This window comes from Nothoprocta perdicaria, unplaced genomic scaffold (assembly GCF_003342845.1).
Source record: "Nothoprocta perdicaria isolate Ctin4 unplaced genomic scaffold, notPer1 scaffold_5, whole genome shotgun sequence".
In the NCBI taxonomy this organism is placed as follows: Eukaryota; Metazoa; Chordata; class Aves; order Tinamiformes; family Tinamidae; genus Nothoprocta; species Nothoprocta perdicaria.
In genome coordinates, this window is record NW_020455754.1 from 2,619,243 (window position 1) to 2,691,331 (window position 72,089).

General features: G+C 37.0%; 1 long non-coding RNA gene across 1 annotated transcript; it reads left to right on the top strand.

The window, feature by feature from the left end:
* Window positions 1–25,920: 25,920 nt before the first annotated feature.
* Window positions 25,921–37,873, top strand: LOC112954452. The gene is made up of 2 exons (XR_003250710.1): window positions 25,921–26,034; window positions 37,609–37,873. It is a non-coding gene; the product is annotated as an uncharacterized LOC112954452 (long non-coding RNA).
* Window positions 37,874–72,089: the final 34,216 nt, after the last annotated feature.

Genomic DNA, 72,089 nt, shown 5'->3' on the forward strand with positions numbered 1-72,089 from the left:
AGCATTACATTTCAGAATTGTCTTTCTAAAAAGTTATTTTCAAAAAAAATAAATGGCCAGTTGCAGGGAGCGTTACTCAGCTTTGGCCTATTCCTGGATACTGAACTGTAAGAAATGATGTTTTAAGATTTTTAATACTGCAACCAAAACACTGAAGTATTTTTTTAGAGAACTAATTAAGTTACAGAGATTTTCATAAACCTGTGCACATTCTCATACTTTGCAAGATCTTCTTAAATCAATGCAGTTTCTAACATCTATAAATTACAAATCCCTCCTCCCTGATTTTGTCTTTCTCAGAAAATTAAGACTAATCTTTGACTCTGAGTATGGGTAACACAGCCTTACAATTTTTTTTTTTTTTTTTTTAAATCTCACAAAAGTGATAGCTTTGCTCTGATATCTGTTGAATTGTCTGGGTATTTTTTTTCTTTCCTTCTGCAGTTAGTTCAGAACAAAATTCCTAAGAACAGAATTTAGAGCAGAGTTAGAATCTTAAGAATAGATTAGAAGGATAGGATAGTCAATTTTTATAATTTTGGAGAAATATTCAGCCTTTATCCACCCGAATTATTTTCAAAATTCTTTTTGTATATATTTACGAAGTGTTTATTACTGTATTTTCAATATTGATAGGAAGGTAAAATATGAACTGTTAGTATAGATGGGAGCTGTTTTCAAGTTGAAAGCATAAGTTAGCACATGAATTTATGGAGAAATTAATATGGAATTTATATGGAAAATTTTCCTTTTCGAAGTTTCAGAATGTTTTCTTTGCTTTCTTTTGTGCCCAATTACTACCCCCTTCTTCAGACTCCAATCAATCTTCAACAATCATCTGTTCTTTTGTTTGTRTAAGTGTAGCCATATTATTACTGTCCTCCACTCTGCTTTCTTATCTTCAATTGTAAAACATTTTTGTATGCCTTTGTATGAAACCCATAAGATAAAACTGAATTAAGCTAAATTGAATGCATCTGAATATAGCTGAATAGCAGAGTAACATTTAAACTTGACAAGTTAAGACAGCAAATTGAAGTGCTGTGTTAGATGGGAAGACAGTGTCCCAGCCACTACTTCACCTTTTGTCCAAAATAATCACAAAAGGAATTATGAAGAACAGATCATTGACAAGAATTGTCTGCACAACCCTTGATTTTCTCTTGATACTGTCGCTGCTAGTAAAACCTCACGGAGAGCTTTTGGCAGTTACTGTAAGTGTTCAACTGGTTGACTCAAGAGGATCTGTAGAGTCCACGGATCTCACTTACTGTGACAATAAAGGGTGAAAAAAAATGACTCAAATGAACAGAAAGAAGTTAGAATGTTTTATAGAGAGAAAGCACACGTTATTTAAATCTAAAGAGCAAAAGATGGATATAGAGGGGGAAATTCAAGCATTAATTTTGTCTGGTAGCTTATTTATGAATGTATTTATTAGCTAATATCCTGTTTATGATAATATCCATCCTGTTTATGATAATATATTTGACATTATGAATTAATACTCATTAATTAATATCCATTAAGACATATCAAAATATGGTAACCCATGCCTTAAAGTTTACCTAGGATTTGCCATGAAAGTCCAATCTCATAATTACTCAAACATTCTAACATTAAAAATTAAAGTCATGTGAAACCTTTGATATATACAGGTTTTTTTTTTTTTTTTTTGGTATGTTTATACTTCTTAATGAGATTAGTTTTCATGGCTTATGAAATGCATTGTAATAAGGTGGTCATTTAATTCTTGTCTTTAATTGTAATGGACCATTATTGCTCCTGATTTGTAATATATTATCCTCTTACCAACAGATTTAATCACAGGAGTCCTATTTTCCTCTAAGCTTTATTAGAATGCTGGAGGCAAAATTCTGTCACATATATTGTTTGGCAGATGACTAAATATTTTTCAATAAAGAAAAAATATCCTGAAAATCAATAAACAAAATCAAGCTTTTAAACTGGACAGAAGCTTTGTGAATATCTAAAGAGAAAGGCCTATAAAAGACTATAAAAGTCTTCACATATCAGCAGGAGAAAATAGTTTGGAAATGTGAAGTTGCCCTTACATCATAAAACAAATTTAGTAAGTTATATGAACTCATTTTATTGCATTAAGAATCAGTGAGTTTCATTTATTAATCAATTAGTTGAATGTTGCCTATTAAACATAAGAACATCTTCAAAATATGTAGAAGTAGAAAAAATGCTGTAATTTAGACACACTGTTTTCAAGATAACTTGCAATCAGAATAGTTAGTAGGAATGCAAATGCAGTATTAGTTTCTAGGAGAGTTTTATCTTGTGAAACAATTTAATTATAGTGGCAATCCTTGTACTTGAAACAAAACAATGAAAAAAAGATGTTTTCCTAGAACTGGCTCAGAATTTTCTGATGATACATGATGAAGGCAATTTCTGATTATGTAAGGGACTGATTCTGATTAAATAAGGGACTAATTCTGGGCAAAACGAAAGATTTCTCTAATTCAGCATTAGTAGTATGAATGGATGGAAGACTCATTTCAGAGTTCTTGGTCTTAGTCCAGCAGACTGAAAACTTAAACTCAATCAATTAAGTATTTTCTTCAATCAGTAAATAAGGAAAATGAGTATGATCTGTTTTTTAATGCATGATCACAAGATCTACCCTGGAACAGATCTAGCAGAAGTACTGCAATTCCTTACATTCGTATTKTTACACAGCCTGCATTTAGCTCTAGTGGTTGTTACTGATGCTCGTTAGCAATAAATGCAATGAAGCAGGAAGGGTTTGCTTGCTTTGGCATTGGTCAACACTGCTTTTTTCTTCAGATCAAAGTGGAACCAAGACTGGTATAAATTTCATGCAAGAAAAGACACACAGGAGGACAGTTTATCTGGTATAAAGATTGTAGCTGGCATATTGTTAGTTAGGAGCAAATAAAAAAAAAATAGCATTTCGGGATAAGAGATAATTTGAATTTTATTTTGAGCATATCTTGCTTGTTTCTGATTGAAATCACAGATAAGCTGATCCCAGGGTAGATCTCTGCTATAGCAATTAGCATTTAATGAAAGTGTGTCAATTCTAAATTGGTAATATAATCCAAAACCAGGCAAATTTCAAAGTTTCAACTTTGAAAGATAGGCATTTTTCAACTTTGATTCTCAACAGTGCTCTGCTTGTTTGTCCTTCCTCATCAGTCATGTTCTCCATTTCAAAGCATTTGTGAGGTGCTCAGAGCAAGGTCATCAGAACTGAGGCTGAGTTGTTGAAAAATTTGTAAGCATATTTTTTCTTCTTCAGTACTGAAAATATTTTGCTCTGTACTTTTATCAAAGAAAGATTATAGCCTAGAGTTACTTGGAGATCACTAGAGAAAACTCATTTCAAACTTCTATTTATCATGAAGGAAACATAAATGACTGAACAGTTAGTTTGCACTTTTTTGTTCAAAATTCCATTTATGGCTGTATCTTAATTGATTACTGAACTTGACTGAGGTCTATAATGTTCATCAATAAAGGGTCTCACTTTATTAGTATTGAGAAACCTGTATTTAAATGTCTTTATCCCGCTTTTCTGTGAAATATTCAGTCAATTCTGAAACAAACTGACTCCTTGTCATAGAAATGCAGGGAAAACAACTCTGCGCAGATCTCCAGAGGTTGAGAAATATTTACAAGAAGTAATTGATTCCAAAAGTCTTCTGGAAATGTACACATCAGCCAAGATGTGTAAGGTTTTGTTTTGGAATGTTATAAACTGCAGTAATTATTGCAGATTTTCAATCTTCAGCAGTAYCCTTTTCAGATGTAGAGGAAGATATCCCTGATATAGCCCTACTACCAGTATTTTTTTATGAGATTATTCAGCTATTTTACAGGAGTTGACACAGGACTAGTTTTCTTCTTTCCTCTCTTTTCCAGGGTGTTACAGCTGTGCGCACAGAGCTCCTGCCGCTTCCCACTGTTAAACTGGCGCTGGGTAGTGGCCATCGGCACCCAGGTTTAGTAGTTCTGTTGTTGAGGAATCTGTGGCGGAACATGGCGCAGGAGGTGAGCTCCCAGGAGGAGACCATGCAGCCCACACAGCAGGGCTGGCAAGGAGGGCCCTCTGCGGCGAGTCTTCTGAGGCCACTGCGGGCCCAAGCTGGTCCTGACAGACATGAGGGGGGCAGAGAGCCCGTGTGGGGCCCCCGGCAGTGGCGGCCTCGCTCAGGTGAGCACACAGGCGGTTGGGATTCCTGCTGCGCCTTCACCCAGGCCTGTGCTGGCAGCACCATCTCAGAGAGTCCCACAGTGCTGGGGCTGGCCCTGCACCGCAGCCAGGCCCTGCCATACCGAGGGCAAAGGCCCGCAGTGCCCTCAAGAGCCTCGAAAATTGTTATTTTCTTGTTCTTTTTCCAGGCATCTGGGAGATGCTCATCTTCCCCCCGCACCGCACCACGCGCCTCAGCTCGCGTTTGCATCATGAAATGGCGGCGGCTGCTGCCGCCCCCTAGTGGCTGGTAGGGGCGCCTGCCGCTCACCTGAGGTACGTCTGGAGGGCAAGTCCTTAAGATTTCCTAGTTTTTATTATTTTTATTATTATTACTGTTTTTATTATTTATTTATTCTTTTAAGGGACATATGCATAAGTGAAGTCAAGGGATCCTGGCATGCACATTTGTACCAGTAAAGCGATGTGTCCTATCTAACTTCTACTGTAAGAATAAGTGTTGCCTACCACAGAAGCACCCTCAGCGTATATTATTTAATGGCAGTGGCATAAATAAGTTTACTTTAACCTTATAGCGTGGTAGGGGAAAAAATAGTTCTCAATCCACTGTTCATTTATGTGTTCAAAGAGCATATGCTGTATCAATGTACRATGTTAACCCCAGTCATATAGCTTCTCTTCACCATAGAGCTTTAGAAGTTGGTTGAAGGTCGTATTTTATGGTGTTGGATCCAGTCTTGCAATAAACAGATCATTATTCCAAGCAGTGCTAACCTTCCTTAGCTGCAACAAATTATTTACAATTATTCAGGGTAAAGAATATAGGTGAGATGTTAATAGAGAACCTGTTAGCCCAAAATACTGTTTTAATCAAGGATTTGAAACAGAGACTAGAGTAGGATTGATACTATAATAGCACCTTTCATACTGAAAGCATTCAAAAGCAATTTTCAGTAATGAGCTAGATAGTGTGGGTGCTCTGACTGTGCAGGGAATACAAATACCAATAGCCACGATTTGTTCAACACAAGCATTCGACATAAGATTTAAGTATGGAAATTTGTTTGTCTGGAAGGAAGAAAATTGCTTGGTGTGGTGGGGTCACCGGTCCAAACGTCATCTAAACGGGATATTAGCACTTTCACCTTAGCACCAACAGGACTTAAATAGCTAAGTTATAAAATAGTGCATCTTCTGCAGTAATTGAGCGGGTTTCCTTCCTCCTCTCTCCTCATCCGCATCCCAAAAACCAAGTTAAAGCTCAAGTCTCAAAAGACACCCACCACCCACCCCAACGTACCACCAACAAACTGGGAAAACAAGCAGTAGTGCAGCTAGAAGCCAGAGAGCACCAAACCAGAGAAAGCTGCAGAGAAAGAGTGGGTCAATGAGATGTAATGAGCTTTAAAGTTCTAGAGGTTTCCAGTGAACATTTTTCTCCCCAGTTGTCAGCTTAATAGTCAGGAGGCTTCTAGATTCTCAGTTCTTCCAGGTCAGTGAACGGATTTGAGCCAAAGACTCTCAAAAGACGGTTAAAAGCTCTTTTTCTTTTAAGAAAAGAAGAAATAAAATATTCTGTGTTCTCATATCTAAAAATCAATGATCATATTGTAAAGAGAAAAAAATGTAATAAGTGGTATTAGGGAGTTGTCAAGAAAGGTGACAAATTTTTGCTTTAATATCTGCATTGATATTAATGCAGATATAAATGCAGTTATTAATTGCTTTAATATCTGCATTGATTTTAGTGCATTGAAAAGCTCTGAATGTTAGTGCTTTGTACTAATTATTGATCATTGACAACAAAGTCTCTAAACTAATGCTTTGCCTATCACTAGAAAACTTAATTATAGGTGAGAAAAAAATGCACAAAACCTCAAGGGAATTGCATGAGAATAGTACCATACAAACCTGCTTTACTTTCAGTAGAGAAAAATAATTTGAATATCTGAAGAGAAGAAAGTCTGTATGAAGCCTAGATAGTACAAGATGGAAAGGTAAAGAAGTTGTGATTTCACTTTGAAAAACTGAAGTCAGTTTCAAAAGACAACTCTTTGAGAAAATATTCCAAAAATAAATCATTATTTGAGCAATGAAGAGACAGATAAAAGCATGTTTTTAAATTGTTAAACCTAAGGAAATAGAAATAAAGATCTTTCCCATAATATAAAGATTTTGCCATTGCAAGATCAAAGATTTCATCCATATTTTCTGAAAAATGTCACTGGTTCAACCATGGGTTTCAGTTTCTATAGGTTACATATGATAAAATGACTTCCAGAAACAGATATGTGGGGTAGCTACAGAGGAAGTAGGATTTTTTGTACAAAATATTGGAAAACTGTTTTCCTGTTTTGAGAAATATTTCTCTCATCAATTCAAGCAAAATTTGGGAGCAGTTATTCTTTGCTGTGTTGAAACACTGGATTCATATATTCTTTGCTGTTATTCCTTCAGTTCATATTTGTAGAATGCTTATGATCAACCCCGACCTGGATTTGTATTGAATTTCAGATAACTGATGTGGATAAGATCTGTAGATACCACTGTGGAAAGTGTGATGGACAGAGAGAGAAATTCAAAACAGAAGTATTACGTTACTTCTGTGACATCTTCATGGAATAACATTTTTTGTATGTCTTTAATGACTCTTCATCTCTATTCATAGCTGAAATGTACTTTTCTGCATTATCTACCTTCTACGTTTCTCTCACTTTCTGTTAGCTGGTTCACTGAAGAAAAGACAAAATAATGTTGTACCTTATCATGTAAGTGTGTGCGGAGACATACCTCTCCAAATGAGTAAAGGAGAATAAATAACCTTTTACATTTGCTACGTTGCAAAAAAGAAAGTGCACTGTGGGAGTTGTTTTTCAGTCTGTAAATTTCTGTAACATGCAAACTAAACCACTGGCTGGTCTGAGTCTTTGGAGAGAGTATTGCTTTCTTGCATATTGAAGCATTTGAAAGGACAGAGCTGTCATACTAAAGCTACAGTAAGGTTGCCTGCAACAAAACAGCCAAAGGTAAATGGAGATCTTCTGATATTTGATTGATTATAAGGATGGTCATTATTCTGGGTTAATTCCTGCTTGCTTAACTTCATTTTTGATAAACTAAAACYGCATTTGTACATTAGCTACATGAGCATCTAGAAATGTCATGCTGCAATCTTGAAGGATTGAAAATGCTGTCAGGGGAAAATGAGAAGGTAAAAGAGAAATTCTCTAAGCAAAGTTTAAGCTACAAAATGTTTTGTTCCTTCATGCACTCACCTTTTAAGAATTTCTGAAGGATTGTTTCCTGAAAGTTTTTGAAGCTGTTTGCCGTGTGTTGTTCTTATTAACATTTTTCCAACTGGAAGAATTATTTTGTAAGTAACACAGTATATAGTCCTGGTTCTGAAACATATTTTGAGTTGATTGTCATACTTAAAATTAATCCCATAAATGTATACTGTTTAAGTAGATAAAATAGTTGATTTGGATTGATTCTGCATGTTCTGATTAATCGTTTTTACAAATGTTTATGCGGATATTTATGGAGAGAGAATTGATAAGCAGCAGTTCATCTCCAAGAGATCATTTCTCCTGTACTTACCTATTATATAAGTAGTTCTTAAACATGCAGTGCATTACTGCCTGACTTATTTGCATTTGTCATGTTCTAGGGCTATTCCCTTATCAGCATAGTGCTCTCTGTGGTTGTGCTACTTGCAATAAATTACTTCTGCCTTTTCTTTTATTTTGGTTTAACTCAAGGTTATCCTAATCTCTCAAGAAGACTTAAGGACACTAAGGCTATGAAGAAACAGAGAACAACAACTGAAACTATGGTACAATCTACTAAGTTCAACATTTTGACATTTGGTAATGACAGTAAAGAGTACAGACCTTGCACTACCATGCAACAAATTATCATTTTCAGTTCATTCTCTTAATTTCCACTGTAAACATAATGGTGACATGGAAAAATCAATATTTTTAAGATAATTGCATGCCTACTTTTCAAGGGTAAGTTTTTTATTTGGAAAGTGTCATGCAGAGGGAGATAAGATTTATCAGTTATACTTTRGGGCATTTGAAGATGTTGTCCTTCAATTATTGAAGGAATTGGGGGTGAATAGCTCAGATTTATGGATCTGACATTCAGGTGTCTGAGTTAAGTCAGATCAGCCCTGCACTGTATGTCCAGATCATAATCTATCCGTGCAAAAATTCATTTTTTATCCAAGTCATGAGAAAAGTTAGCACAAGCGGCTTAACAAAACTTCAACCATTTGTCATATTCTATGTAGAAGGAAAAAATGTTCATCTTCAGTTTGTAAAAGAATTGTTACCTTAAATGCAAGATAATGGAAATAAATTCCTTAGTTTGCAGCAGGCAGTTACTAGAATTGGCATTTTGAAATTTTAACTAGAAATGCTATTTGCAAATAGCATTTTTGCATAAATATAAATAATTTTTGAACAGCAAGATATTTATCACTGGCAATGCATGGAACAGAATTTATTTATCAAGACTTTAGGATATGATACTTACAGGACAGAGGTAATGATTAGAAATAAATATCTTAGTTCTCAAAAATACAGTGACCAAAATTATTCAAAACAGTAAGTGTGAAATTCTTTTTATTATTTTAAATTCTCTGAATAGTGTCCAGCTTTGGACATAGTCATATATTGTGTAGTTTTCAATGCCACAGCTAAATTTCAGACCAATAATGAGACCTCTGTGAGCATGTTCTCAGTATTTTTGAGGTACTTTTTCTGTGTATCTGGCATCACAACCTAAATGTCCCCTCCTCTTTGGAGAAACACCTCAAAACCTAGATTTCTACATTTTGAAGCAAATACTATTGTGTTCTCTGCCTAAACAAAAACCAGATATCTTGAAATATTTTAATTGAGAGAAGGTTGAACATTATAGTAGCAGCTCATTTGTGAGTAAAAGCAAAATTAGTTGCTCTGGCTCAAGTTCTTGGCTTGTTATGGAGGAAGATGATTACTATAATTAGTGGCAGTGAAGATGTACAACTTGCTTTATGATATGACTGTGGATGATCTCCAAAAAATCATTACGCTGGCTGTCTAGCCAGAAAAATATCAAAAGGGGACACCTGTGTTCCAGATAGGAACAGATGTAAATGTGTCATTACATAAGCTGCAACTGCACACTCTGTGTGCTGTACTAGTTCCTGGAGTTAGCCCGAGCTGGGGAATTGGTGCCAGTCAGGAGACAAAAATAAATAAATAAATTATAGGGAAAGAGAACTGGACCTGGGTCAGTGCTCCAGCTAATAATTTTGAGGTCGAAAAAGCAGGTGGAAAGGAGAATCAACCTCTTGTTCTGACTATTTTAAAAAACTTTGGGGAAATTTTATTTTTTTGAAAGAAAGTGAGTTTGTTACAAGCATGCTCTAACTCTTACTGATTCAAGGCATATAGTTGAATAAGGCAGAGGAATGAATAGTCTTGCTGACTGCAGTGAGGCACATGATATGAATTCCCACCAGGACTGAGTTGTTTCTGGTCATTTACTGAAGCAGAACTTTAGTATCTGGAGAACTTTACTATAAAATCCCTTTCTTAGTTTATATGCTGCCTAAGATCCATGCAATCCAAGGGCATATTTGCAAAATTGCATCTTTGGATCCAGGAGTTTCAACTCTGTGTAATTTCTGTATTAGACATTCAAGTCCCTTCTGGAAGCTGGCCTTAGATATCTTCCCCATATTTTTAGGTGGTTATGCCATTTTCAATATACTGTATGGATTTGACCCAAGTTAAATGAGAAGTCTGTGAATAAAGCTGATCTGATATTTAAGGGTAATTTCAGCCAAATTATCTATTGCCCTGCTACTATGATATACACTAAACAGTCCTATATATCATATCTCTTCTAGCTATAATCTCCCAGCCATTCGTAACTGATCACATTGAAATTATTTTTCATACTCTCACAGTGGAGAGAGAGAGAGAATCTATGGTGGAGAAAGAATCAGCAACAGCCTGTAATAGTAATGCTACATAAATATTGCTTTCAAAGCARGGAGAGAAATACAGTGTATCCAAATGAAGATTTGAAGGAAAAATTACAGAAAATTTTTTCCCTGCTTTGGAATAGAGTCAGGAACCCTGGGGCTAATGAGCTCATTCTTATAAAAAAATAGGGCAAATGATAAACTCAAATCCCAAAATACAGCTCATCACAAGTAGATCCATAATTCCATATACTTTATTCTATGAAATAATCAAAAAATAATATTTGAAATTGTGGTTAAATGGTAGTCCTATGATAATGTTTAAATCTAAAATAAATTTATTTAAAAAGTATTGCTGCCATTGTAACAGCGGAGAATATCTGCAATAAATGAGACCTTCTGCTTTTTTCTTTCTTTTGTCTTTTTTTTTTTTTTAAATCTGTTTTAGAAGCCAACAGAAATTGCAAAGTGTGATCATTTTATAATGTTCTCTTTCTTTCCCAAAGCAGGCATCTGAGGAGGCCTCATATTTGATGCTCCATTTCCCAAACTAAAATCCCCTGCCTTGTCATTGTTCAAGGTGAGCTTAAATAGGGCAAGACACACGCTGTTCTTACAGCTGTATTTGTTCAGGTGCACAGTTCCCAACTGCATGGGGCTACCCATTCCCAGTATTAAATGCCAGAAGACAGAAGAAAGGAAAATGGGCAGTGAGGAGAATTTTATTTAAAGGTCTTGCTATTATTAGAGCACTTACAGTGTCCAAATGCATTATAATTAACAGTATCAAACATACTATTTTCTCTTCCTTGCCATAAGAGTAAACAAATTATATCTTTATTTTATAGTGATAGTGTTCAGATTTAAGAAACAGAGGACTGCCCTCTTCCTTTTCAACAAACTGCAACCTCTACCTTTCCTGAATCTCCATACAAAGCAGACATTAGACATACTATGGGCTAATGTAATAAATAGAATCTCAGAGTAAAATGATATTCATTAGACTGGCCAGAACCATTCACTTGCTCAAAGCAACAAGAAACCAGGAATTAAAGGCTAATATTAAAAATGTTTTGTACCATAAATTGGGTGAGCCATGTTACCACTAGTGTTAGTACACTTCCTTCTTGTTTTCCTTTTGGCATTTGTTTGTTAATTTGTTTGTTGTATTTTTTTTCATTCTTACAGTGGATAAGTTAAGGTTGGTAAAGCCCTGGGTTTCCTATGGAAGAAATGGAAGCAAGATGTTGAGAGAAGACACCGAGGTGGAAGAGCACATGGTTCAGATAGCTAGGTGAGTAAAGTAACAATAGTTTACTTTTATGGACCATGCTGCAAGGATGGGACTGATTAATGGGGAAAGAGACTTCATGAGAGAGTGTTCATGATTGATTAGAATTTTCTTCTAACTTTGTTAGTGAGTCTTATATGGTGATCATTTATCAGAGAAGAGTGGCTGGTTTTCATGATTTGGGGAACTTTTTTCTTTTCTTTCAAAACAAAGATTCCTAAAATGAAATGTGGGAAGAAGGAAAGAAGTAGGAACAAAGGCTGAAAGTAGATTAATCAAGAAGAACAGAATAAGAAGCATTAGAAGAGCTCCCTAAGAGGAACAGACTTAGGTTATTTAAGTATCATATTCTGTAGGTGCTTTTTATTCTGTCTGAGCAAAGACATAAGAATCAGAATTTCAAATCCAGGCTTCCATCCATATATATGCAAATAGCCTTAAATAAGAATTTACTATTTTGACTATGCAGTTGGTGAAGCCATGAAGTCATAACAAAACAGCAGAATTCCATGTGGAACTGTATTTTGTATGSACATTTAAATCTCACCTAAGTACTTTGTCATAAATAACACTTAAACAAAAATAGAATATCCAAATATATAAAAAAGTCCTATGATAGTTAAGCATACTGCCTCTGTCTTAAATTTCCTTACTTCAAAGGCTCCCATTTTTTTCTAAGCCAGACCCATAGAATTTTTAAGGGAAATTTCCACCTTGAGTTACTTATATTTATTTATTTATTTATTTATATTATATATAAAATTTATATTATATTATATATAAAATTTATATTATATTATATATAAAATTTTAAAAAATGTATTTAATTACAGGTCAAAAACAAGTAGCCGATGGTGGAACCAAATCCACCAACCTACTCTTCCAGTCAGGGCTAACAAGATTTTTTTCTTTAATGAAATAGGACCTAATTTCTTGTTCCTTTTGCTTGGATAGCTGTTTTAGTCTTATCCTTTATTTCTCTAGAGAAATACAGGTTAGATTTAGGAGCTGCAGCAGAAAAAGCTTATGAACTGTTGTGATTACTCACAAACTCTTAGGCAAATGCAGAATCTGTTGACCTTCAAGTGTATYGGAAAGCCCATCTGTTTGGACAGGCTTTTGCCTGATAGGGTGCATTCTTGGTCTAATTGCAGTGTTATCCCTTTTGTCGTGTTAAACTAAATTTCATATGCGTGCACATGGGGAGGGTTTGGAGGGTATGACAGCCTGTATTGCTTGATTCCTCTCAGAAAAATCATGCATGTTTCAATGTAATGTATAACTGTCTGTCTCTGACTGGAGACCCACATAGCTGAAATTGTCGTCTTGAATGCARGCTAAGGGAGAAATTTTGACAATTCCACAGCATTTCATTCATTTAATAGCTATACTATTGGCGCTCTCAGTGCATTAATTTACAGTGAAGCTAAACCAAATTAGTCATATCTATAAAAGCTGTTCAGAGTTGCACTTGTTATACTAAACAGAAGTATGTCCAGCTGGTATGGCAGCTTGTGAGGCTTGTTTGGCAGAAAAGTCATGTAATTTACCAATAGGTACAAAATAAGCATTACCTCCAATTTGTTTTCCAGGTCTTGCTCCATTGATGATCACTGCAATAGCTCAGGGAAGTTGGGAAAGTTCATCAGGTGCCACTGATGCCAGTTCACACAAAGCACCATCTTTAGCAACTTGCAGTACCAATTTGACATGACACATAGGATGAACTTCAGGCAACTTCTTGAATATTGGGATCCACTAAGTAGATATCTGCAGGCAATGGAACACTTGGGCCAAAATAATGTACAACATAATAGTCCCCTATGGTGTGACTTAATGGGAAASACAATTAAAAGTTTTCTAGGGTTCCAATAAACCGTCTTCACTACAGAAGTGCAGTCTTTTACCTTAGGAGTCCAAAGCAAGTTTTCTCCTCTCTTTCCTTTACTGGTAGTAAACATTAGACACTGGATTATATATCTTAAAAGGATGTTGTTATCAAATGCAATTTAACATCAGAGGTATGTTTTCTTCACATACTTTATGTACTGCATTTAATAAAAAATCCTCATCTCCAGTGAATTCTGACTTTTGCTGGCTTTTCAGTTAATTAACTCCTATTTCCTATTTCATTATAAATATTTAATAATTTATCTATTATTTAAGCTATCATCTTTGATTATTGCAGTAGGCTTCATAAATATAAACCCAAGGACTTTAAACTTGGTCAATTCATCGCCTTTGCTGTATTTTTTTCTAGTAAGTGCTGGCATTGTGCAGGGTTCTTGATGAATAAGCTCTCCTCATCCTGTTCCTGAGTCCTACACTTTTTTACCTTGTTAATAGTGTGACTTTGAAAAAAGCAGAGTTGTCATGGTGATCACTGGAGCAGAAAGGAGCCAACCTGGGGTGCAGAACAATAGTATGATGTGCTCCAGAGAGCACTGGTTGTTCTTGCCAAGTCATTGAGCTGTAAGACTCTCTCAAGACATTGTTACTGGTTTGAGGTGTACACTTTCAAATCATAAATGACAAAATACATCCGTCCAACTGAATGCTTAACCAAGGTGGATTCAAGATCTCTCTTTGGGCATCTAAAATGAAAACATACAGTGTCCTGACAAGTTGGAAGTGACAGAATGCAGGTCCTGCTGTTATTGCTGCCTTAATTACCCCCGGTTAGCGATGACTACATTACACCCCCATACACCTTTCTCAAAAATAGATCATATTAACAAAGAGAATGATTTAATTCCTCAACTTGATTCTGAAGACTTTTCTTCTCCCTCAACCCACTGATGAGAAGATGGTACCACTGATGCACACGGCATTTTGCAAATTAAGAAATATCTAGCCAGAGAAGTTGAAGCTGTTTCAATTGACTTAGGTTTTGTCAAGCCCTTGAGGATCTGTTTTTGCCAATCACTGTTTGTGAGGAATGATTTACAACATAATAGTATTTTCCATTGTTTTCAGCTAATTCCTCTGAAGTGAGCTCTAAGAGAGCTATATTAAGTGAGTTTACAGGTTGGTGTATGAAAGTTAGAAGATATCTTCAGTCCTACCTAAATGTTGATCGCGGCTTGTAGCTCAGGTTGGGTCAGTGAGCATGTGAAAAGGAAATACCCACTTTAGCAGAGGGAATGTTATGGTAGTTGTAAACTAGTTGTAATCATAAAAATAGTTTTTCAGATCTCTTTTTATGCAAAAGTGTGTTGTTGAGACTAGTGAAAATGCCAAGATTGACATTGAACAAAAATTTAAGGTCATTAACCTTTTTTATCTTCCTTAATGGTTTGAAAATCTTCAGACATCCAATCACTCCAACCATTCTGTGAAATGTAGCACTCTATGTCTTTCTGGCTAATGTGAAATGAAACTTTTCTACTTGCAGTATAGCTCCAGAGCTGTTAAGATTTTCTCTGTTCTTCTTAGTGTCTGATAAAATTATCCGTATGATGCTAGCCTCTCTATTGCTTTATCCAGTACATYTGCAATATTTATTAATTCATAGGCACTGGAATATAAGGAATATATAGATTCTTCAGTATACTGATTTAGTTCATAGACAGTGGTGCTCAGAATATCCCCATAACTGTTGCTAACTCAAAGGAATCATAATATCTGACTATTTACCCATATCTGTCTTTCTGAAGACATAATAGCTATATAAAACTTAGTGAGCTTTTTAAATAATGTACCATATTAGTTATCAGGAATGCTTTGGTAGTTTAGACACTGCACAGGCATTTGTAAGGCCTGAGTTCATTTATTGCTCCACATTCTTGCTGTGCTTTGTTTATTTTTTTCGACATGGGGATTTTAAAGATGGCTAATGATAGTTTAAGTTGCCTAAATGATGTTGACATTTAGTGCTTCCATCCACATTTGTCTTTCCAATTGTCCTTGTCGGCTCATTTTATGGCAAGAGGCAAAATTGCCAAGATAATGATGTATCAGTGTAATAGACRAGTAGTCCAGATGGGAAATGTGTTCTCAACAGGTATTGCTTATAACTGATTAGTATGACAAATAAGTATAATCTGAATTTATACACACAGCTTCTCTAAGATGCTCTGTAAGCCTTAGCCTTTGTGTTTTTGTTACTTTTGCACAAAAAAAAAATCTGAAAAGTGATCCTTACTATCAGCCTACTGAATGTAAACACATATATGAAATATGCAGGCATATAAAGGAGGCAAATATCAGATTCTTACTGTTTTGCATTTATAAAGGTTTCTAGGTATTATGTAAGAAAATAGTTACTCTGTCTCTGAAATAGTGTACGTTTGCTTAAAACTGAATCACAACTATATTCTGAAATGTAACTTATTAAAATTGCAAATGACTATTTTTAAGCTGTTTAAATTAAAATACAGGGTTTTTCTTGCAATTTTTACAGATCTCTGAAGAATGAAATCCTGATTGTAAAAGTAGTCAGTTATGGACATCAAAGGTATTTTAAAAGTGTGTATTCAAGTGAATATTTGAAGCACAAAAGTGTGCTTGAAAATATAAGGTTAGAGATTAAATTCAAGCCCCATTCAAGTCAGTAGGAGTTCATTTTGATTGTTCAAACTATAGAATTCCTTTTCTTTCCTATTTATATATTAATTATGTCACTGAGATGAAATCAGACCTACATAAAGATAGCACACTATGACCAGCTGATATTATGATTTATATGTACAATACTGAATTTCTTGCACCTTAGTTGGGCTGAAAGCTCATTTTGTAACAGATCATCTGAAGTCAAAATGGGTCAGTGGGCATAATAAAGTTATAATAAGGCACAGTTAAAAATACCTGCAAATTTCTGTTCTTGAACAGAGCTGTAGGCTTCTTTTTTTCCACTTAGGCAACATAAATGATTTATGTATCATCCAGGTATGATGAATATTAAATAGTCTGTGGAGGAAATCATATTAAGAAACTCCTTTTTATTACTAAAATGACTGTAAGGTCTTACGGTCAGTCACTTGTGTGAAAGATATATAAGACTAAATAATAAAATATGAAGACTGGATAATAAATCATTTTGACCACGTATGAAAGTAATAAACACACAGAAGCTAAAGAGGTAGCATTTTAACTAATGGAGCCATGAATTTTCTATCCTAGACAGCCTATTTATTCCCTCTGCTGGACATGTACAATTGCAAACACTGTGTCATTTTATGAAAATATATCTATACATTGTATAGATACAATGTAGACTTAGAGCTTGCTCATAGTACTGTGACAAAAATCTTACAGGCCCTACCCAGATAAGACAGTTTTCTCATAAAAATTTTCAAAAAAAATGTCAATTGAGCACATTTTCTTTCAAKAGAAAAGTATTGTATTATATAAATCCTGTATGTCACAAAAATGAAAAGATATGATTATTTTGAAAAGATATGATTATTTTGGACACAGAAGAAAAACTTTGAAAATATTAGTAACTCATCTACTTCCACTGTTTTCTCTGAAACTGCTGGTCATTTTTGGTGTAACGGTATTTTAACTCTGAAATTAGCTACTGTTGACTTTCCTGGTTTGTAACTGCTTTAATATTTGTGGCACAAAAAAAAAAAAATTAGATTTTATTACTTTATTAAATAAGTGTACCTATAATGTTTTTCATTTCATTTTTTGCTTAGTTTGTGGGTTGCACACTCTACTTCATGCCCTTTTATTTCTCAGTTTCCCTTTATTCCTACTGCTCAGATAATTTTATTTTTCTTTTTTTTATTTATTTTACCACAGCCTGAGGAAAGCTCTAAATAGAATAGGAAAATGATATTAGAATTGTCATTTCAAACCAAGCTTTCCTTTCCCAAAAAGCACTGTTAATGTGAACTTAACTTTTGTTTGTCTTTGAGCTCAGTTGTTCCAGGTAATACAGGAGGAGGGGTTGCAGGCTTGTTTGTTTTTGTTTGTTTGTTTTCCTTTTGTGACAGGAGTGGATTACSAGAAGCCCAGAGCTAATTACCCAACTATACTGTCTTGTCCTATACTAATGGCAGGTCAAGAATGATAAATTCTATCCCTGCAGTGACCTTGAATAAATAAGGTTTTACCCAACTCGCTGGAAAATGTTAAGGGTCCTGCTAGAACAAGATGTTGTTAATTACCCATCAATTATCAATATAAAGCTCAAGCTATTTGTGAGCCTTAAATTTTTTCTTCCTCTTCATAGCAGTCACTTTCAAAGGCATTATTTTTACTGTATTTTCTCAAAGGAGGTTCAGRCAGGAAGCCGAATGCAGTGAGTTAAGCAGAGATCTTTTTACTGGGGGTGTATATAGAGGGGAAATTGGGCRAAAGGAAATTCTATTCATCACTCCTACTCGCTCACAGTTCCAGACAGAGCATTACACCTAGATCTGGAAGAGACTGCCTATGACAATGTTCAAGCTTATTCTGAGCTTGTCTCTTAAGGGCTGTAGCAGTTGCCATGCTTGGAATGAAAAGAAAGTTTATGTTTCTCAAGGATCTTTGATGAGAGTATCAGCAGGTATGTGACATTTGTGTCAATACACATATTCTTGCAGAAAGGTGTCTGACATCTCCCCATTATTCATATTTCTATCTCCATTACAGTTTTACTCACCTCYCTTTTTATTTACAGCTCTAAATGATTGCCATTTCTTCAGATATGTGCCTGTGGCCCTTTCCTAAGTAAGTGACCTGTAATTTCTTCTTATTATTTACTAAATTCAATGAATAACATTCAAGTATACCTTGTGTTCATGTCTTAACAAAACACAAAACTTCTTGCACCACAGGAACTTATTAGATCAAAAATAAATGAATATATGTTAAATTAATGGGAGGCACTAAGAATATTACTTGTTTCATTAGCTTAGTCATTCTTCACTAGTCATTATTTTTTGTGCTATTTGTGGGAATTACAACAGGAAGGATATAATTATGTGCAGAAACTGTTGCCTTTTACTGGGTATAATATTTGAAACAGCACATTTAATAATGTTGCTGTTTGCTAAGATGCAAGTTATTGCTTCTTGCATCTTAGAATTCAACAGGTACTCAAGTAAGATCCAGCTAAAAAATCCTGAACAGTACTGAAAATGTATACAATAGTGACGCCTAGAACAGAAGTAGTAGCTCTTCCTAGAAAGGATTGGGGGGAATAAAGTACAGAAGAGACATTTGGTGGCAAGAAAGACAGGGTGGATGGAAACAAGCAGTAGGASACCTGAAGTATGTTTCAGATTTGATGTTTTATCGCATTTGTGGKTTTTTCTGTTAAGATATTCTGCAATGAAGTGGACAAAATGGCAAGTGAAGTCCGTACGTCCCAAAGCAAACCAGCTATATCTAAATGTGTCTGGATTGATCAGTCACCCTGGTATAATTCAGTAGCAAGCAGCCTCAAGGTGCATGCTCTAAAGAGAAAAGGATGCTCTTTTTAGCAAAATCTCATTCAATTAAATGGTGTTTAACAAGACTTTCTTGGGCAACAAGATTTGGTAGGGCGTCTGCTGTACTCCTTGTGAGAGGAGGGAAACTTAAGGGCTCAGAGAGCAGCTAGTGGGTGACTTAAACTGGAAAGCCAACTGCAGCTTGGGTGAGGCCTTACTAGCAGGATGAGAGCTCTGATTTTACAAACTTTTAGAGTGTTTTAAAGTGGTCTACAACAATAGAAGAGAAACCTAGTGCTACTGTTGTCGTACTCCAGGAAAGAGGTGGCTGGTTATTAATTGATTCTGCTTTATCTTCCCTTCCTGGGACTTCTTTTCCCTCTTTCATTAAGCCACTTTAGAGTAGAAAAGTTACAATAAGCCCTGAGAAACTTTAATTTGGGGTAAGTTTTCAACTGGATATTTACTTAGGAGTTTAACTCAGCCTTTCCTGCTGCCAGTTAGAGGTTGGAAGAAGGGTGAACTAAGACAGAAATCCAAATCTCCTCACAGTTTTCATTCTCTCATTTTCTGATATCCATCAGTAGAAAGTATTTGGATTTTATATCATTAGGGTAATGTTTTCTTTTGTTTTCTGTTTTTCTTCAGGGAATTTTACTATCTGTGACTATGACATTCTTATCTAAGACTGCTAAGATGTCTTAGCACTCGATGTGCTTGTTACTCCTCCTTCTTCTGTAGCAGGTTTACCAGCAGATGACATCACTGTCATCTTCAGTGTTAAGTTTGTGCACAAACTTACTGATCGCTTCTCAGTAGGGAACAAACAAGAAGCCAGACAACCAAATCTTAGTCCTGTAAGGTTGTGCCACATGAGCCAGAGCTGATGGGAGCTGGTAACTACTGTAAAGGGATCTGGGTAGGATGTAAATGCATCATCAATCAAATGAGCCAGAGAACAACAAAACAGATTTAGATGGGGCTGGGAATCTGCTGAAAGAATTTTGTTTCAGTCTTTCTAGATCCATACTAGGCAGATAGCTAGCATGTTCTGCAACCCCACCTCTGTTCAGCTCTTGCAAATATACAGCTTTCTCAGTTCTCAAAGTGCTATTCAAGGATRCAGACTGTTTCCTTTTTTAACCTCTTCAGATGTTTATGCATTGTTTTTTCTTTTTCCTTCCATCAAAACAATGTTCCTGTGCCTAGAATACACATCTCATAAGTGTACTCTAATCCATTTTTTAATGTGGTTTTCAGTCTTCGAAGAATAGTGTCATCTTGGATCTTAATGAATATACAAATATATTCAAATATATGGAAAGTATGGACATTTCTAAGTATCTTTTGTTAATTTGRTCTACACATACACATTAGAAACTGTACGGCACCAAACCAGTCCTCTATTTGGATGGCATTCTGTTGTTGACTGGCATTCCCACACTACCCAAAGCCAACTGCCTCAGAAAAGATGCAAAAACTCAGTGCTGAATAAATAGTCAATCCCATACACCCTTTGATTTAATTCCAAAATCTGTTGAAATCAGCTGGCAATCAGGACTGTCACAAAAACTGGTAAAGCCCTAGCAGCTATATACATGGTTGCTTTGTGTTCAACCATGCTGTTGCTGCCATAGACTCTCTGTAATCCGTGATTTAGCTACATTATTAACACCAAGTGTAAACCTACGTCAAAATGAACCTGGCAGTCGTCTGTTTATTTATATTTCAGATAGAAGCAGCGAAGAGATAACATCCTAGGTTTTAGGTGAACTTCAACTATAACCTGAAATACTTTTCATATAGTCATTTGATTTTTGCTTTTTTCTTGCTGAGATGGTGAAATAATATGAGAATTTAATCTAGGAGGCAGAAGTAATTAGGCATTACATAGAGAATAGATATGACAGAAACAAACTTATTTCATGTTGGMCTGTCATTTATGGATAACAACTGAATTGCAACCAAGAATAAACAACTAACTTGCATTTGAACTGAAACAGAACAAATAAAAAGCTTTTCCACTCTGAGTGGTTAAATATTCTTTACTTATATTTATGTATTTTAACATATGGAACATTATTTATTCATTTGTGAACCTATAGAAGAATAGTATTTTGAACTGAAAAAAAAAMCCTCAAATTATTCTTTTTGTTCAGTCATATTCCTCTTTACTCTTTAATTGTTAAAAATTCTGAATTTTACTAAATGCTGAAAACATTATCTCACAGGTTGAAAGTGATTACTCTTACGAAAATCTGTCCAGACATCTCATAGAGGATTCTGAATGTCTTAAACTATATCTTGTGAATAAAACTGTGTAGAGAATTAAAACAGTACTTGACAACTGATCAAAATACTTACTTGAAAGTAGCAACCTTCTGAAGACTTTTGTAGACACTAWATTTTTCCCTTTCTGGAAATCTCAGATATTGAGATAGATGTAGATTTAGATAAGAGCATGAGCATATAGAAATGCATGTCAATTGGATTTAGATCTTTTAGCAAAGAAGTGGATTTTGATTTTTTTTTTTTTTTTTCAAAGTCTCATCTGGACAACTTGCTTGTCAACCTAGAAAAGCTTACTGAATGTTCACCAGGACGGATGATAGTCTCTGATCTGATACAAAGAAGGTCTTGAATGAAAGAAATCAGTGAGTACCATAAATATCTTTATCTGCATAGGTATTCTAAGGGTCATTTCTTTTATTTCACAATGATTTGCTTTGGTCTTCTAGGCGATTATCAATATACATGTGTTTTCTCTATTACTCTCATAGATGTTACCGTGAACTTTCACTTCTTTTTGTAGAGCTCCCAAGTGTCTCAAAATAAACCYTGTGCCCAAGCATGAGCCATCTCCTTGAGTTCTGAGTTACCCCACAATTATAAAAGCTTTGTGTAAATGAGGTTTATAGCAGTATCAGAAATGCTAACTGAATGCAGTGCCTGACTTACCAGTCATGTCTTCCTGGAGCAGAAACTGAAAAACTATGCACTTTCAATTAAAGTGTTGTGCTTTATGTAGTCAATTGTGCATTTATTGTATCTGAACTCATATATAGTTATTTGGTAATACAAAGATAAACACAAGAAAATTAGTAAGCTACTATTTTCATAAGCCTTCAAATATTCTCATAAAAGAATAGAAGGAAACAACTGGGCATAGAGCCAATTTTCTTACTACATTTTAATTAAGTTTACTGTAGCTCTTTCATCAGCACACCATGATATCAATGTGTTAGACCATTACTTTCACATAATCTGCTTTTCTGTGTGTGCGTTGGCTAGGAATTCATCCCTACTGACAATATAAATCCTTTGAAAACAATGATGAGATTTTGGATCCAATGACAATTATTTTAGGCCTAAATGATAAACAGTTTCCACATAAATTGAGCAGATTTTTCATTTAAAAGAACTTCTTAAATATGCTTTTTCATAGAACTTTCAGGTCACCCAGTCTTACATGAGTCTACATGGAAGTTTTCCTCATTCTCTCTGTAAATGGTCATGATAGACTGTTTTTTRACTCTTTTGAATATCTGAGAAAAAAAAAATGCAGCAGTGATACCTACAGGTACTGATTAATTATATATGGTATTAAAATAATAAAATAAAGAGATCATTCTAAACATCAAGTTTACAATTAACATTGCTTAATGCTTCCTGTAATGGATTCAAGCCAGAGATACCTTTTTCTTTTTTTCCCCTCTATCTCTCTTACTCTGTTACTTTCATGTACAAACGCGCACATATTAAAGGGAGAATTCAGGCGTAATCCTTGAATTCAGTGAATGTGATTGACTACAATTCTGGGTTATTGTGAACTTAATAACGTGTCTTGTTTGCCTTAAAGTTTCATTTATGGGAACTATTAGCTATTTACGGATCTCAGCTTTGTAAAAATGAAAAATAAGTAAGGTCTTAGACGTCACACTTGCTCACGAACTTTTGAATATGTGACCTCTGTCTCTATGACTCAGAAATCAAAAGACAATTAAAAACAGACCCAATGTAGTTTTTAATAAATGCTCAGGAGTCTCTAGGGTGTGACTTGTGATTGTTTAGTCTGAATATTGAGGATACTGCTATCAATTCATAAATATTTATTTTATTCTAGTTCCCAGAAAAAGGTCATGCATCACAGCACATCATGCGAGTCACTCTAAATACACAAAACAAAAGTCCATAAATGGATATATTAAGTCTCACGAACAATCAACTGATCATCTGTACCAACCTGTGAGTCTCTATTTGGCCTGAGCAATATAAATTATCATTCTCTGTCTTACATTTACTAGTTTACTCTGCAAATCTTTATTATTACTTCTTCTTTCTCCACTAGAGTCCTGGAAAGTAGCCTGTGTCCATGCAAAGCAATAGGCTTTGCATTTGCATCATGCAAAGCAGAGGTAGCACAGGAATCTGAACGCATCTGAGTTATAAGTGCATTCCAAATTTGTTCCTATTCAAAGAAGGGCCAAATATCAGTAAATTATCACCAAGAGCTTGGCTCTGGCACCTGGAATTTGTTAATGCCGTTGGAGATGGGTCACACTTGGGCTGGCTGGGACCAGACAGCGCAGGTGACCCAGGTGAATGCAGAGAAGCTGAGAATCAAGGTCAGGCCTCATTAGCAATCTAAGCAGCCAAGTTTGGGTTGTTTCTGCTGCTTCCTGACAGGCAGTTTTTCCTTGGGGAAGAGAACGTGGAACTGCATAAAGTATTCACTCTTATGTTATTTGTTACCATATTCTTGCTGCTTTAAAAACTATACAAACTGTTCTGATACTGTTTTGTAAATATTGCATTGCGGGCACATAAACAGATTTTCAGGTCTGCTTTTGTCTTTCTAATCTCTGCCCCTGCAGGGTGTCTTAGTAATGATGATTTGCTGTTTGGAGTTTAATTAAGAAAAAAGTTAAGCTTTAATTGCTGGTTTACTTGCAATTAAATGCAAATATGTTTAGTAGAACCTGCTTGAGTATTCAGAGCTGGATTGTATAATACTGACAATCCAATAAAAAACAATAAGAATTATTAAAAAGGCAGATTAATTCCTAACCAAGGCAGAGTAAACAAACTACATACCAGAATGTTTTGTACTGACTTGCAGAAGGTGAAGTGATGGTTGGTAATTAACTATAAATCCTATTCATAAAAGGCGACAAACAGTTGTCTATCCTAATCAGCTATGCTCTTCTCCACGTCAACAGATAGTTGTTCAGGTTGCCACATTTTATTTCATTTATTTATTTATTTTAGTATATGCTATGATTAAGGTGTGCTAGAACAGTTTTCTTTTTAGATTATTTTTCTCAAGCAATTTTTGGTTTATTTTCTATTGTTTCATTCCTTGTTGGACCTGCTTCTACACCCAGACCATGGATTTGAAACTGGATCGTGTTCTTTTTCTCTTCTTAAGGTATGAATTCTAGCATAAAACCTTACTTGTTACATGCAAACTATTTTCCTGTGATGCATGTGATTCTATGATATCATCGAAGGAGGTGTGATTTATAGAAAAAGAGTGTAGTAAGTGGTGAGGTGAAGTGATAAGTGGAAGGGGAGGTGATATGTTGGAAGGAGGCCAGGTAAGTGGCAGGGAGGGAGCTGATACGAGGTGAGGATGATCATAAGGTGCAGGGTGGGTCATGAAGTGACCCCTTTCCACTTGTCATCCCATCATTCGGACACATCCATCCTTTTCCAGCATTTCGCACCTCCCTTGCTGCTTATCTTCCTTTCAGGCTCCAGGGTTTTCTGGCTCAGTGAGTTAGTTGGTGGATTATCAGTGATTACATAGGGGACTTTGGAAGGAAGCCTTTGTGTTAATCTTTATGTAAGCACATGAAATACTATGACTGTGTTGATGACCAATAAAAATAAGAGACCTTAATACTTGCCATGACACATTGCATACAAATGCTGTGGAGAAAGAGCAAAGCAATGCTCCCTTCTTGCTACCATAATTTTGGAAGGTTTTCTGAAATATCTGGAGGATGTTCTGGTCTTGAGGACCCAAATGAAATAAGCTCATGTGCTTAAAAGTCCAAATCTAGTTGAATTTGTCACCTAAATGGTATAGGAAGCATTGTTATTTTAAACTTCCTGGTGGTTTATCAGTGAAAGTAGTTCAGAGATGCCCAGTTTCTACGCTAGTTGTCCTGTTGTAAGCTCATGAATTTTTGGAAAGATTAAAGGACATGTGACTTATGTATCCTGACATATGTAGAAATATCTTTCTCCTCTGGGTATGTTTCTCATTTTGCTTATTTAATTGTGGATCATTTAAGCAGAATTTTAGATAAAAGAATTTTGCTTTGATGTGAGCCTTTGCTTAAGCATAAAGAAAGGTGTCGTTATGTGAATGGGGGATTCCATGTTCTTGCTTTGGAAACAGTCAATTACCAATTATTTTTGAATAAACCAGAATGTTTTGCCCCTAGCCTGTGACTCAGAAGTCACAACTGGTACAGACTAAACTATAGTGTCAGGATGAGTTTCATTTGTTATTTACTCTAAGTGAATTAGATTAACCAGAGGCCTTCTGTAAGACCCCAGGGCCAGATTTTGACTATGGATTTAATATTATTAGGAAAAAAAAATAAAAAGCTGATTCTAAACAGAACTGGTTAACTGAAGGACACTTCGGTTTCTTTTTCATCTCTTGGAGACAAATCACTACTAATACTGGACAGGCCAATGAATTTCTGGCTATTCCAGCTGACAGACTCAGGATCAGACTGTATAACCTTGCAGCCTGCATGGTAACAGAGARCTCTGAGAAGAGCTGATTATAGAAATTAATTCTATATTGAGTGACCCTGATTAAATTCGGTCTATGTCTAACAAAAACATAAACCAAAGAGGTTACAAATTGTGTTTTTAATTATTTCAAAAGGGCAAGCTTTAGTAATCTAAGGAAACTTGTCAGCAAAATTCAGGCGTGCTGAAGAACTCAAGCTCTTTGATGTAGATGAAATTTGAGTATTTCATTATTAATTAAAAATATATAACTATCCATAATTGTCCTTACCATTTCTTGCAGGAAGTGTTCTAAACTTACTGCATGGACAGATACCTAAGAGAAGAATATTAAGAACATGCAGAGAGTCTACACAGAACGGAGACAGGTTTTGATCAGCAAAGAACTCTTCAGAAGTCAGAAAGTGATAAGGTAAGATCTAGCAAAAAAAAATGTTACCTTATATTTTGTAAAATTAAAACATATAATGAGGAATTTGTTTTTAATTTAATGGAGGCCAAAACCACAGCAAAAATATCATGTTTAGTTCCCATGAAAAATCAATATATTGTTTGTTTTTCTGTGAAGATAGTGTTGAACTGCAAAAGATAAAGAATAGTTGCATAATGGGGAACAGTCATTATGAGCCCTGAATAAAATGCTGCACTGGGCCAAAAATTAAACTTATTTTTTAAAAACTACAAGATTTAGTGCACGAAATGACTTGCACTGTTTTAGGATTTTGTACTAGGTGTGTTGCTTTGGAAACAGGTATCTATTTGACTTTAGTACTGTGATCTTCAACACCGATCTGTGTGCATTTGGTATGATTTACTTCTCAAAATACGGTCATCTACATAGTTACCTTGTAATCTAGGGATCATGGGCTTTGCTAGGAGTGCTACTTCCTCRGAGTTCTTGCACTGTCTTCTTGCTTCTGAAGAAGGCCTTTCTCCGCRGCTGTGTGACGTTTTGGCTGTAAGAGGCAGGGAAAGACCACCTAGGCCGATTGCCATCGCGTTTATCCTCTATATTGCCTTTTTATTTCTGTGTGCTCCAGTGTGCATCCGCCACTTACCTTGACTCCTCGAGTTCATGGGTTGGATTTAACCTTTTCTCATACCTCACTCTGGAAACTAGGAACAGAATATTACAATAATAATTTTATATACATTCACAGCCATCTTAAACCTTTTTTTGTTTGTTTTGTTTGTTTGTATCTTGCATAGGTGAGAAACTTTTCTTGTGCCATAAAAATGAACTAGCAATTGATTTTTGAAACAAACAAAGCCCGTTCACCACTCAAACCAGAAAATGTGTGGTAGAAAGAGTTTTCTTTCCAGAGGGTTTTTTTTATCAGTGAGGTTTCAYGGAGGGCAGGAAATATCTTTAAAGAAAAATGAAAATAAACTGTCAGTTGCTGTAGATGCATTTAAAAGCCTTATTTCCTCTCTTAGTGTGGGACTGCATGCTGATATGTGCTATACCTACCAGACTCAATGTCCCATTTTAGTCCTAACATGCACTCTCACTTGTATGCAATTCCTACACAGCTAATTTAAACAGATTGCTTTTATTGCAGTCTGTATAAATTTTGGCAATTTCCTGCAAGAGACATGGCACYGCGAGCTCAGTGATAGCCCATAATAAGCCTGTATCTTTGCTGTGAAGATAATTGTGAACATCATTAAATGAATGCTAAGCCAGGGGCGAATGGGTCTCCTTCCAGGAAAGCTTTCCGTTTATTCCGTGATGTCAAACACAACAAACACACTGTAATCAGCCTGAGCTTCTTAGGATTTCTGTATTTGGAAATTTCTCCTACAGTAAAAATCCAGTACTTTGAGATAGGAGCCAGCATTGCAACCTCTACCTTGTGGTAGCACAGAAGTTGTCTTAGGCTCAAGTTTGTTTGCTATTTCTTTCAAAAATCTCTATATCTGGATACATCATAATAAAAGGCTAGGTATTGTTTTGTCATTATATAACATATATGTATCATATATATCATTATATAACATTTCAATGATAATTGAAATGTGAGAATTTGGAGACAGTGCTAGATGGCTGTAATTTAGAGAAAACATTTTATCTACTTAGAGTTCTGTTAAAACAGCATAAAGGATACATATAAGAAATAATAATAATTAATAAGTAAAAAATAGTTAAAATATTTTAAAATATAAAAAATATAAAAAAGTAAAAAAAAGTGAAATGGGAATAATACGAGATAATAATATTGATAAATCCATTTTTTGTAAATCTTTTTACCRTTAAAATGATTTTGTGAAGAGATAACAATAAGGTTGTTGAAATGACCAGCTGATAAGTTTGCTCCTACCTTGTTCATCTGATGCAGTATATATGGTAGTATTTGAAAAAGAGACTGCATTTTATTCATATCACATCCTATTATTTTGTCAGCATCTTTGACGAATGCTCAGAGCTCTTCTGAGGCCCCTGGAAGCATCAGTTTGCCCTGGTAAAGTGGTGRTTCCTAGATGTGTCTCCTATAGATGTTGCAGGAGGCAAGGCTTCAGAGAGCAGGAACTTGTTGGGAACTTGTCAGCCAGACGTTTGTGCAGTGCAGGACTGCACTCCCTGCCCCACACTTATAGTCACTCCTGAGCATTGTGTGTGCAGCTAATTGCCTCACTGAAAAACATAAAAGAACAATATTTTTCATTTATCTTACTCTATAAAATTAGATTTTGAAGTTTAAAATAATTGTATTAGAAAGGAAAAATAAATGTACAGTGTTGGATTTATCTAGCTGAATGCAGAAAKCAGTAAATAAATTCTCATTTGGAAAAGTATAAAATGAAAATAGTTGTAACTGAAGGTCACCTTCTGGCTGGACACCACATGACTCCTAAAAGCTGGTGAAAGAGGAGGCTAGGAGGAGTCACTTTGTATGTCCTAATCCCAGATGAAGGGTTGTTGCAGGCAGTTGGGCTGCCCTGTGTTGCAGTGGCCTCATTTGGAAAATCGAATCGCTCAAGTGTAAATATAGTTGCCTCCATCTGCCTGGCCATCTCCTGAACCTTTAGTAAAAAAGCTAGGGCMCTTGTCTGCAATCTGCTCAGCTGTTTGGTTTGCCTGGTTTAAAAAAGAAAGAAAAAAAAATAAAGGCTACGTGACCCTGACAAGGCTGGGACAGACACTGAGCAGGCAGTTCTGGGGAAAAGATGGTGAGAAGCTGGCGCCAAAGTCGGGTAGCTGACATGGTGGGACAGTGTCAGCACCAAACCTAGAGCGGCCGAATCGCAAAGATGCGGCTCGTTAACGCGGCAAGAGGGCTACAGTAATGTATGGAAGAGTTTTATGACTAGAGGAGGTTCAGAGTGGCAAAATGACTGTGCCTGGCTGTGTACATTTGCTAGACTGGCTTCCCATCCCTCTCCCTTGTGGAGGGACAGAGACACTGTTAGAATCCTACTGCAATATGTCAGAAAAAGAGGAAGAGAAAAGGCTTTGTACCTTGTGGTGGTGGTTGTGGTTAATCAGATAAACTGTCCTTAAAATTAAGTCAGCTATGACATCTTTATCATAATTCTATGTCCAGCATTCATAAGTGTCCAGGATTTTGGGGAGTGTTTGTCTTAGCCTGCTTTCAGAAATAGGACAGATTTGTGAAAACATTGAGAGAGTTATTGCTGCTTGCCCTGGACTGCTCAGTGAAGCATTTCTGCCCCTCTCTCCTGCATACCTTTTAGAATGGTAATTCCACTTAATCTGTTTAGGTTGGGAAGGAAGAAGGACAGAAAGAAATGAGTGTCTTGTGCAGCACAAAAGGCGGGAATAGAAAAATGCAGCAGCATGGATACATCTGAGTGCTTTAAAAGGAGTAAGGGAAACAGTTGAGAGATATAATGCCCTCCAAAAGTACAAAAATAGTAGGGAGATCTTTAAGACACTTCTTACTTCCTCCGAGTGCTCCCGAAAGCTTCCGTAAACTCAGTAGGATTCATCACATCCTCCTGCTGCCAAAGCAAAAGGCTCCCATCAGTTTATGTAATAACATTATAATATTGTGCCTATTAAAAATAGAATGTTATCACAAACATCTCTTGAAAATCAGTCTGCATATCCTGCATCATTTTCATGATGTAACTCTTTTTAATATTCAGATTATTTCCTRAAAGAGGGTTGTTCCACACCAAAAAAAGAATTTAACTTGTATGACCAAAGAAAAAACTTTCCTAGAAATAGTAGCCCATAATCTAAAACTTTTCTGGTAAAATGTTCTTAATTCAACCTTGTTTGATATAAAGATGAGATTTCTCGGGCAATTAACCACTGCTGATGAACAGCAAAGGAATTCCTTGAGCCAACTTGTGCATAACATGTTGGCATTTAGCTCAGTGCCGCCCGAAGGCGTCTCAGCGAGAAGACGGTGCCATCTGGGAATGGACATCTCCCAAGGGAACTCCATGGTCTCCCAGATCATCTCAAGCAGATAGGAAGATTGTGAGCATCATGTAGCCCATCCACTTGAGCACGTTGAGACACTGCACTACTTATTTCTAAACCACTGATCGGTGAGGAGTGTGAGCCTTACCTACCTGCTACCTGATTAAGGCTCACCAAGTGCAGGATCAGGGACAGCTTTCTAATTCTTCTCTCATTGCTATGGGGGACACGATTGAGGGCTAAACTAGGTCACCATTGTCCTTTCCTCTCCCTGCTTTCCCTTTCACCTTGCTCACTGGAAAAGAGCAGGAGTTTTCCATGTTGCCCAGACTTTAGAAGGTGCTGTCTCCTCCCAAGACTGTGTCAGCCTCTGACCTGGCTAAAAGCCAGTTTATAATTTGAATTAAGTACTCAGTTACAAAAACACTTCAAAATTATGAGGGAAAAAGCACACTAAGAAACATTTGATCTGATCAGGTCAAGGTTAAAAGGTATATTTAAAAATAAAATGTTCTTCTTTTATGTAATTCAAGGGAAATGATGCATTAGAGAAATTGAAATAGAATTCAGAAGTATTTTGTGCCTCTTTCTCCCATAAATTGGCTAACTATAGGCCAAGTTTTTGTACCCACGATGAAGTAGCCAAAAGCTCAGAAGAGTGTGATTAAAATGTTAAAAGGAAATGACCTGCCATTGATATTCCAAAGTGTGCTCCGTCTCAGATATCTTACTACAGTATCTGCTTCCAAAATGAGAAATGAGGGAAAATAGAGGGGAAGAGAGAAAAAAGCCTAAACAACTATAAACAGTGGAATTGAGTTTTAGGGAAGAGACGCCACTGTGGAAGTTAAGAGGATAAGTCTAACAAATTTCTCAGGAGAGAGTAGGAAGACTATTAAGAAGTCCTAACATGGCCTGAGCAGTAAGATGAATTGTTAAAATCGTTTATGAATATTTTATAATTCTGAGGAGAGTAAAGATTGAGTGAAGACTTTTTGTTTTGTAATGGTGATCCAAACCCAGCAACCTTTCCTTTCCAAAGATTGACTTGAGCTAGTTATTACTGGACTGACATCAATATTATGTTGAGAAATAAATTCTATTGCTGAATCCAGGAGTAATAACTTCTCTAGAGCTATCATAGACATAGCATGAACTTGCTGTCTAGCTAGTATATAAGACTATCTTACCTATTAAAAAAAAAATGTTATTTACACTATCAGAAGTGGATTGAACTTGGTACCTATTTTTTTACCTGAAAAATCCTGACACTGATACTGCTTTTGTTTTTCATGTGGGCACAGAATTAAGTTTTCTATCAGTATTATAAACAGTGATTTCTTGACTGTCCCAGAGATCGAGATGTCATTTTGTTAGGGTTAGTTAATAGACTTCTGATGTTTCAAGTTCATCAGCTACAAATAAAATACAACTATTTTCCAATTTTGACTCCGATTTTTTGACACTCAAAAGATATTTGAGCATTTCTAGCWTTTCCAAAGTTTCATCTTATACCTTAATATTTTATCAAATTTTTATCACATCATTCCTTAGACTTCTCATTAGGAAAGCAAACAAACCAGATTCAGTTTCCATTTTTTAATGAGTTTCCATAATATGTTCTAGTTTGCCCTCACTGAATATAGATTCATAGCTTTTTAATTWGGAATCTATATTTCAAAGCCACCCTTTAAATGTTGCTAAAGGTATGCTGCCCACAGGAGCTTCTTAAATTCATTTTTCTAACCTAAAATTCTTTCATATGGGTTTTCAGTGAAATGAAAAAGGCAGCGCAGTTCAGTCATCCCTCCTCTGTGTTTATCCCATGAGACTGTAATATCTTTTCAAAGAAAGAGTGAAATCATATGCTAATATCATATTAACTTTGTAACTTATTCAGTTTGCTTGATTCTTTTTGATTAGTAAGAGTGTTGTTAGAAATGGGGCAGGGGGCAAAAACCATGTCTGTGTGCTGTGGCAGAAAAAGTCAGATTTCAAGGCAGAGATAGCAGTCATTTATGGTATTTGCATTTGTTATTTCCCCTCCRGACACTGTGTGTAATGGATAGGAGGTATTGAAATCAATAACCATCTGATGACTGACTTTTGAAAAGCAGTGAAGATATATACAATATATAAAGGTTAAAATGCAAGTTTAAAACTGAGATGTGAGAATTTTTGGACGGGAGAATTCATGGCTTCCATAATTAGKTGGAAGTTGTGCACACCCAAATATGAAATTTTCACTCCTTTCTCAGAGCGTGTGGCTCAGTATAAAACAATTCCTATATGAGATGTAAAAGCAAAATTTTAAGTAGCTCAGAATAAAAATAAACAAATCAAAATCTTTATTTTTTAAATCTAATTAGAAAGCAAGATTTAAAACTGAAATTCCAGGAAACATAATAAGCTTTAGTCCTCTACAAAGGATTTTTCTTTTCTGCCTTTCCTTTCTCCCTCTTAACACACTGASGCAATTTGTAATGTTGTTAATGGATTATGGTTTAAGGAGATACACACACAAGTAGAGTGCGTCCGTGAGCTATTGAAGCCCACCAGCGGATATGATCTGGCAGTTTCAAAAGTCCTGAGAACTGCTGTACTTTTTTTCATAGAAGCTGCCAGACTACATCATTGTTAGGGCTTTTTTGCATGTAATATATATTTTATATAAGTATATRTTTATTTTTAAATTTTAAAATATCTGTCTACTTATATGTTTATTTTCTTCTCTTAATTGTAATTTAAGTGGTCAGCAACAGCTGTGTCAAACATCTTATTTCGCTGCAATTTTAAGAGGTATAAGTGAAAATGACCAATCCAGCAATCAGATTTATGCCTATATTATTTTGTATTATTTTGGTAAAATCATGCCCTTTGCTATGAATCAGGCACAATATATCCCATAAAGATTAAATATGTACCAAAGCAGAGAATTACTGATAACTRCCACTAGTGTGCGAACAGTCTCTGAGTGTATCCTTCAGTACTGGACAATCCCCAAACAGCCTATGTTTTCTAAATAAATTATGCATTAAAATTGCCATGTTTAGCATGGGTAGGAGCAAATTACAGCATCTTATATTTCCCTTGACTCTGCATCTGCTTTGCTAATGGGAATCAATATGGGCAGATTGGTTGAGAACTCCAGCAATATCTGTCTCTGTCTTCATTACAGGTGTTGGGAATGGTGAAGCAAAGCATAGCCGTATAGAGAGCATTGACATTTTATCCCAATTATTTTGGATGCTTCAGCTTTACATATGCATGTCTCATCTCTATTTATTTAGGTCATTTATACAGATTTTCCTGCAGCAAACTGGCTAGTCCTGCCTTTGCATGCACTAGCAATCAGATTCTGCACCAGTCTGGCTTGAGTCATGTGCTGTGGCCCCAAAGAGCTGGGATAATTCTCTCCCCCAGCACTATAAATTGTTTTTCTGCTGCAGAAGCTTCTGGTTCAGTATTTGTCACTGCTGATCAGCATAGAAATGTGCCTCCAAATCTATCCAGCTCTCATATTCTTTGTACATGTGGAGATAAAGCAGTAATTATCATCCTGACATCCRGTATGCATGCTTCTCTTGCAGCTCTGTAATGTGATAGGTCAAAAAAGCACAAAATAGTTTCTACATCTTTTTCTGATATAATATTTTACATTAACAATAGTATTACAGGGAAATAGGAAAGCTACTTCTCCAAGGAAATTTTTGTTTTTCTTCAGTTCAGCAATATTTAGGAGTTGCAGGTATATATTTTATATTTTATACAAATTATATTTTATTTTCACTGTTTTTTTCTTCCTTTTAGAAAAGTCTCAACATTTTTTACTCAGATATGTGACTTTTATATCCCCTGCATCTGTTATATCACATCAGGTTACCATGGCAATGCTACAAAAATATTCAGAATCACAAGATTTTTGTGAATCATTCTAGCCAGGTTTCTGAAATTAAAGATAAATAACACAAAAGTTACCCCAGAGCCTGCTGTTTTGCTAGGCTTTCTCCTCCAAATTCTCAAATTGAATCTAATGGTGATGGTCTCCAATTACAGATGTGTATGTATGCATATATATATATAGAGAGAGAGAGAGAGAGAGAGAGAGAGAGAGATCTGCATACATGCACAGTGTGTTGTATTGGCAATGTCAAAGGCCTGGTTTTGCATTGGAGGTTTGCTTTCCTTCCCAAGTCAGCCCCCACCATTAAAAGCAGCATATGTATCCTCAGGCACAGTTCAGCTTCTCTGCAAAAGATAAGCTCAGGATTAGGACAGATAAATTGTCCCTGCGGCGTTCCCTCTTTTCAGGCAGGGTCAACTGTGCTGATCTTCACAGATGCTTGTGCAACCTGTGCAGCCTCCTGATAGAGGATCAACCTTTCCAGATGATCCCAAAGAGAGATCCTTAGAGATCTCCATTACTGGTAAAAAGACCTTTTTCCTAATGTCTTACCTGATTTTTTTCTCCAAGAAATTTAAGGCCATTGTTTCTTGTCCTGTAACCACCAAGCATGGAGGAGGGATTGCTCCCTCGCTCTCTCCAGCATCTTAGCACACATTCTTAGCATAGCTCTTAGTCATCTATGCAATTTCCTATACAAGAAATCTTGCACTTTGAGGACTATTTCTAGGTCTTGAATTATTCTCCCTCTTCTTTTCTCCAACTGGGTTCAACCAACATTTAGTGCCTAAAATCAGTGGGATTTTTCTAGTACGAGTACACAAGAAGGATGCTAACTTTATGTCTCTTACAGGATCTGCTTCCCATTTCTGTAGCACATTTCCCTGACTGCTTTTCCCCAATAGCACAACGTGAACTTATGCTCAGTTTAGGATCCACAATAGTCCCTAGGTCATCTTTTGCAGAATTTTCTAATGTAGCTGAATTTTTCTGCTTAGGTGTGACAAATTCATCTGCCCTTTCGTATAACAYCCCCTTTTTTGTTCAGTCTGAATCTCCTGTTTGAGAGATCGATTTGAGTTCTGAGCAGACCCTTCTAACTACTTGCAGTATTTACTAGTTTGGAAATTTAATAGGCATAATCTTCATTTCATCTGCCAGGAAAATATGAAATTATTGAGTGAGAACATATGCTTGTGGAACCCTATTCAATATGTCCTTCTGTTTTGTTAATGCTTCTTAGCTGTTCCTTTTGAAATTGGAAGAAAAAGCTCCAACGTACCAAAATGATGGAGAATTCCCACACGCACCAAACAAGCTCATGTCTCTTCAAGACTGCTGGGCTAAATTCGTATTGAAATGAGACTCAGGATGTTTGCATTGCAGAAACACACAAAATCACAGAATGGTTGAGGTTGGAAGGGACCTTTAGAGATCATCTCGTCCAGCCCACCTGCTCAAGCAGGAACACCCAGAGCACACATGCTCTAGGTGGGTTTTAAAGACCTTCAGAGAAAGAGACTCCACAACCTCCCTAGGCAGCCTGTTCCAGGGCTCTGTCACCCTCCCAGTGAAGAAATTCTTCCTCACATGGTGATGGAACTTCCTATGTTTGAATTTATACCCATTTATACCCATTGCCCCTTGTCCTATCACTGGTCACCACCGAGAAGAGTTTGACACCATCCTCCCTACGTTCTCTCGTCAGGTACTTATTGATCAGATCTTCTCTCAGTCTTCTCTTCTCTTGCCCACCCAGATAGGTCTCCTGCCTTCCTTGCTCAACTTCTTTCTTGCAGGAATGCATCAAGCCTGAGCTTGGAGAAAGTGGTATTTGAATGTTAGTCAACTCTCCTGGACTCCCTTTCCTTCTAGGACCCTGGCCCAGGGGATTCCTACTTGAAGAGGTCAAAGTTGGCTCTCCTCAAGTCCAGGGTTGYAATTTTACTTCTTACCCAGCTTCCTCCATGCAGGTTTGTGAATTCCAACATCTCATGGTTACTGCAGCCAAGACTGCCCCCAACCCTCCAGTTAGTTAACATTTCCAGTTAGACCATCTCTGTTCATTAGGATTAGGTCTACTAGCGTCCCTGTCCTTATTCGCCTTACATCCAAATGTCAACTTTTTTTTTCGTACCTGCATCCCTCATTCCAAAAATAGGACTGTCACTAAGTGTCTCAGGAAAACAGTGAAACAAAAATTATTGTCATTTCTGCTAATAGGGAATAATAACTAGGTATGGTTGTACTGACTTGGGAAAGAAGCTAAATTAGGAGGAGGAAGAGGCTGGGGCAAGTTTTGGATACACAGGAATTGTTTGTGCAACTTTTTTCTTTTTCTTTTTGTTACTGTAAGAGTGACCATGTGTGCAGCTCATCCTTCTCAGGATGCATCTCAGGTTAGAAGATGTGCTTTGGAAGACATGCTTTGAAASGTGCAAGGTTTTTGCACTTGGAGATCCAGRCATCTTAATTTGTCATTTATTGACCCTCTTTATCCATTACTGTTCCATCATGGATTTCTTTAATTTCTAAAKKGTTTTYCAGTCCTACTATATGTCTTTGGAGAAAACTGCTTATCTGCTTGTTCTGGAAAGTGTTAGTCCATCTGTGACAGGATTTTGCTGAGAGAATGCAGTAAGACTTGTCTTAGCCCTCAAGGAGAATTTAATCTCTTCCAGGTTTTGATCCCCATCTCTCTCTATGTGTCCATTGAGTTAGTCAAGTTGGGCCAAGTCTTTTTGCTTCACAATGACATTGACCTGTATGACGAGGAAGCAGATTTGCCCATACAGTGTCGAGCCTTAAATATTACTGAAGATCTCGGACAAAATTTAAGAAATTTTAGTTTAAAACTACGGAGCCTTCTAATGGTTGACTGCARGTAGAGCTTCGATGCTTCCTTTTTGTGAGGGACTCTTGTTGTGGAGATTCTCCAAAGTGAAGGAGTTTTCAGTGATTCTGAAGCCAGGTGTGAAGATCTTCCTGTTCCCACTGCAGATATCTCGTGTGCTGCTCTGAATTTGAGACTGTAGAGGGAACATTTGCTCTTTCACTTCTGCAGGGAGTTTCTGCCACACAATCTTTTACAGGCTCACAAATCCAGCTTAGTTAGTAATTAAACTCAGTGGGTCCACAAGAAATTACCATAGAGTCTTTCTGTGTGATATGGAAGATTACAATCATGTGTTTTCTGGAGTAGACCCTAGCTGCCGTCTGTGTTTGGGGCTTTGTGAATCTGTGTTTTTGACTCAGGTCTGTTGTTGCTTGAACGTTGCTGAGTTCTTTTCACTAGATAGTTCTAAGGGTTTTATTGGTTTTGKTTTTTTTTAAGCTGACAAGCARTTGCCAAAGAGATGTTTATGCTCTGTGACTGAAAACGTGAACAATGCTGTGATTTACCATATTTCACTCTTCCAATCTCCTGCAAAGTGCAGCTTAAGAGCGTGAACATTATGAGAAGTCCATAAAAATGATTGATCACTTTGAAAATGTATTTTTGTTTTCTTGTGATCATAAACATTTCAGAGTGGGRTTTGTCAGAAACTGAAGTCAACAGTGAAGTTTTTTCCTGTTGCTTTTTGAATTGTTTTCATTTTGCTCATTGTTTGATTCATCTTTTTCTAACTAACCGAGGAATTCCTCATGAGTAAAATGAGAGGTAATATTTTATTTTCCTCTGTTTGCAGTCAGACATCTGGAAACCCATAAGGAGTTGGATTTAGACGCTGAGGACTTTGCAGACTTTCAGCACTTCACTCTTCCTCCCAACATTGAGCGACCAGCCACTTGCAAGCAGAGGACAGTAAGACCTTTAAGGAGGTGCCAGAGYGCCAGGGCTCACTTTCAAGGCCATACAAGGCAGAAGTCTCTTGGTCGTCGTGACAGTAACCAATCTCAAGTGGCATTCAGCAGCACCATTGTGAGTACAAGCAGACGGAGCTGATGCATTTGAAGCAGTTCTCCTGTGTATTACATTTTGTGATGGGAAGCCCATAGACACACAAGGGAAGGCAAGAGATGAAGCAGGTCTGAAGGAGAAGTAGCTGAGTTGGAAGGAGGAAATTCCAACCCTGGTGGAGCTGGGAGAGAGAGATAGAGCACTGGGGTCCTTGTATGGACCGTGCAGCCAGCAGATAGGAAGGGGGCTAGGGAGGSCTTGAGCATCAGGCTCCTCCTATCAAAGGCTGCAGCAAAAGTGTGGGAAGCAGTTCTGGGAGCTTGGTAGTGTGTCAGAAGATAGGTTGCATTTCATTAGAAACAGAAAAAAAGTGACGCTTTTTACATAGGTRATATGAAAGAGGTTAAGATGGCATATCAGAGCAAGTTCTCAAACCTTGTCTGGTGCTTAATAACCTTTTTCYCCTTCCATAGTTCTATAGCCTCTGCCTTACTYCAAATACTGACYAGGAAGTAAATGCTGTCTTCATTGCACTTCCAATAAAATCTTAGTCTTATCTAAATTTTAGACCAGAAACTTCCAAAATCTGATAAAACCTAATTAAATTTTCAAGGATGGGAAGGGGGGAGTCATTCATCTTGGTAAAGCTTTAGACTTGCTGACTTTTTTGGAGGATGCCGTTCCAAATAAGTTTGTGAATTTCTTGCCCTCACTTAGTTTTCTTGATAGGCGGAAGTAGTACTCATACGAGATAGTACTCATGGGCTARGAGGTTTTTGCCAGCAGCTATCCTGTTGTATTCCAGCCCACATGTGATATTAAGAATCTCTCCGTATCCATTTGCTTTATGGTCATGAGAGGTCCATGATGGTAAATGAGTTCCTTACCAGAAATATTTCCCCAACTATATGTTTTTTTCTTTTTTCTTTTTTATCGTTCCAGGCCTTCTAAGTTTTTAATACTACATTAACCAATGTGTTATTTTTTTCCCACAGTAGAAACAGTATCTAGGGAGCTGGTATCAAACACGTGCTTTGTAGAGGAAGATTAAGTTGTTGTCATGGAAATAACCTGTGCTAGATGCCAATAGATGTCACTTTATCTAGATAAATCATTTAACCTCTGTGACAAATATGAAAATGCAGTAGAAATTCAGACAACTCGATATTGCCCAAAGCCTGTGCTGTATGGTGATATCTTCCAAATGATGCATAGCAGTGTCTGTCTTAAACCAGCCAACCCAATTCCCTGGTGATAAAACAGGGGTAATGAGACTTTGTGTCTCGTTTTATATTTCTATGTATTGTATATTTCCATGTCCCATTTTGTATACCTATGTGGRTAAGGATTGCMMTTWTTTGGAACCTGTGTGTYGTGTTTGATGTGTTTGTACATGGCTAACAACACCCGCAGCATCCTGAGTGCTCTAGGTCTACGGAGAGTATTGTGGGCTCAAGTACATTTCAACAGTCAAAGCTGCTTAACAGGAAAAATCTTTGAATATTATGTAAGTGAAAATATAAAGGTTGCTTTTCATTTTAATTAATCTGACCCTTGCAGAGTCCTTCAGAGCTCTGCTTTAAAAAAAAGTGTACRTGTGTGTGTATATGTATGTATAATCAGTGACAGTCAACCATCGTCAACCACAGTTCTAACAATGAAATCATGAGACTGAGCTTCCTCAGATGAACACAATGTAAGAGAAAAAAAAAAAAAAACCCTACTTTCACAATAAGCAATGTAATGTCTAAAGGGCAGTTACTGGGGCTGTGTAGGGTGTTTCGCTTTTTTCTTAATAGATGTCAAGTTTCCAGGAGTTAGTTTGCCAGCTACGTGAAAACTGTTTGTGAAAACCATTAGCCTCGAATAAGAGGAAAATTGAAGAACTTTGCGCTGCTGAGAAGACCCAGTGGTTTGGGGTAWGGGTTAGCAGAGCGTCTGCTAGGAGCACCTGCAAGTCAGAAGGGTYGCCAAGGAAATCCTTTTAAACCAAGTGAGCTGTTAACATGACTGTATCCTACAAAATGGGAAGAGTTTAATTGGAAGGAGCTGTGCTAAACCAAAGAAAATCATTTACAAATGTCAAGTTCCTACGTGCGAAATTTTAAAGAAAAGTTATCACCGCGGGGATTAAAAAAAAATCCTTATTCTAAGTCAATCTTACATGAATTGGTCATCACAGATATATATTGGTTTAAGGCATTTGTACAGTAGTATTTTGTGCCTTCAAATTGGCACATTTGAGGCTTCATCCCGCTGATGAAGCAGCCCTGCAGCCTGCCTGCTTGGGAGCTCGTGCTCTCTGCTTGACCAGTTTGGATGCTTTGCTGAAATCRGAGAAGCTCTTGTCAATTAACGTGTTCATCTCTGTGTGTCTCTGAGATAGACGTGAGAATGAGGGGGATTTTGTGGCATTTGATAAAGTTAATTAAATTGGCGCCTGCAGATCCCAGAAGAATAAATACACAGTGTTGTTTGTCTTTGCTGGGGTAAAAATAGCACAGGTATGATGCAGAGCCTAACTCCCAGGGCTCACCCTCTGTTTTTGCTCCTTCCCGTACTTCTGTCTGGAGTCCTYGTGACCCTGTGGAGCCGCTTGCCTTGAGCTGTTGTAGGACCTGATGAATCCTGTGTCCACTGCAGCCTCTAGCAGCTCAGCAGCAGAATCTGTTCAGTGAGAGGGAGCTTGGCCACGTTTTGGATAATGGAAGAGCAAATTTCTAACTTGGTCTCAGCAATCGTATCTCTTGCTTTTTATAGATGCCCTTCGGAAAAATAGAGATCTGACTACTAACAGTTACTATTGTCGGAAAATTAGAGATTGACTCAATTCAAGCTATTCACACAATTTAAAGCTGAGAATTGCTGTCATCTCTCTAGTGTTTATTACTGATACCATAAAAAGCTGTTAGGTCTATTTAYGTCTTAGGCTTTACGTGGATGGGAAAAGATGGAGGAAAGGTGTAGTCTTTTTTTCAGAAATCTCACCGTGAGGATGAGAGAGACAAACACAGTGTCTTATTGATGTCATTTATGAAAAGTCTGGTGGGAGAAGGTTGAGTCCATATTGAAAGTATCTAATGCAGTTGGGGAAAGGAGAGACACACACCAGTTCTCACACATCTCCAGTGAAAACAGAAACTTATTTTTATTCCATCTGCCTGGCCCCCTGGAGAGGCAGCCTCAGCCCAGCAGGACACCGTTTCATTTAGAGCCTCCAAGGTAGCACTGACCACCTCACTGCCAGGGATTGTCTTAATTTGGTTTCCTGTGGCTGATGCAGATTCTCAGAGGGAAAAATAATGTGCTGTAAAACCCACAGTGCTGTGTTTGACAGAAAGATCTAACTGAGCTTTGGGAGGAGAAATATTATGAACGTTTGGAAGRAGGTAAGAGCATTGCTGCTTACTCTGTGCTTAGGTGCTGCTACAAATTCAGATTTTTGACAGTGTTTCCTTCTAGAATTAAAAATTCCAACGAGTAGCAGCCTGCTGTTGGAAACATTTCTTGAAGATTGCAGTTCTCCTATGGCATCAGGCTTTAGTGTCTTCAGATAGAAGACACTAAGACTCTCAGATGACACTAGCCATGTTATAAGTAAGATGTCATCATTTTTGCTAACATACTAACACTTGTAGGGCAATACAGTTAATTGMTAATAATCATTCATRGCAACATTTCCCTTCCTTTTTTCCTATTTGCTCCAACTGGTCAATGGATGTATTTGTTCATCTGCAATTTTGTATCTCCTGKCTCATCCAGTCCTGTTTTTACTGGATGTGAAAAAGCACAGGAGAAATACARCTTGTCAGAGAAATATTTCTGTGTGTGTGTTGTTTTGTTTTTAAAACCTGTCCTGAGACTGCAGTTGTTAAAATTAAAAGCTGACCTGTCAGTGCCTCTTTGCCATTTTTTTWATTTTTCAAGAGGAAATTTTGAGTTCAGCTGAAGCAGGATGCTCATTAGTGAGTTGTCATTTTTAGCATGAACTTTGAGAGGCAGATATTGAGGATAATAGATACTTWAAAAAAAGAGAAGGGGATAGAATGAAGTTGCCTAAGAGGAGCTGAGAACCAAATATAATTAATAGTGGTTCCTGACTTTTATTCTAATTGTGGCAATGCATGAGGAAATGGTATGGATAGCTGGGCAAACACGCAGTAAGTTTCTGATAGTTACTGTTTCCACTGAATATAACCCCCAGCATAACRGTTTGGAAAGTCATGTATGTGCGTATAGGTGCTTCACTAGAGGTTAAGATACTGGCAGTTGTTGTAGTTAGCAGGTTCAAAGACAGGCAGCAGATACACGTCACCTGTTGTGTGTCACAGTGTCCTATTCTGAAAGGCTCCTAAAGAATGACCTTTGAGGTTTTCAATTTGAGAATGACCTTCTCCTTTGAGCATGACCTTGAGGTTTTCAGCTTCTGAAAAAGGACCTTAAACAATAACTAAAAGATATCAGGATTATCCACAATAGTTTGCTAGAGAGGGGGACCCTTCTGTGCTGAAGATTTTTCACTCTATGCAATGCAAAAAAGCTTGAAATGGTGGAACCAGAGAAATCAGAAGGTTAGTACGTGATCTTGTTCCATCTTTGGATTCCAACTGAGCTCTGCACTGCAAAATAAGCACTAGATTTATTTTCACTTATTAGGGTGATTTAAGAACCACTACTCACTCTGGCAAGCGGGAGTTACAATGCAGCAAATGCAGCTCAGCATAACGTAACTGTGAATGTGGCTGATTAATTGCTGTTGCACATTGGGGAACCTCAGAAAACTATGTYGGAATGRAAAAGGAGAGGGGAACAGCTGAGATGAACTAGAAAGGAACTAAATCACTTTGCCAGGTCCTTAAAGAAGGCCTCCAAGTGTGCTGGCTCACAGGAAGGCTTGTATTTTAAATTTAGAAGTTCTTGTTAAGCATGGTTCTGAATTAAATCCAAACTAGACTGTGCTCCCATGTGATTTCCATTAAGAGGAGTCTTCTCATAGTCCTCCATCGGATTAAATTGTAGATAAGTGACTATTGTTAAGTAGTTTGGCCTTTAAGTTTAGCTTTGATTAGAGAGTGTGGTAGTGGAAAGGCAGTATCACTTCAGCAACAAATGAGTATATGTATATATTTCTTTATTGCAAAGCTGCAGAAGAACAATGTGAGATGGTTTCTCTTTTGGGATCTAAAGCCAAAGCTTCTCCTGTCTACCCTCAGTCCTACTCCCCCTGTTTACCCTCACCCTATTCCCCCTTGTTTACCTTCAGGCCTAGCAATAAAAAGGACAATGACATTTTTAACCAGAAGGTAACAAAGAAGCAGAGAAAAATATATTGCTGCAGAAAGGCTACTTCAGATGTAAGAGACAAAAGTTTCACAAAACATGCTTATATTGCTGTAAATGTATAAGAGATACTTTATATAGGAGATTTATAGGAGATTAAATATTAGGTACTGTTTATACTGCCATTGGAAAAATCTCATTTTTTCCTCTTTTCAAAAATAATAGTGCATGTGTRAGTAAAATATGAAAAAAATGTTTTACTAAAATTTTGTTGACCTGGGAGATGCTAATCAATAGGAGTCTCTGATATTTGCCATGTCACAGGCTTTTTCCCCCTCCCCCAACAAGTATATTTGAATTCTTTTTTTACCATTTACTAACAGGTCACAAACCTGAAAGCTAACAGARAAAGGTTGAAAGCAGTCCTATACTGCTGCCCAAGTATTGTMTATATGTATATTTATACATATATATGACATAATCTAGCCACTTTTCTCCTTTATTTCAGCTATGAAAAATGAATGAAAATCAAAATACTACTATCTTTCAGAGTTTTGGTCCCTGCATTGTAGGACATTAATCATCTGACAAGGCTTTAAATGGAAGAGAATAAAAAAGATACTTTTAATGTTCTTACAATTCAGAATCACAGGATCAATTTATAGCAAAAATTGAAGATTCCTTTGGATGTTTCAAGCATTCAGGCATCCTCTTCCCTTTCCCTATGGCCTCCATTTTTTGCTGTCCTTGAAATTCTGTGCTGTGCTTTTTCCTTTTTTGTGATAATTTATATTCCAAAACACCCACATATATGTGTGTGTGTGTGTGTGTGTGTGTATATATATATATATATGAAAACTGATGATTTATTGAGAGGAGTAAGAATATACTTTATTCCTTTTTAAAATGATTGCAGTAGATTCTTATATCTAGTATTGCTGATAAAGATGCACAGAATTTAAAGGCTGTGGCAGTTCTTTGTACTAAGCAGCAGCAGGCTTGTTTYACTCCCACTGTCTGAAATGCTGTATCTCCAAACTTTTTATCTTCAGATACTGTTAAATTCACTCTCTTATAGTCTTACAAACTGAAGATAATACAGAAATGCAAGTGAATGTTACCTATCTTCTTTTCTTTAATTTGGAATTTAAATTGTGGGGATTGTCTTGCTAAGAACAACTGCCTTTTCACTTTATTTTTTCTTTCTGATCTTTATYCAGAACTGTTTTACAGAGCAACAGTGACCTTTCCCACATTACTAGAGTGTACACTTTATGKAATCAATATTTTAAAATAAAGGCCATGTGATTTCCAGGAGATTGAAGCTTTAGTTCATAGTAGTCTATGTCCACTCTGTTGGAAAATAAGATCTTTACAGAGTTCTAGAAGGAAATGACATTTCTTTATCTGYACATTTTTAGCGGAGGTCTTCAGTTCAAGCATGTGTGACTGGATGACACGATATTCCTGCTGAGACTGTCTATTTAACTTTCTTTCAAATATGTGATAAAATGGCATAACCCTTAGGTTCTTAAAATGTAACATGGTCTGATAGACTGTGTGTCTCATGTTGCCTTCCCTGTCCTAACGGCTTTGTGGTTTGAAACCCAGGCATTCGGAAAGAAAGATCCTTAATGGCATTGCTGGGGCATCCTAAGTGCTTGGCAGGAGGAAGGAGTTCAAGGGGAGGCAATTAGATCTTCACAAACAATCAGCTTTTCTTCTTCAGATGAGGTATATTTTTATACCACTGCTTCTAGCAAAAGGTATTTAATAAAAACACGAGGTTGTACTGTTCCAGGCACATGCTATGTTGTCCCAAATTCTCCATTTGAATGGCAGTGAATGAACGTCTCTGAATGGCGTAGGCAGAACGCTCTTACAAAACGGCACTTCAGCAGTTATGATCTGGTGCAGACTGCCATGTCCAGACCTGAGGCTGGCTGACRTACCCAGGACACACTAACACTGCCCCATCCCGCCTCCTGTATCCCCTGTGCTCCATTCTCCTGCTGGGATACTGCCTGACAGCACAAGTTCTTGTGGTGACATACCAGATAATGAGAAGGAGAGAGATACTAGAATATCTTGACATCTTTCCTTTCTATCTGGAAATCTTTACATGTTTAGAAATATCTACGCTTGTAAGCTGTATTTTTAGCTTCTCAGTCTACCTTGTAGCATTTAAYCTCAGAAGATTAGAGATTGAGGTTTGCTATGAAGTTCTAGTTCATCTTAGATTCTGTTCCTCATTCTAAACATTCAAGCCTGATATCATCTTTACTATCAGTCTTCACAGCAACCTCCTGATGTGTATGTGCATATTTGCCCACACACTAGAATGGACTGTCATTTAGAAAAATACAAGCAAACAACCAAATTGTACAATCTACTTCAAGTTTATTTAGGTGTCAAATTCAAAGAATTCTAGAGGTAGGGGAAAAAAAGAGGAGGGTTGGTTATGTAATGTAAGAAATATATAAATGTAAGTGCTACCAGTGCAATGATCTACTGACCATTATTGTGGTCTGCAATAAACAGGAMTGATACTAAGTTAAAGAGATTTGAGATTAAGAAAGGTTTGTTGCTTCTTCTGGCATAGTCATAGCAAACAAGGTATCATTTATTAGAAATTGTAAATAACTAATTTTTACTGTGAAGATTCAAATTGTATGTAATGTTATAGCAAAATTGCTATCAATTAATTTAAATAATTCATGTGTTAAAAGCCACAGAGAATAAATATAACTGAGTGCCAAAAGCAATTCCATGTTTATGAAAATACTTCATTCCACCTTATATGCAAATTGTAGCACATTAGGTGATGATCTATTATCTCAGTCCTGAAGGGGAGATATTAGTGTTTCAATAGCAGATAAATTAAGCATCTCCTTGAAGTGGTCATTTTTCAGCAACAAGCTGTCAGTTTGATAAATGCATTTGTATGCTGTTGTTCTTCAAATTTTTGTGGAGTGCTAATGAGGCTCTGTGAAGATCTTCACACTTATCTCTGAGCGCTTTGAAAAATCCGCTGTAAAATGCCTCTGGGAAGTCCTGGTGCTTACAGATCCTTAAATATGACAGTTAAGGCCTAAGATCAAGTCCTTGCTAAAAGTAAAGTTTAAAAATATTTAAAACTTTTGAGTAGTTTAAATTACAAAAATTACCCTGTTGGAGTAAAGAAAATGTCATACCTTGTTGCCTCTTTGAAAATTGTTATCTCGGTCCTTCATAGACATATTTCATCACAGCATGCTAGCATGTCTCTGCTTTGTCATGTAACAAATAAAATAGACATAGTTGATTTTTTTTCTAGGCAAGACATTTAATGCTTAAAACTTAATACAGTGATTATAAGAGTCTATTATGACACTGGAGTACTGGACCATATGTGTTCTCATACCAAAACAGACAGGTACTTGCAGGGTCAGTATATGTGCAGTAGGTTAGTAATGTAGATATCGAGTAGACAGGGAAGACAGTTCTATAAAAACTCTCCAAAAATCTTCTTTTTGGCCATACAACTTATTTTATAAGGGATTCACTGAAAAGCAAAATAGACTTAAAAAGTAATTTAAAGATTATTGGTATTGGCCCTGATAGAGTCCTCTGAAATATCAGAGCTATTGCTTCTTGGGTTTTGGCAAATAACATCTTTATCTAGAAAAGTAATTCCACTGCATTAAACCAGAGATACAGGCACTTCCTTCTTGCAACTAGTTTCTACCCCCATGTGGCAGAACTTTATGAATAATAAGCCAGTTTTGCTTTAAATTTCAGGGTATTGTGTACACAGAGCAATGATTTCATTTCATCATTCACTCTAAGCTGCAGTGATAGCAAAGTCATCATCTTAACACAATATGAATATGAAATATGTTTCACTGCTATACTTGAAACTTGGTTACTTTATGTAGTTTTGGTTATTATACATTTATATATAGATCAAATATAATCCCTTGGAATGAGAACGAATGGATTGACAGGAGAGATGGAAATTCCTTAATAAAATTTCAAGCATTGTATGAAGTATATTCTATCCTAACTTGCCATAGATTTCTGATATCATCACTTTGTCATCCTTTTTCAGGGCCTTGGCTCATGTACCAAAGAGTTTATTATGGATTCCAGGTAGTGCATCAATGTGGTTATGGAGGCATGAAACTGGAATAAGATTCTTCAGAGAGCGCCTACCTTGTCARTCTGGGTGATCAGTGAGTAAAGAGTTAACAATTAAAACTACCAAACTGCACGAACTCTGCCAATGTGGTAGAAAAGCAATGGAGAAATGTTGGGTAGGGAAGAGGAGGCAGAGTGGTCTCTATTCACTAAAACTTGCAAACAATCCCCAACTCACTAAGGAATGAGTACACTAGCAAAGCACTGATAAGGGTATTTTCAACTGAAACTCATCTCACATTGCAAAGAGCAGGTAATCTTATAAAACTCACCTGAAGATTCAGGAGGGATCCCGCTCTAAGGAAGTTACAGATTCATATCTTCTTTTTAGTATCCCTCCCCTCCCCTTTCCTGGGATGCTGGGCTAAGGTAACTCCTTATGAGGTTGAGAGACCTCTGTACACTCAAGGTGAGGAAACGCTATAGCAATTTACTGGGACAAGCAGTGTGCTCCATTTAATTATGCTATTTACTAATCGATAAGCCCATCCCTGTCACAATTGCGCCAGTTAATGCTGGATGTTGTTATTACAAAGATCTTGTGCTGGTGAATAAAATCACCTAACTTTAGCCCAGTGGTTGTTACCAGTCTGGATTTTTTTACTGTCTCCTTTCACAAACTAGCATGACACTGGGCTCTTATTTTGCTGCCATAACCTGTCCCCCTTAGCACTGCCCACCCTAAATTGCTCCAGGGTTACACTCTGAAGTGAGTCAGTCAAATCTCTCTAAGAGAAGGGGAGCACAATTCCCTCAGGAAAGGRTGGGTGCTCTGCTGCAGACAGACTGAATGGCATTGTCCCCAGGTTTGTTTCTTTCTACCCAGAGTTCTTAGACACTGCCTCAACAAGCCTGGGGCTCTCATGCCTTTAACTAAACATTTAACATTCACTCAGAAAGTTTCCTTATGCAAACTCTCTGATGGGCTACAACAGAGCTCCCTCATTGTTTTAGGCAATCTGAACCAAAATAAGAACACAAACACTTATTATCTTTTGTTGGGCAAAAGGGAGGACACGGCATGACAACCTATATGAGAACCTAAAGCTACGACTCAGCTCAATTTCACAGACAGGATAACTGAAAATCAGTAATGCTGGTGAGATCAGAAGAGGCTTGAGGCGTAGTCTGTAAGTGGTTAGGGATTAAGTAAAGAAGACACGGAGGGTTTTGATTTCTGAAGGAGCAGAGATTCAAAAAGAGGGCAAGTAAAAAGACAGAAAGTATTAGTAAGGGAGTACTAAGATCATAAGGGATAAGTTCAGCTATTAGGGTCTGAAGACATGACAGCTGGGGAATTTCGAAGGGTATGTGAAGAATAAAGCCTATCATCTTTATAAGGGTTAATGATTTGGATATGAAACATGAAATGATCTTGTAAAAATCTACTGTTAGAGACATAAAAATGATCGTTATCTTTGCATGGAAATAATGTATAAAAAAAAAAAGTGGAGTGAAAGTTGGTGGGGCAGTGTACAAGACAGTTATAATTATAACATAAGTAAAGCCACATATATTGGATATTCCCAACATTGTTTCCATCAATACTATAAAATTCTACAGCTAAATAAGGAAGGACATGACAAGCAGGAGCAGATAAAAAGGTATTTATCCTCATTAGTTCCAAACAGCGTGGTGCTGGTTCATGTGACACATATACAATATGAATGAATATGAATGAACATAGCCACAGTATAGAACACAATCCCTCTTCTTCCCCCATTCCCCTGGGATGAAGTTCAGCTGGGAAACGCTGTTAGAATCTAAGGTCCATCTGCAAATAAAGGAGAGGAAATGTGAATTGGTACTGCGTAGAATTAGAAATTCTCTCTAGACTCTAAGCATACATTTTACTCATTAGGTGATACTCAGATTCCCCACAACATTCTCAGTTTCAGGATTATAGCGTGTGCTTGGTCGCTGAAGGTCTTCAAATAAGCATGGATCCATCAAAAGTCTTTTCAAATGTAGGATAAATGGATGAGAGAAGTTAGAGTGCACAGCCAAATTCAGTAGARCAGATCAGTTGGAAATGACTGCTGCTGAACCAATCATAAAAATTTTATAATTGGGGATTTCTGTTAATTACGGGCACAGAAATAGGACATGAGAAAGCCAGTGCTACTTGGGGAAAATTTGATGCCAAAAATGTGAGAGTATCTAATAAAACGGAGAAGTGTAAAAGGACTGGCCTTTTGCCACAAGAGATGCTAGAATATGTCCCAGTTGCCTAGCAATCTAGGTGATTAGCCAACTCATTACAATCTAAAAGCAAAACTGGAGCTCATATCAGAAAAACTACCACAGTCAGTTTAATTTGTCTTCTGAGTAACTCTGAAGAGTAACTCAGCTTCAGAGAAGAACAAAATTTTTGATGACTGAAAGCAATGTAACCTTGAGTGATGCAGTCGCTGCSTATTGAAACTTTATTAAGTTTCAGCAGAAATGACACTTTCTACAGGAGTTAAACCAGAAAAAGTAGTCCAGCTTTCTTCCATGCTTTTTAATATAATTGTTAATATTAATCAAATTTATTTTCTAGCTACAGAGCTATCCTAAAGCTGAAGAACTATCCTAATGGTCTCTAAAGAAGAGTAAGTCTTCTTAGCACACATTGTAGTAGGCACTGGATATATTCAACTTTTCAAACCTCTAAGCAAAAGTACAGACTCTGGTTTAGACTAGCACATAATATAGGCATGGAGTTATTGCAAGAAAGATGAAGAGATTTGGTTTTCCTGTCCTTCCCATTTGCACTGCCTGCTATGAAAGTGGTTTTCTCTACTGCTCTTGTACACACAGTACATAGCAAAGAATATGGAGTACAAACATGATAAACTTGGATTTATAGACTACTGTAATATCCTGAATGAATAGAAATTTTACCTTTCATTTCTTACTTAAAATTCAGATAACTTATTTATTCTAGAGTGAGTTCATCCATAAAAAGATCTTTTGTTCTTTTTAAGCTACTGTTGATTTTCTTTGCCTTCTGTTTCAGGAGCTCAGAATTTTCTAGTTCCGACCTAGTTTAGGTATTTCACTTCAGTGTTAGTATTAGAGGCTGAGAGAGTCTAAATTATATTCTTGAAGTTAGTAATGTAAATATTATCCACTGCTTTTTATTTCAAATGTGCTCTTTCCTTCTTCCACTGTTTTGAACATAACTAGCAAGACCTTGGATTCTGTCAGTCAAGTTTGAAGACTGGCTGCAGTAGATTGGTTAGAAACTACAAAATTGCCTTGCTTTTGACATTTATGGCTTGAATCTTATGTCAGCTACCTTGTAACTTCAGAGCCTTTCATTTGTATGTCATTTAATACTGTATTTATTTGTAAAACCTGTCATTAGTGGGCAAGACATAATCACTCTGTGATTAAAACTTCCTTGTACAGGAACATTTTCAACATTTTTAATTGTTTCTGAATGACTAACCAGGGTAATGTTATTTGCATTTCCATTTCCACTGTAGTGAACATATTCGGTCTGCAAATTGTGGTGATCCTCACTGGAGGCTATTAGCAGTTGTGCACACTTTAAGCATGCCCAAACTTTGAAGGGTTCTTACTGTTGGGTGTTTTTTTTTTTTTTTTCTCTCCCTGTGGTAAGTATCCTTTTTGCAAGTATGACAAAACAGAAATAGGTTTCAGGGGATTAAGTGTATATTCCGAAATGAAACAGTGTTGGAAAATTTAAACCAGTGACAGGTATAGGTAAAACAAAGCAGGTGGGAAAAGCCATTAAAATGTGGCCATTGGCAGTGTCATATAAAGATGCAGTGTGAGTTAAGGAAAATCAATCATCTCTGAAAAATCGGATGCAGATATGCAGATTTTGTTAACAAAATTGCTTTTTTCCCCCCCCCACCAAAAGCCCATTTCTATCTAATCAGCTATATTTGTCTCCAACTAATATTTTAGCCTAGAGAATAAATAAAGACATTTCATTGATACAAATGTGCAAGAACGAGATGTGCAAAAACTGAAGCACGTTTTAGAGACAAGAATCCCCTCTTCTTCCTCCCAGMAATTTCTGTGTATTAAGCACGTCTTTAAATTGACCCAGGGCGTATGTTTCTGTTCAGTAACGCTGTCTACTCGTGGATCAAAAAGGCGAGGTGAGAGCTGAGAGAGGCAGCTTCAGGCAACTGCAGAAAGCTCCATTTCAAAGGAATGCTGAAGTTTTGGTGCAGAAGTTTTGAGCCTTTATCTTTGCACACAGCTATGACACAGGAGTGCACTGTTAACCCATTATGAAATAACTCTGCAAACAGTATAAATTTCTGTGGATCTGGATTCTTTCCACAGGACTTGCATTCCTATGTCTTTTAAGTGGCTAATTTAAGCAGTGAGGTTATCTCRCAGACTTCCTCTGTCTTTAGTAATGACATCCCATATTTGGGATATGTAAATAGTTGCCCATAAATGAGGTGTAGGATTTCAACACAGACCTTTTTCTAACTTCATGTTTTTCCTAGTGTTTCTAATGAAATCTTGTGGGATAAGATTCTAGCACAGACAAAAACTAAGGATATTTCCATCAGCATTTTCTTTAAAGATGGATTAATATTTGCATAAAATTATGAATCACATTGTCTTCATTTGAGACTCCATATAGAACTGGACATAGCACAGAATGGGAAGAGTGGGGAGGAARAACTGACTCACTGCTCTAATAATAAATCTAAAGGCTAATTAACTTTCTATGACTAAATTAAATTCCAAAATAAAAAGAGCAGACAGAAGCCTTTAAACAAAGATTTGAAGCCCACTAGAATATAAAGCACAAAATGCATCCAGGGGGCTCTTTTTGAATTTGACATTGATTTAGTTGTACTATATATGCAAATGGCTACATGCGACACTCACTTGGGAAACAGCCATTAGGGGCTTAACAGCTGGGGCAAAACCACAGGAAAACACTGGCACACCTAAAATGCAGTACTGCAAATAGCTGTGTAAATTCAGAACCAAATTCTTTTCTGAAGAATTGTTTCAGATCAAGTTAAAATGAAAATAAATCAGTCTTGTTTTTATGCTGTTGGAGAACAAAACCCACAGAATATATTCTTATTGGCAATGTTTTTATTGGTTGAACATAACTGCCTTGCATAATTGACATGTTTGTAGATTAGGGAACAAATACTTTGTTTTCCTCTGTGGAACTTATTTGTCTTCACAAGTCCAATAGCAATAAAAGTTTCCATCTGCCAGAAAGGGCAGGTAGGACCAATATGAAGAGCTAAGCAGAAGGAAGCTTGCTGCATGTTTGTATTTGTTCCTGTTCCAAAAGAACCTTAGTTTCAAATTTCATTATACATTTGAAATTTYCTTGAATAAATTAAGAATGGGTTGAACAAATCCTGCTTCTGTCTTCCTTCAACAGTTTTACTCTCAGAGATTAAGATTGAATAAAGGCCAAAGGTATTATTTATATCCACTATCAATGCATGGAAGAGGTAAATTTATACTTTCAAGATTTTTCCCCCCACCACCCTTTTTTTTGCTATAGAAATAATGTTTTCTGGAGTGAATTTCTATGACTTAATTTAAGTCATCTAAAAGATAGCTACTTGATGTTAGTTGTCTAGGCTCTCTCTATAGTCAAAAGGAGAACACAGGAAYTTCTGCAAGGTGATTGATGCCTGCCTTCCTAAGGGGCATGTAACTTATGTGAGTTAAATGAAAGTAACRCTTCATCCTTATTTACCTTGAAGATATGCTTTAGATTGCTCTGTGATACCTTGTCTGAATGCTAGACACTTTWTTCTAATGAATATTCCTACTTCATTCTATCTTGCCAGTTATTTTTCTTCCATAGTTTGTGGTTGCTTTTTAGTATCTTTCTGTTATTATCTGCTATTAGACAGAAGATGCAGTGGCAAGACAGACCAAACAATTTACTGCTGACAACAGCAAAGTTAAAAGCACATAAAATTGATTCAAGGCCTTCATTTTTCTTCAATTTTTTTCTTGATAATGAAATAAAGTGGAGTGAAACAATACTTAYGGTTCGCAGGAGATCTGATTTGGTATTTTTTCTACATTTGCACAATAGTTATTTTCTGAAACCATTTTTTTATCTTATTTTGTCAAATCTCTCACTGTTCTTGTTATACAAGATAATGAAAACCGTTTTTTGCCCTTTCAGTAACTTTGATTAATTTTGTTCATCCATTTTTATAATGGATATATTTGTTGTTTTATTGAATTATAATGTTGATTTCATAGAAATCCACTGTTATAAATGACTAAAGAGTTGCATAATTGACTAAAGAGTTGCACTTAGTGAATTTTTTGTGGTTTTTTTTTTTTTTTTTTTTTTGCAGATGATTGTGGAGTTTGGTTTGTTTTTTTTTACTGCCTATTTATGATAATGAGGAAGAGTAAACAAGTATTTACATATAATGTCACCTTGTTTATCATGAACGATTAACACATGCTTGGCTTTAACTGTTCTTTGCCCATCATAGCAAAGTTGGGTGGAGAGGAGGATGTGCTGCAAAGGCTTTTCTTGATCTTTTGGTCCATACAGAACATTGAAAAGTTGATCTTTTACCTCCTCTCTCATTAACCAGTTATTTTATTTGCTAAGTTGATTTTCACTAGTAGTATTGCAGCCTGAAAGCCTCATGCAATAGGCTTTACACACCTGACTTGCAATGAGGAAAACAGAGAAGATACAGCAGGTGATTCCAATTAACCATTAATCCTTCCTGAGCAGGGACTGGAGGGGATTGCTGGGAGCCTCGCCTMGAGCCTTTATATTTTGGGTTTAAAGGAAGGAGTGCTGTTTAACRGGAGCTAGAGGTAGATGCAGGCCTGTCTTCTTAGAACATATTTGATCTGCTAGAGAGGTAAGGCAGTTTAAGCCAAACTTTCTGAAAATTGTTCTCTCAGAAAATTCCCCTTTGCAGTTTCTTTCTGGCCTTTAGAGAATGTTATTTCTCCTAGCATTTGTTCTTGATGTAGTGTTTGGAGGGTCTTGTTTCTCCCCAAGTTGTAGGTTGGTGCTGGATATTTGGGAATGTAGCGCTGGAGCTCTTGAAGCTGTTGTGTTCTAGAGAAAATTCTGTCTTTCATTTTGGATATGAGAACTTACAGACTGGAATAAAGGTTTGGTCTGAACTGTAAATGAGTGGGTGGCCGAGTCTTGCAAATGTAATGCATTTCCCTCTCTTTTAAATGAGCAACAAAGGGAGCATTTTCTTCGCTTGCTTAGAGAAAAGTTCTTAATGTGCTAGGCTAAATAATTGCGTGATCGTTTCTGTGCTGTGTTTGTACATCGTGACTGTGATATAAGTGTTTCTAGGCCATAAATGTGTGTTTGCAGTGGTGTTATGAAATGCTCTTTTATTTTAAGGAAACATTTGATCTCTGGGAAGCAGGCTTGTTCTTGTGGCATGGTACTGGGTCATAGGCCTTGATGTAATCTGGTGAGATCCTCCTTACTGCTTACAAGAATTTTTCCTTGTGTGAATTTTATTAGGGTCTCATAAGTTGACCCTTAGCACACTGATTGGTTAATGTTTGCAAAGCTGTCAAACAGCCCTTGTTCCTTTGCTATGTTTTAAGGAGAGCTGTAGTACAGATTTGCGTGCATAGYCTGCTCTTTGGGCTGTTTTGTTCTGAGATTTTTTTTTTCTTAAAGAACAAGTTCAGTACCTTTAATAATCGAGATAAAAAGCTGGATACTGGACCTCAAATCTGGTCAGTGTAAGCCTGACCATGAAGGCTTRGAGAGGGGAAAGGGAACTATTGCATCCCTGCTGAGGGACTGCCAGCCACCMGCTCGTGTTTTCTCCAGTGCAGTTCGGGTTGGCAGCTTCAGCTCCTCAGCCTGATCTCCTGGTCTCCTCTCCTTCATTCATTGCTTCACATTGCTTTTCTATTTAGAATGTGCAAGTACAGGTACTTAAAATATTCCTTTTCTTTTTTTCTAAAGAGTATTTAGAAATAAAACCCATTCATTTAAATAAGTGAGCATCCAGATATGCAGCCTAAACTAAGATGTGTTTAGGGCAAGCTTTTCAGGATGGTTGTCCGATAAGATAGGAGGCAATTTAGAATTTGGGGAAAGCAGGGGAAACTTAACCTTTGATCTGTGGAGACCTGCAAATTAGACTGTCAAATCTGGCACCTGTCGAGAGGTTTGGCATTTAAATAACTTCAGGGGCTCCTGTCAGGAATTAGAGAAAAGTTAGTTCTTTGAAAATGAGGGCTGGCAAATGCTGTGAGACGTGGAAYGCAACTCTGGGTGACAACATGGTGTCCTCTGGGCTGCAGTGCTGCAAAGCCCTGTTGTGAAGACCAGTAAGACACCAGGATGCCAGTCTRTGTGCCCAGTGTGTAGCCCAATTGTAGTCTCTTCCTTAAAGTGTTGTAATGACACTTTACAGGGGTGGGAAGAGGGGAATATCATAGGACAAATTAAAACACAAAAATGTGAACATGAGCTGATATTTGGGGATAAATTTTTGCCCTTTTCATTTTCTYCTGAGTCAAGTTACTTGAGCAGCATCATATAAATAGATRGCAWWTKAKWSWYYMMKCYSMWKSRGMKKRRWSWMTMAWWTGCYATTACAGTTGTGTGGGGKTTTTTTGAGAATTTTATCTAAATGTGGAGTTACTCAAAGAGTTTTTCAGTCCCTTAATAGCCTGCTCTTTTGTATATGGTATGTATGTGCCTTCTTAAGTCTCTCTTTAAAAAAAAAAAAAATTAAAATTCAAATGAAAAATTTAATTTAAAAACGAAGTGATTGTTGTGTGAAGTCTTGGTGTGCAAATGTTCCCAAAAGGATTACTGTCATGAGGCTCCTGTGAGAAACCAAGTACTTGCCAAAGGCACTAGAGTATTATATTTGGCAATACCAGTGATGTTGAAATATCAAGATGAGCTTTTGCAAGTAGTTTTAACCAGTCTTTATAAAGAAGCTACCCCAATTCCTTTTGAAAGACAACCAAAAAAGATTTCTAGTCCTGAATTTTTTCCCTAAGGAAGCACATTTGTTTTCACTGCAGATAGAGATAACCTAAGGAAATAAGCAGAGAGAGGTTAATCTATGTAAACAACCTTCTCCCTTAGTGTTCCAGTCAATTAGTAAAGATTGTTGACTGATGTCCCTGTGCACTGCTGTGATTTCCCATACACAGAAGATATATTTAGCTGCAGATTGGCCCCTAATGAGAATTTCAGACCCTTTTTGTCTAATGCAATTGTTCCCTCAGTCATCTGAAGCGAGCTTTATATCTTTTTTTAATCTGTAAAGGTGCTATGGAAAATGAGTTCCAGCTGACTGTTAAACTAATTTAATTAACAGACAATTCACTTGAGAACATGGAAGGAAAATACGGAGGTGTTTTTTTCTAAAACCTGATTAATTACATCTTCCAAACATGCATAAAATCATCCCAAAGGATGCTTCTTGACCTTCTCCCTCCTCCCTTTCTTGACATGCAGGACAAGGCYGTGTTGGAATTAAATCTATCTGTTGCAAGTATTGAGGACTTGGTTTAAGTATCATGGATAACTTTACATGTGACAGACATTTACTTTCAATTAGCTGATTAATCACCCTTTATCAATAAGCTTCAAATAAGAGAAAAAGGCACATTCTGCAGAAAGATTCTCTCCATCTGCTGACTACATTTGTCACCTACCTGGGATTCTCTGTAAGTTTTGTTCATTCTTTAGAAAAAATCAGTAAGAGAAACAGTGCCTGTTCTTCGCACATTGGCATCATGCACCACAAAATCCCTGTCTCCTAGATCTTCCTGTGTCTCACCATCTCTTGCCTCTTCTTTGTACAATTCAACTAGGTAACTTACTAAAAAGAAAAAAAGGCACTTTTCCTTCCTGGGGAGAAAAAACAGTTAGTTCATGTAACACACCAGTGTGTATTGTGTAGGGGCAGCTAGTTAGAAAAGAAAACACTAAAAATGTGTGATTTCTGTGGTAATCRCCAATTGTAGCTGCTTGGTTTCAAAGCAATAGTAATATAAGATCATCTTGGCTAAACCTAACAGCAAAATCATGCTTGCTCCAGAGCTCAGTAGAAAATATCTCTACATTCCATTTCTGAAAATCCATTTAGTCACAATGGATGGAAATTCTTAGTAATTTAGTGAATTTTGTATAAAGTGCTATGTGCATGTAAAATAAGAGGATGGTGGTAGAATGTYCTAGTGAAAAGTTGTCAGGTTTTGATTCAGACTACAGTTAGTGGAGCCATAAGCTAATTCAATATTATTATTATGAAATGAAGTACATGGCCATGTAGTCACTACATTACTAGTGTAAAATGATTTTATTGGCATCAATAAATATTTCCATGGGATTGCATGAAACCTTATCCTGTTATCCTCCAGTAGCTGTGCAATTAACTTGTCTTGCCAATGTACTCAGCAGGCTGAAAGTGTAAGTAAATTCAACAGGGTAAATTCCTAGTACAGCCATTTGCCATCTYCTGCTGCCTCTTTCCATTTGCTAAATGCTTGCAAATTATCTGAGTGTATGGACACCTTGTGGTATTTTTTTTTTTCTTTCTTTGAGCCTCAGGATGCTGGAAAAATGTTCGTACAAATAACTCTTCCATTATAGCTTGAATTTCCCTTAGCCAAAGATGACATCACTTTCACAAAAGTGAAGTTTTCTTAATAATGTGGGTAGAGTTTAGAATTTTTTGATATATTTCTAAAACAGCATGAATTTGGGAAAATAAAAACAAATATACTCCTAAAACTGGATATCACATTTTGGAGAGTTATTCCAACTTTCTATTTGGGATATGTTACTTGCTGTTTGTCTCTAGACTCCTTCCAAGCTTAAACTACTTGACGATTCCTGGCCTTGGGGAAGCATCTGTGGCTTGGGTAGCATAATGCTGCTAAATATCCTGGAAGTTCTGGCCTCTCAATTTGTTTACCAAGTAATCTAATTGACGATAGGATAACTTTCTGTTGGAGCTTGCCTATATTTTATTTAAAGTTAATATGACTTTACCAAGTATGTATCCTCAGGTGAAACTCTTGTGTGATACTATATTTAATGTACTAGAGTTGAACAGTCTTAAAATTTCTCAATACTTGATTTCCACCACTGCTCTTGGGAAGTAACATAGTTCACTTTATGAATTTTTGTGAGTTATAAAACTCACAGTTTTTCCTCTATATATAACTTAGGTTTTCTGTGTCATAATCTAATGCTACCGCTTTTAGTTATGCATTGTGTAGCACATTAAGTAATCCATTCCCACTTGGAAGTTAATAGCCTAAAGATATGTTATGCCTGTTATATTATTCATTTTTAGTCATCACTTAGCCAAGCAAGCCACTTCTATTTTGTTTTCTTAACCTCCTCTAATCCTTTCAAAACACAGTATGGGTTTTCTTTATTTTTTTCTTCCTAGCCCTGTACTTACTTTATCCTCTTTTTCTTCTGGACTCCCTTTCTGATAATACACTGTCCAAAACTAATTGGAGTGTCTTCTGAAGTCATTTAAGGAGATAATCTTTGCTTTGTGATGGGCAACTTGAAACTGCCTTTGATTTTACTTTTTGAGACATATTGCATTGCAAATAGATGCTCCATATGCAGTCCACTATTACCTGCAGACTTTCATCTTGCAACATGACTTCTTTTTACTGAAAATAAATAGGGGAAATTATTTCTTTCTCAGGCATACTAACTTTCCATGGTGACTCTTGCTTATGCATTATTTCACAAGAGGTCTCACTGAAACCCAAAACTAATCTAGGCAAACCAGACTATTTTTGCAATGTTCAGAATCTTTATCTTCCCTAAGAATATTTGAAGCTTGATGAAGATGTTTTGCGTTTTTATCTTTTTTTTTTTTTGTAACCTGCAGAAAACTAAAGATATGATGGGATAATATGAAAACGAGTGTTGTGGATTTTAGGGGAGGAGTTTTGGGGGGTTGGAGTCTTGTTTTTTTTAACAGACTATATTACAACTATCTGCTAAGAGAAAGTTGTAAAAAATTGATTCAGTTGTTAAAAATGATTCTGTATTCTACTCATCAAAATTCATTAGCCCTGCCTGTTGATTTGCATACCTTACTGTTGAACTTGAAGAATTCAGGAAAGCATTTCCCATTATATGCCAATGTAACGTATTTAAAACCTAGCCCAACATGATATTTAAAGTTTTAGCCTTATCTACTTTTCTWGAATTTTACTTCATGAAGAATTTTACAGTAGGGGGAAAAAAAATGGGTCCATTGTAAACATGCTACCTGATTTCATGTTTCTTTGGTATTATGTCCTGTTTAGGATCTCCCCAATAGCATGGGCTGCAGMGTCAAAGAAAACAAGACATTATTTCCTGGTTACTCTATAAAACATGACTATTGTGGAAAGAATGAATATAAAAAAGATTATTTGTTATTCTTTCTGTTAATTTCGGTGAACATATTTTAGTGGCAGGATGTTGAAAAAGCATCACAGTGTGTGGTGCTGCTGGGTTGGTGATGGAGGGGTTTTCTTGTTTGGTTGGTAGGCATGTGTGCCTCTCCACTGTTGTTATTTMGTTATTCTATTTACATGATGCATGATTCCATTGTAGAACTCATTGCAAATGATATTCTGTCAAGTAAAATAGAGAAGTTCAAGACAGCTTAGGTTACCAAATCATGATCTGAATACATCTCCTATTTCACAAGATCTCGAGCAATCGATGCACTATGGGAATGTATTGGAAATGAATCACTCCTTTTTTGCCTTGTTACTTAGGCACTTTATCCAAATCAATAATAGATGACAGACTCTAGATCTGCTTGTTGTGACAGTTGTTCCTAACAATGGGAGTACAAATTCATCGAGCTGCTTTGCTGGTATGCAATGGTAATAATCCAAGAATTCCAAGAAAAGTAATTAAGAATGTGAGAGCTGAGTTGCTGAGTAGTATGTAACTTGTTAAGAAAGTGTGATAGGTAACTAACTATGGTTTRTGTAACACAAAATTCATGATACATTCTAAAGGGTTTTGGAGAATTAGAACTTTCTAATCCTGGGGTCCGCATTGACGGAATGGTGCAATTAGTGTTAGTCCTCTGTACAGTTTGATTGTCTTCCTGCTAAACATCAGCAGCTAGGAAATATTATAGAGGAGCAGGATTTCCTTTTTACCTTGTCTAGGAGGGAGAAGAGGGAAGACTAAATCCCTCGTCTTTGGTAATGTGTAGTCTGCTCGGTTGTGAAGAAACTTTCCAACAGTAATTACTATTGTACTGGGTCTTGGTAATTGGCTCCGTTCTAACTTCTGTTAASTATGGGGAACATCCAAACACAGATGTTTGATTTCATTATCACAATGTGGACTCATCAGTGGATTATATGCTAAATTACAGCTCCTGTCCACGTTGKTTTTCTACTATATTAGTTTCTTTTCATTAGTTATGCAGTATGTTTGTGTTGGCCCTGCTGCTTCATTCAGCTTTTACAGTAAGGAATACTAAGGAAACAACAAGGTGTACTTTGGCAGTCTCTGCTAACTAATGGGTAACTCTTATGATGTCTATTTTTGTTGTTGTTCTTTACCTCCCTCTGCCTTTAATCCTTGCTTTTTGGAGCGTGTATTCAATATAACTCTTCAATAACTTTAGGATAAGCTTGATGCAAGAAGGTAAGCTGATCTGAACCAATTACATACTCATGGGTTATACCACTTTATTACCCACCCCTTCATCTTCTGAGGTTATATGGTAACCTAAGAAGTACAATAAAAATCTCTTGTCAAATCATATAATTGATATTGCTCAAACACATATCTCATGTGTTCTGAATTCTTACAAGTCAGACCTTGGAAGATACAGAGTTATAAATGTCTTACTAATTGTTTTAAAAGATTCTTTATTTTCCAGGACCAGTACTGATCAGAATAATTTATTTCTTGACACAGTTAATTATACTAATTATATTCACTTTTGGAACATGTAGTATTTTTTTACCTTCTCCTGTTTCAGAGTAATCAATTACATTAGTTGCTTAAAAACACTTTAATTTGTCAAACTGCTTGCTCCTTCAGTCACAATATAACATCTGAGGCTTGTTTGTTTTTTAAACCTTGCCCTSTTCATTTGAAGAAGAGAAGGGAGATGTGTTTAACTGCTAGTGAGACACATACTATATATATATGTATCAAAAGGATATTGAAAAGCCATCATGATGTTAAGAATAAAATAATTCATATGTCTAAAGGATTTACAGGAGCCCTCCCACTTGTACAGCACTCAAGTGATTTAGGCAAGTTATCTTGTTGTCTAGTGCATTTTACAGAAGCGTCTTTCTCTTTTTTTTCCAATATCAAAATGTAGTGATTGATGCAGTTTTATTGTGATGGGCAGAATGTGTAACCACATTCTGTCCCTAGAAGTGAACCCACTGTATCTGACCGTGCTAGAATGCAGTCAGGTGCTCCTCTCCCAAGCTGTTTAACTCCATGACTTTCATATGGATGTACAATGCAAAGACCCAGCAGATGGCATTGACCTCTGTGTTATCATATGGACTCTATGTTATGATACTAAGCTTTGAAGTAAGACATTTCAGTGTAGCCACTAAAAACAGGCAGTACTACAGTGGCTGAAAATACTTCAACGTCTTTGACTATAAACGCTGCTCTCTTGAAGGCAATTKTTTGATCAAAAGGAAAAGATGAGGTCTAAGGAGAGTAAATCACATCTATATGTTGCTAATATTGTATATAACTTGCCATTAAAGTTTTAAACACTGAGATAGTGGTGCATTAGAAATAGTAATTTCTTCTCCACTTACCAGTTGTATTTAATTTTTTCATAAAGTTGTCATAAACATGCAGAACGTGCATCAAGAAAGATTTATTTGTACTTGTTGATAAAACAAGCTTTTGATATTTAAAGAAAAAAAAAAATGCAAGCTGCCAAGTGGCAAATGCTGCCATTTGTCTCCTTAGCACCTAGCCCGTGATCCATGACAGAAATATCCAATCTGAGCAATAACTGTAGAGCAATATAATCTGGCAACATGGCACAGATTTTACAGGGCTTCAGTGCTGTGTTTTTGCCACTTTGCAGTTAAAGACTCACATTGAAAGGGCTTTCCTGCCCAAATAAATTACTCTRGGTGACAGGAGCAATTTACAAAGCTCCAAATGTGTTGCTTGGCCTATTACCTGTAAGATTTAACTGTGGAATATTTAACATAAATAACACTCAGCAAGTTATCATTGAGATCGTGTTTAATTAAACCTGCTTATAGAACAAAGCAACACATGATTTTTATTTCTTTATTTAATTTGTGCTACTCTGTTAGATAAGAGATAACCAGATGAGACTTATCAGGATCTCAAGATGAACCTAATACCATGTTTGCTGCCCTTCCTGTCAAAGCTCTTGTCACATTCTGGAAGTTAAAAATGATTGTATTTAAATAGCTGACTTTAAAAGAGCAAGCTCTTTGAAAGGATTGGGAAATGCCTATCACGATCAAGGCATTAAGTTCTGTGTTGGTTTAGGGCTGCATGGGTGATTAGTTATGGCTTTAGTATTTAGATTATTATATTTCAGATTGATTAATTGTGTCCACTCTTAGAAAGTCAGGTCCAACAAATAAGGAAGGAGATGCAGCAACCATATCTTAAACTGCCTAAAGCTTTAATTTAAAACATTTGATACCTTTACATCTTCATATGCAAAAACTACCAAATCTTAGCCCAGTGTTTATGTCACTATATGTCTGATTCTGCTGGCCAGATGTTACTCTGCAATTAGGACCATTTATGAGYTCTGCTTATCTGTGTTCATAGCGTCTACCTAAACCTGTAGTGCCACTACAGGAGGAAGAGCTTGTGCTTTGACCAGCTTGCTCCTGCAATTCCTCCTCTACAGYACCGATCGTTGAGAAAAGGATTTAGTTTTTCTTTCTTCAATGGTATAATTTATTTTTCCCCCTATGAGAAGGTATAGTGTRATGATTTGTACTATTAGACACCTTGCTGGTTTTGCTTTTTCTTTTTTCCCTCCTCCCTATACTTGTTTGTGTATCTTCTTTTGAAAGCTTTCAGTGTCTGTTGGGCCATTTCAGGATGCTGGTGGACCCTGCCATGATGTGACATGGCTGACTAAGCTGGCATTGGAGCAATTTTGTCTTGGGTAATTAGGTGCATCAGTTCAGTTGAAAAGCATCTCGATTTCACMCAGGTGTGTGGTAGGACTGCTTGGCTGGGAGCAGACACAGCTCTGAGGGTCAGGGAAAGAGAGACTTGGCCCTCCTACAGGTTAGTGAGCTGGCAGCTCTGGTCAACCATCTCATGTAACCTGTCTCAGAAGAAAGGTTTGTCTGCATAGGTTGCAAAGCAGATTCGAGTTCTAATCATTTGGATCAGAGAAGAAAAGAATATCCATATATAATAGCCACTTGCTTTTTCATAGACCTGCATGGAAATATGCAAACTTCTTCTTTATTAGGCAAGTAAACGAAATTCTCTCAAGTAAATATCCTTTAGACAATATTAGGCTATTTCTGGAGAATGACTATCTTCCTTTTAACTAAGGAGGAGTTAATTACTGAAGAACCAATAAAACCACCGAAAAYGTCTGAATATTGTACTGAACCTTTGCTAACTGTTACATTTTTATATGCTAATACCTAGAAGCACTGCAGTGAAAATATCACAATTACAAGAATGTCTAGGAAAATGACATCTAATGTGGGATGCTTAGAGATTATGTGATCTGATTGCTTTTTGGAGGGAGGAGAAACTAAAACAGAGTAAATGGATATAGCATAGGACATCACTTCTTGTACTTTGAAAACATCAAGTTGGTTCTCAGATTAGCAAGGGACAAATTTCTGCTGACATGAARTAATCCATGTGAATTAAATCTTGTTGATCAAATTATTCTGGGTAAGATGGAAAACAAAACAAAACAAAAAAGCCTGCCAACCTTGCCCAGGTTTATGCTTCTTTCTAGAACTTCGAAACATAAATAMTAATTTACGGAAAGTTATGAAGAAGGACCTTGTAACAGTAATGGTGAAACAGTCCAGCASCTCATCAGTGCTTGAGTTGTATGTTCTTGAAGTGCTTGTAAGGGGACTTCTTTAGGTATGCCATGCAGASCACTTTGATCCTTTGAGCTGCAATGATTACCTCTTCTCTTGAGATAATACAGACAAGTGATTAAGTGAGGCCAGAACAGAGAATCAATTCTGTGCTGATGAGCATGCAAGGTTGTCGGGGAGCAAATAGCGCACAACTGGTTAGGCTAAAGGCAATATTAATCAATTCCAAGTAAAGGGAAAAAGGGTTTCTGACCCTAGGTATGTATTATGATAGTTAACTTTTGACTTAAGTGCYCTTGGTCTATATGTGTCTTTTTCACTTGTTGCTCTTGAAAAACTTGAAATCACCCCTTGCATCCATGAGTGAGGCAACTTCATATGGACCATAGTAATTTTGGATGTGCACTCTTTCCTAGACTCCTTAAAGGAGTTTCAAGTCTGTAGATACTCAGAAGTTGTAGTTTCTACAGCTTCCATTGTAAAATACTTGACAGTCCATTAATGCTACATGCTGTAGTATTCAGCTTGATACCTTCAGTAGTATTCTTGGGAGCTACTATATTACTCTAACATGAATGCACAGAAGTGTATGGATAGCTGGGGCTTCGAGGTCAAACAGATGAACCACTAGGTACTTTGGAGAGTAGAGAATGGTAGTAGGGAGTGAGTTTCTTGAGGTTGTCTGGTGTTATAAGATCCCTGGTAAAAGGAGGTTAGAAAGAAACAGGGCAAGGTTGTGCAAGCTTTTTTTTTTTTTTTCTTTTTTCTTCATTTGTTGTGCCCAGCCCCACTCCAAGCTCTGCCTGCTTCCTCTCTTTGGCAGTTATCAACTTCCAAAAATAATTGCAGCACTTGTTTCAGAGCTGTTGGCAGTTCACTCTGGTGCAGTGTCTCTCAGCTCATCTGACTGGGTGACTCATGGTTTCCTTATAAGATGCAAATGAACCCTATGCTTGCTAATCCTCAGTAAGAATTTCCTTTACATATGATAAACTCCTGTACCRTTGGTTCAAGAAAACAGGAGTTGATGAGAACAAAATATCTTTGCAGCTAGGGCCTGTCCCGTAACTAGACTGTCCAATGTGTGTACTCTGATACCATGTGTCACACGAACTCAGAACTGCAGATTTGGAACCCCGAGTGACTAACCATTATTATCATCTTTCATAAGCTGACTTCACTTGACTCTCCAAAGTATCCTCTTGCTTATTAAATATACATTGAAACTATAAAAGCAGCAATTATCCGTGACTGGATCCCTAAGCCAGGACTTTTGACAGGGAGGTCTTATGAGAGCACCTGATCAGTTGTGCTGAGGGAGAAATGATCACCTGGGGCCAAGGTTAATGGTTAGGGTAGCACAAAAACCTGTGTGACCGTAACTGGGGCTTTTCCACACAGTCTGTGTTCCAGGGCTATTAGCCCAGCTACTTTGAGTCGTGTGTTAAGCAAAGCTGTGCATTTAAAAGATGTTTCATGTTGTTATTTTTTTCTTTAACCTAAGTTCTCATATGTATACAACTGCAGGGAAAACAATTTGACAGATTATTTTACAAGACTGCCAAATAATACCTCTTTGCCCTATCTGCTATAACTCCGTTCACCTGAAGCAGTTAACTTGGTCTCCCGATAACAATATGGGAGATTCTTCCAATAAATAGACAGGAGGTGTCACTTCAAGCCAGTGACACAGTAGCAAAAAGCAGTTGTGTGGTGGATCTCCTTTGGTTGTGTGTCAAGAACAGTAGAGATTCTGCCCATGGCTTTTGGAGAAAGTGTCTTAAGTAATATTTGGAGGGGCCTTGTCTAATACCTTACTTTAAAAATGCTATAACAATTAAAAGTAGAACAACAATGGTGATAGAAATATGTGCAAGGAAGGAACAGAAATGACACGATTAAATCTTAGGTTCTTTTCATCTACAGTTTGGGTTCAGTTAGTACAATACATTTTCCTCTTTATTCTGCCACATTCTCCCTTTTTGCTGCCTTCTCTTGTATCAGTCACCAACTGAAATTCATTAATTCTCACTATCTTTATGCAAGTGTCACCTGCATCTYTCCAACATTATGAACTTTATGACATGGATGATCCCTCAGAGACTTATTTAATCCTTCACAGCTGATTGAACCAAGACACTGTGGACATAATTTCTCTACTGAGCCAGAAATCTTCCCTCTATTCTGCTGATGCGGCTGTTTGCCAAGTACAACTAGAGTGGATTGAGTATCTGAATATAACCACCTAAAATTTCTATCTGTGATTCTGTATTTTTTATATTGGCCATTAATTGGATTTGCATATTAATAGACATCCTTTTCCAATTCTCTTTGCACTCTCAAAATAATAAGAGTAGCTGGAGAAGAGGGGGAACAAAAGGTAATGTAGAGAAAAACTACATTAATAAAATATTTAAATTCTTACACCTTAGCTATGGGCTAGTACTCTGCCTTCAATCATTTCTTCTCTATAATGGTAGTAGTCTGAGACATCTGGGGTGAATGCCTATTAATAGGGATATAGCAGTCTCTATGTGCAGTCTGTAGTGCCAGTTATTGGACTGTCTGAATTGGTTGCAAGAATTCATACTGGATCATGCTAGAGGGTATGGAAGCTCTTTATGTCACTTTACAGGATCTATGGCTACCTGAAATACAGGAGCTTTACTGAATTTAGTGCCTCATTTCACCCCTTTATCTAAAACAGAAGGAAATGAAGTTAACTGATGTTTTAGRGGTTTGTCTTTTTTATTGAAAATGCTCCGTTTGGATTATTCTTTTTTTAAACTACTGTGTGAATGCTCAGGAGTATTTCATGGGGAAGCTCTCAACTATGCCTCTACAGGAGTCTTATCTTCATATTAGTGAAATCCTATCTGGCGATGGTTATAATAAGAGGAGGTGAAATTCAGATAATCAAAATGAGCAGATCTAGCAGTTTGAGAAATTGTTGCCTTTCTTGAGTGAAGGTGCAATTATAGTTGAAATTCAAATGACATCAGCAGAAATGTCTTGCTTCTAGCTGTTACTGGCCCAAAACTGCACTCTCTTTGCTCTGTCACTTGAATTCTTTCCTACCTCGCTTTTGCACAAATAGTAAGATAATACCGTAATGTGAGATTCTAGGCATAAAACATTTAATTCAGCATTAGCAATGACATCTCCTAGCTGGGGTAGGGGGGAGAATCTTCCTTTTGTTTTCTGTTCTTTTAGGCTCTATAAGTCACTGCTGTTGCAAGTCCACCATCTTTTGTTGTCAGTAGTTTGCTTTGAAAAGAAGAATTAGTAAACAATCAAGATGCTTATTTTGTTTGTGAATAATCAAAGGAAAATAGCTCCTGAAACAATTAATTGGATAAATTAAGGGCGTTTTTAAAGCAATTCTACACTAGACTTAAAACAAATAAATAAAAGTGCACTTGGTTTCCAATGGCAAGAGAGAATGAACCCAATTTAAAAGTTCTGAGGGAAGAGGGAGGGGGAAAGTGCCCGTCATACTTGTTCATTGTACATCAGATTTTAAAACCTATCTTTGAAACAATATTTGCTTTTATTCTTTTTGACTGGAGTTAATGAGATGAAAATAGCTTCAGAATATATCTTTTCTTTTCCAATTTTACATAGTCACAAATCCTTTATTAGACAGCAATGACCTTCAACACTCCAATAAGTGCGTTTTGTTCTTTTAATTTTGCCTTATAGCAGRTACCCAGTTTGGTGTCACTCATGTATGTAGAACATGTAGAAAAATGATGGAGTTTAAATTGGTTCATAAGGAGTATGGGGAATGGACAGGGGTCTTCATCTGAATGAAAACAAGGATTCTTTCCAGCCTGCCTGGAAGCGGAAATTTGAGAATCTGTTACTCCTCGCCAGAGATGGTTCTTATCTGATAAACAGATCAATTAACAAGATGCAGTASTGCAAGGTGTCTGGGGTTGATCACCTGAAGAGGTTATTCTTATCTCAGTTTCAGTGTGCAGACCTGTCCTGGCCAAGTGGTTGCACATCCAGCCTTTCAGTGCTCTCTTCTTATAATCAGTTTGCAATTCGACTATTTTGGGTGGGACCTGTAACATACCCTCATTCTTCTAATTCAGAAGTAATATTCCAAATAGTAACCAAACGAAAAGGAAGAATGATTCCTTCAGAGCTTGCTGTGACACAAGCAGAGTTGGCAATGAGGCCTGGGGCTGTGGTAAATTGACTGGAACCGATGTTTTTGTCTGCCTGAAATTCAGAGCAGCAAGGAGTTCAGATCTGTGTAACCTTCTAAACGTAGAATGTAGGAGAAAGTGCTGAACTATGGCAGATCCCCACAAATTCTTCCACTTAACGCCAAGGAAAAACAGAAAACATTTTTTCAGTAGGCTTCTCAGGATTTCTGGAAATGGGGGGTAGTGGTGTATTTCTTCTTACAAGAAGAAAGAATATAACCAGGGTGAGAGCTGGTTTTTGTTTGCAAGTTTTGTTGATGTTGGTGTTGTTTTAACAAGGGAAATCACTCTGTGTTGGTCTTCACTGTCTCTTTATTGTATCACAGGTGTACTGGAAAAGTCTTATATAGGGTTAATCTTATGCTTGAGCCCTGTCCTRCCTGCCCTTTCTTTTAGAATATTACCTGAGAACAGACCTTGGAGCTTATATGAGCAGTGAAGCAGTCCCTGAGTCTTGCTTTTTCCTTTCTGGAAGGAAAAGGTTCTTTTCAGTGACAGATACAGTTTAAATGCAAATTTACTGCAGAGACACTAAAAGTGACGCAATGTCATGATTTAGGTTTCATGAAAACTGCTCATCTCTGTCCAGTCTCGAGCAGTAAATGCTGTTTCTGGCAAAATTGGAGTGTCATCCTTTCTCTTCACCCCAAAGAAAACAGGATTGCTACTACTCCTTTAAGGTTGTGGGAATGAACATTTCCCAGGCTTTCCATACCTAGGAATGGGCATTTTCACATGGCTGATGTGCCATTTGATTGTTCACATTTTTTTTCCTCTCATGGAGAATGTTCACAAAATGAGGCTCCAGGTGTGCAGCAAATAAGCCCAGAGATGCTGAATGAACAACTGTGAGACTCTKAACAATATTCTTGTCATATAAAAGTCCAGAAATACTTCGTTTCCAGTTTCCAGAGTCTATTCTATCATATGACCATTTTGACTCAATCAATGTCTCATTCCATACCTAGGATCTCTTGCCCAAAACATCTGTGCGGTCGGTCCTCTTGGGAAAAGGAATGGTGTCTCCTAATGCTACATTCTGGGACTCCCATAGTTTAATGCAGACTCTTATTTTACTCTAATTGCCACATTAAAAACAGATGGCAATCTATGATCATTTATGCATGCTTGCATATCTTGGTTTTATTTCCCAAGGAAAGAGGGATTACACAAATACTACATGTCCACGTGCCTGTTTGTCTGACTTAAATCTAATAACTAATGTGTTTTTGTTTTTTCTGTTTTTTTCCCCTCTGGTGGTCACTGTACTAGTATGGAGGTTGCTGGGGAGACAGCAAGGGGCTGACAGAGGTGTCTAAAAATTGAATAACTAGAATTACATGAAAACCAATATTCAGAGTGAGAGCCATTGACTATTTGATTGTGCAGAAGTGATGGTCTGAAGTCATTACTTGAGAACCTAGCTGCAAGTGACTGCTTTACCTAACTGAGGTTTCTTTTTCTCTCTTTGAAGTGTTTCTGAGTCACTTTATTTTGTGTAAACATGACTTCTTTTGGGGCTCTTTTCCCCTGAGAATATAAATGAATGCCTTGACATACTTTGGAAGTTTTTATATCTGATCAGTAACTCTAAGGTTCACAAGTCTCCTAAGACTTTTCAGATCAACAAGTTTATCTTTTCCTGTTTTCTCTCTCCCTCCCTCCACCGTCAAGATGACTGCTGCTTGGSCAGCACAGCTTTACTTGGGTTTTGTCTAGGTCTTCAATAGTCCTCATACAGAATAAAAAAATCAGCAGTTTCACTTAATAACATTTTTTGTTGTTGTTCTTTTTTGTTCTCTCAAGGCTGAGCAAAGGCTGTGTTTGGCTTTCAGGGCTGGGTGAGCTGAACACCTTTCTCCAGGTGCTCTGCTTCCCATTGCTTCTAGGTTAAGGCACTGCACCCCTGTCTGGGACCCCTCTCTGCACCTGGTAACTTTATTTATCTCCTGGGCACCACCTTTATCAGTGTTTGCTATCTCCAAAAGACAAAATTACATCCTGATTGCTTGGCAGAGTGAAGCAGGCAGTTTGCTTCTTGTTTTCCTGTTGTCTGGCTAACAGTTACCAAGGTTTGCCTTGGGCTATGTTTATTACTACTACTCTTAAATACAAAAGCTCTACTGATTGCTTCCTCTTCTCCTGAAAAGGACCTTTAAGGATGTGCACTGGTGCTAGAAGCTGCAGCCAGAGCTGAGAAAGGAGGGTGAGGAAAGGAGCTGAGCTTGGGCCTGTGTGGTGCTGCCACAAGCTTGTCTGCCCCTCTCCCCACACTGCAGTTTCCTGTGGTGATGCTGCAATTAAATGTTACTGTAGTAGGAGAAATGGGACTTGGAGGAAGGGAAAGCATCTCTAGTTTCCCTTGTGAACYGAGTTTCTCAGTTGAAAAAGACTTTCAGATAATACGCTCCGCCTAAGGAGCACAAATCGAGAATTTGAGAATTAACAAGGCTTAGGAATAATGTGTAATACCAAGTCATTTGGTGTCCCTTTTTGTGCAAGTTCTGCCAAGACAATAATGGACTTTACCATTTGGTTTTTTTTTTTTTTTTTTGGTAGCTTGTTTTGCTTATAAAAATAGTGCCCAAAATACTATTTTTATTCCCTGAGCATATAATCAGTTGGAAAATACACAGCTACTGTTTAGAAAATACCACATAGTAGTCCCTATTATTCTTGCAATCTTAAATGGCAGCTTAAAAAAAAAATAGGGTATGCAAACCAGTTCTCCAGGACTGTTTTTCCTTGATAAGCAAACAGGATTTTACTGCAAGTTACTGAATGCCTAATCCCCCCATTTTGCATCATAGTCATGTTTGTTAGGGGCCAGAAAGGAGAAAGGGATCCTGTTTGAATTTGGAAGACACATTGCAACGCCRCGCTAATAAAGCTCAGTAATGCTGATTACCTTAAATAGCTGTCACGGAGCAGAGTCTGGAGTCAGCTAAATCTCTGCAAGCAGCTTTGAGGGGGTTTTGCYGATTTGGTTTTTGGTGTTCTATCAGGTAATGTGGCTGTATGTAACTGGGTAACCTTGTCAGCAGGTGCTTGCAGGAGGAGTTGGGCAATGCAATCACATTATTTCAACCACATTAGAACATAATAACTGGAACAGGATCTTCTGTCAAACTGAAAAGTCTCCACTGCAAATGTCATAACCTATTGGGCTGTATTGGATGGGAGGGACCATTTTCCTTGCTCTCCATGGTTCTATAAAGGAAGAGAGGGCAGAGAAAAATAGAAATACTGAGCAGATAGAGATATGCTAGAGAGAGGTTAGATATTTCACGTAGTTTCACGTAGTCACGGGTTTTGTTTTTGAGGCGGCAAGTTCTGCTCTTTAGGCACTGCTGATCTTTAGGGTTTTGCATGACTGAGCTAGCTGCGTGTGGCTCAGTCCCCAGCACCTGACCTGCACGGCACAACAGCCTCTGACGAGGCACTGTGAAATACCAGCCTGGCCCAGGTACACCCTGCAAGGGCCACCACTCCTCAACTGTTGGCTACATTCAGAACCTGGTGCAGGAGAAAC